At 37.7% G+C, this 61,171-nt stretch overlaps 1 protein-coding gene and 3 long non-coding RNA genes across 5 annotated transcripts; 1 reads left to right on the top strand and 3 right to left on the bottom strand.

Annotated features, from left to right (window-relative positions):
- Positions 1-696: 696 nt before the first annotated feature.
- LOC113047480 (gastrula zinc finger protein XlCGF8.2DB-like) lies at positions 697-12,330 on the bottom strand. Of its 2 annotated transcripts, none has more exons than XM_026208867.1 (2): positions 12,230-12,330; positions 697-2,565 (listed from the first exon to the last, which is right to left on the bottom strand). In XM_026208867.1, exon 2 carries the CDS (start codon positions 2,558-2,560, stop codon positions 1,643-1,645), a length of 918 nt encoding a protein of 305 aa, XP_026064652.1. In that variant the 5' UTR covers positions 2,561-2,565; positions 12,230-12,330; the 3' UTR covers positions 697-1,642. The 2 variants fall into 2 exon arrangements, with proteins under 2 accessions (XP_026064652.1, XP_026064651.1); XM_026208866.1 differs by lacking the exon at positions 12,230-12,330 and adding an exon at positions 11,966-12,211.
- Positions 12,331-18,049: 5,719 nt separating this feature from the next.
- On the bottom strand, positions 18,050-24,558 carry LOC113047515 (uncharacterized). The gene is made up of 3 exons (XR_003276271.1): positions 24,121-24,558; positions 19,655-20,226; positions 18,050-18,771 (listed from the first exon to the last, which is right to left on the bottom strand). It is a non-coding gene; the product is annotated as an uncharacterized LOC113047515 (long non-coding RNA).
- Positions 24,559-38,137: 13,579 nt separating this feature from the next.
- Positions 38,138-40,133, bottom strand: LOC113047523 (uncharacterized). The gene is made up of 4 exons (XR_003276281.1): positions 39,939-40,133; positions 39,314-39,492; positions 39,108-39,200; positions 38,138-39,029 (listed from the first exon to the last, which is right to left on the bottom strand). It is a non-coding gene; the product is annotated as an uncharacterized LOC113047523 (long non-coding RNA).
- An 18,147-nt stretch (positions 40,134-58,280) lies between these two features.
- Positions 58,281-60,741, top strand: LOC113047534 (uncharacterized). Its single transcript, XR_003276293.1, has 3 exons — positions 58,281-58,386; positions 60,071-60,231; positions 60,420-60,741. It is a non-coding gene; the product is annotated as an uncharacterized LOC113047534 (long non-coding RNA).
- The last annotated feature ends 430 nt before the right edge of the window (positions 60,742-61,171 follow it).

Here is a 61,171-nt window from a genome sequence, read left to right on the forward strand (position 1 = left end):
TACTTCCACTACTACTTCGTTTGTGATGGTCGTTTATTTTTTTAGATATTAAGAGGCAAAGTTTTCAGTTTATTGATGACCTGACTTTTTCCTGTGAATGCATTGCTCTCGGAGACAGTTAACAGTTATTTTATCATATGTTACTGCATCACTAACAGTTTCTCTCAGATGACGCCATATTTCTTCATCCGCCCGGCTAAGGAGAAGCGCTTTAATTTCACCGTCGCTTCAGTTGGATGACATTTATTTTATTTTATTAAACAGTGCGTGAATGCGTCACATTGTTATGATTGGCCCGGAGTAGACGTCTTACGTTACCGCGTTTTGAACTCGTACGTGCTCATACTGGTAATTTTCCTTCTGCGTTCACACACAGCAGAATTCCGGCAATTTACTGGTAATGTTACAACTTCTCATACCATTAAATTGCCGGAACGAATTTACCAGTATTTTTTAAAAGATCCTGTTCATACATGATCTCTTTATGGCAATTTACCGGTAATTTTCCGGAAAAGTCTGTATGTGTGAAAGGGCTTAATGATGGCTCGCTTTCATTTTTTTTAAGCTAAATGATTCCTTAGTGTTTGCTAAATGTTCTGTAATTTATTAGTCGGTATATAATGGCGCATTTCCACTGCATGGTACAGTTCGATACGGTACACTTTTTTTTGGGGGGGGGGGGGTCCACTGGGTAAAGTACCTGGTACTTTTTTTTAGTACCACCTTGGTTGAGGTTCGAAGTGAACTATACCGTTACCAAAACTTGACGTGTAAACTCCGCTGATCATGGATTGGCCTGAGAGAATAGTCACTACCTGCGTCACTGAACTTGCGGCACAAATACAACAACAGAACCACTAGATTTAAATCAGCACAGACAAGTGAAGGATCGAACAACTTTTCTGAATGAGCACACTTTTTTTTTTTACAACCAAAAAGTGTCCGTTTCGATTTGTCTGTTTAATTCCTCTTGTCGATGGCAGAGAAGTGTATCCAGCAGGAGCTTGAGGGGGCAGAATGAAAAGGTTTTTCAGGAGTTGCGGCCGTAGAGGTGGCGCTACTAATGACATGCAGTAGAAAAGTGATATAATACAGCATGTGGTGTATGCCATGCCTCATCATTCATTTTAGTTTTTGTGCTTTTAATTAAGAATAACAATGAATCAATATTTTGTTTTAGTCTTACAAAGTGAAAGGTGTGTAGATTAAGCAAAACAGACCATTATCTTTTGTGTGACAACGATTTTTCTTTTAAAATGTGACAACAATATCACAAATTCAAAAGTGAAAGCAAAAGTGCATGAAGTCTGGCTTACAAAATATCAAAAAAAGGAACTACTGTTCACAAAATTAAAAATCACAAATAATACTACTGATGTAAAGGAACAGATTGAATGTTAAACCGTAGTGCAAAAAAATAAATAAATTGGAGACCAAATGATGTGCTCATGCAACCGAGAAAATCACAAAAGAGTGACCATTGGGAAGAATTCGCCCCCTGAACTGGCCCCTGGTCTTCTCTTCTGAGCTTCCTACACATCATAACATTTTTAGATGATTCCGGTCCAAGAAACGCCTTCCACACTGATGACATAAAACAGTTCTCTCAATTTAATCCTCATGTGTTTTATCAAGTTTGTGTTTAACAAATGAAGTGTAATTTTTTCATGTGCCTTTTAAGGTTTCCTTTTTGAGTAAAGCTTTTTCCACACTGTTGGCAGGTGAAGGGACTCTCTCCAGTGTGCACGCTAATGTGGGCTTTAAGGCTTTCGTGTAGCTCAAAACTCTCTCCACACTGACAGCATGTATAAAGTTTGTCTCTAGTGTGAATTGTCATGTGTCTGTTCAGAGTTCCTATTCGATTGAAACTTTTTCCACACTCATGGCACAAGTAATGCTTTTCACCGGTGTGAATTCTCATGTGTTTGTTAAGGCTTCCTTTTCGACTGAAACTTTTTCCACATTGATGACACATTTTATGCTTCTCTCCAGAGTGAATTTTCATGTGTCTATTAAGGAATCCTTCATGAATGAAGCTTGTTCCACATTGCTGACAGATAAAAGGACTCTCTCCAGTGTGAATTTTCATGTGCACTATAAGGTTTCCCTGATTATAGAAACTCTTTCCACACTGAAGACAGGAGTATGGTTTCTCTCCAGTGTGAACTCTCATGTGCACTTTAAGGCTTCCATTATGATCAAAACTCTTGCCACACTCAGGACAGCTGTAAGGCTTGTCTCCAGGGTGAATTTTCATGTGCCTGTAAAGGTTTCCTTCATGAGAGAAACTGACTCCACACTGTTGGCAGGTGAAAGGCTTCCCTCCAGTGTGAACTTTCATGTGGACTTTAAGGTTTCCATGTTCATTGAAACTCTTTTCGCAGTGAAAAGGGTTGAAATAACTTTCAGTTCCTGATTTATGAGCCGTTTTCTGTGAGAAAGTCTCTTTAATCTGTGGCCAACCGAAAGATTCTTCTCCGGTTATAAAATCATGATGAGTCTCATATTTTTCTTTCTTTTCCATTTCATTTGGTATGATGTGCTCCTCTTTCAGCGACATGAGGTCTATGGTGAATAGAGACAACAAGGTTAATCAGTTTCTTTGTGCAGTTAAACTGGGATATCAAAACATTATAAAACGGATAGTTCCAGTCCTTGACTCTGATTGGTTGAGCCAAACATACACCTTTGATGCAACCAAAACCGTTTCAGAGAAACTACATTGTTTGACGGAAGAATAATGTTTTAGTTAAACGGATCATACGATGTTGCTAAAAAGAACATTATTTTGTGTATTGTGTATATTATTTGGTCTCGTACTCGATCGCATACGTTGTCAGTCATGCGCTTGCTAAGACCTTTGTTGTGATAAACAGTAAAGTGTGTTCAACTGAATTCAATTTCCATTTTGTCTGACGGGTATAATAAACGTTAGTATACCAACTTTTTAGATGAATTAGATGTGTTGCTGTCAACCTTTCCTGAGGATGGAACTCCCCTAGTTATTGGAGATTGGAGATTTCAACATCCACCTAGATAAACCTCTGTATGCTGATTTACACACTCTGCTTGCCTCTTTTGATCTCATCCGAGTGTCAACTACTGCTACTCGGAAATCAGGCAACCAACTGGACCTTCTTTATACACGACACTGCTCTACTGATCATGTACTGGTTACTCCACTGCACACCTCGGATCACTTCCTCCTCACTCTTAACCTCAACATGGTCCCTGACACAACACTTATCCCTCCAAATGTCATCTTCCAACATAACCTATGCTCACTCTCATCCTCCTGACTATCTGCAATGGTTTCAACTTTGCATCCTTCCCCTAAACTGTTACCAGACCAGTTACCCTTCTTCCTTTCATTGCAAAAACACTTGAACGAGATGTTTTCAACCAAGTCTCTGCCTTTCTCACACAGAACAACCTCCTTGAAAGCAATCAATCTGGCTTCAGAAGTGGACATTCAGCTGAGACTGCCTTGCTCTCAGTTGTTGAAGCTCTAAGACTGGCAAGAGCGGAATCCAAATCTTCAGTACTTATCCTGCTAGATCTGTCCGCTGCTTTTGACACGGTTAACCACCAGATTCTCCTATCAATGCTACTGGTGAGAGGCATCTCAGGAACAACACTTCAATGGGTTGAGTCTTACCTATCAGATAGGTCCTTCAAAGTATCTTGGAGAGGTGAGGGTGTCCAAGTCACAACATCTAACTACTGGGGTGCCTCAGGGCTCAGTTCTTGGACCACTTCTCCTCTGTCTATAAGGCATCATTAGGTTCTGTCATTCAGAAACATGGCTTTTCATACCACTGCTATGCTGATGACACTCAACTCTACCTCTCATTCCATCCTGATGATCCGACGGTAGCTGCTCGCATTTCAGCTTGTCTAACAGACATTTCTTGCTGGATGATGGACCATCACCTTCAACTCAACCTTGCCAAGACAGAACTGCTTGTGATTCCAGCAAACCCATCGTTCCATCACAATTTCACCATCAAGTTAGGCACATCAACCATAACTCCTTCATAAACAGCTAGAAGCCTTGGAGTAATGATTGATGATCAGCTGACTTTCTCAGAACACATTGCTAAAACTGTCCAATCCTGCAGATTTGCTTTATTCAACATTAAGATGATCAAGCCCTTTCTTTTGGAATATGCTGCACATCTCCTTGTTCAAGCTCTTATTCTGTCCAGGCTGAACTACTGCAATGCTCTCTTGGCAGGTCTTCCAGCCAGTTCTATCAAACTTTACAATTAATCCAGAATGTTGCAGCTAGATTCATTTTTAATAAGCCGAAAAGATTACACAAAGTACCAATAGCTGCTCGCATAAAATTCAAAGCACTGATGTTTGCATACAAAACCACCACTGGTTCTGCACCCATTTACCTAAATTCATTACTTCTGACTTATGTGCACTCAAGAAGCTTGTGTTCTGCAAGTGAACGTCGCTTGATTGTGCCATCCCAAAGAAGCACAAAATCACTTTTACGGACTTTTAAATTAAATGTTGCCTTCTGGTGGAATGACCTCCCCAACTCAATCTGAGCAGCTGAGTCCTTAGCCATCTTCAAGAATCAGCTTAAAACACATCTCTTCCATCTTTATTTGACCCTCTAACTTTAGCATTCACTATTCAAAATTTTTGTATTATATCCACATTCATTTATTTAAAAATTATTAAAAAAAACAGCTCTAACACTAGCTTGCTCTATTCTATTTTCTTATTATTTATTTAATAGTCCTTGCTATGTGTTCTGCATTTAAGCTAACTGAGACTCGTTGTAGCACTTGTACACTTTGGATAAAAATGTCTGCTAAATGACTAAATGTAAATGTGTATTTGGTGTAATGAAATGTGTTTGTGGAAAATATATATATATTTTTAACTTTGAACCACATACTGTACATTATCGTTTCTCCTCTACGCTGTTTTTAAGAAATGTGTATTTTTTATTATTTTTTCAAAGGTCATTATTCTGAAAAGCGAGATGTGCTGTGATTGGTCAGCTATCCAGTATGGTTGGGCAAATGAACACAGAGAAGGGTTTTTTTTTTTAATTATCCATCTTTTTGCATGTAATGCAGGTAAAGGAGACATCAAAAGATGAGGCTTAAAAAAAACTACAAGAAATGAACATTATGGTTACTAATGTATAATTATACACAACTATAGCTCATCTATTTTCCTATCTTATTTTGTAAAATTTTAATATTTTATTTACACTAGACAGTCATGTGACTGGCCCACGTGAGCAGTGCATTCCCAGGTTCGTAGGATCACAGAACTCACTCCTCCCCTGTGTAGGGCTCGACATTAACGCTTGGGGCAAGTGAATGAGAATTTTACTTGCCCAACCAGACAAGCAATCCGATTAAATTTTAATAAGCAATAACTAGAGCAGCTCCCAAAACTTTGGCGAGAATGATTCAGATTTTATTATTTTCAGTGTAAACAGTGACTAATAACAGATTATGTATCAAGGTTGCATCAGTTGAGGCTCGTGCAGTCTGTCAGTCTCAGAGAAATCAAAACTATAAGCGCAACAACACACACAAAAGAAACAAACAAGAACAAACATACTGTGGTAGAAAAAATATATAAATATTCTATACAATATATGCAACACCATATGACCAGGAGTGATGTTTTCCTGACTTTCAGCTCAATTGTAAATGAGAGATTGATTTTAAACAACTTAACCCTCTGGAGTCTAAGGGTATTTTTGGGGCCTTGAGAAGTTTTGTCATGCCCTGACATTTTTGCTTTTTTCAGTTTCTTATAAATATCTAAATGGGTAAAGTCTAATATCACTGTAATCAGCACAAACTGGGCTATAATAATATGTGAAATGCATGCATGTACATGATTGTATTTTTGAGAAAAAAAATGTTATGCATGGTTAGTGAAAAACTAAAAATGTTAAATCACTTGAATAAGGCAATAAAACACATACATAAAATTGGTTGCCAGAAAAGTTGAGAACTGGAGCTTGTAGCCTAGAATTTTTCTTTCTGAATGATGTGAAAATCATCTTGTTTACTCACTCACAGAAAACAATATATTGATTTAAATTTTCTAAGACACTTTTTGTTGGTAAAAGTCATATGCGAGTAGGCGTCAACTATCATGAATATCATTGTGATTTACACCTGAGAAGACAAAGGCCTGCATAATGAGCTGCATAATGAGCCTCCCATTCAACTGTGCCACTGTGAGGGAGGACTTACAAGAAAGAATGTGAGAACAAAATTAAAGTATATAATTTTATGTTTGTAGTTTATTAAGAATATATTTAATTATCCCACAACATAATTTAATATCCACTTGGGGGAGCAGTTAAACAGTTTATTAGGAACAATCAAAGCTGACTTTCAAATTTTTTGGCATCCTTACTCCAGTCACACAATCCTTCAGAAATCCTTTTAACAATCTTATTTTCTACCAAAAAAACCCCATTTATTATTATCATCATTATTATTATTATTAATGTTGAAAAGAGCTGATAATATTTTTCAGGTTTTTTTAGGGGGAATAAATCGAAAGAACTGCATTGTTTTTACATTTGTTAGAGTTATCTCTATTTGTCACATTTATATTATTTACATCAAGCTTTTGAATGGTGTAGTATTGTATATTGTTATTGAAACTTCATAATGTTTCACTTGATTATACATTTAGTCAGGAATTATAGTTTGGAAAAAGTATTTGGAAAAAGTCTAACTAGTAAAATGTTTACACGTTATGTGAAAACTAGTACAAATAAATAAAAAGAGACTTACTCATGTTTATGATCTCTGCTGAATAAAGTGCTTCATTCTTTTTTCTGAGGAAATCCATTTCTCAAATCCTCAACCACATCACATCTTTTTGGGGTGAATTATGTATTAGTCCTCTCATCGCGAAGCAAACAGTAAAATAAAATAAAAACTTGAAGAACAGTCTCAATGCCTTTTCTTCTGTGTGGGCGTATTCAAGCCGCGCGCTTCAGTTTGAATCTGAATAGCGCGTTAAGCGCGGGGGCGTGGTCACATTAGATATAATGAGCGGAGATATGAAAAACAGACATTGCGTTGTTTTCATATGGATTACTTTATCTCAGAATATTTGTTTTTTGCTCCATTTCGGTAATGAGAATAGATCTAAGCAAAGCCACAGCTGATTCAGTGAGCCATTCATAAAGACAGTCACTTGCCTCATTTATTGAATGACTCAGCCATTTGAACGAATATTTTGAATCAATGATTCACTCATTAAGACAGTAGTGATGGGAAGTTCGGATCATTTTACCGACTCGGACTTTTGAGTCTCGTTCAGCAAAATGAACGAATCTTTTTTCGTTCATTTCGATCATTTTAGCAAAATGTTATTAAAATATTAAGTGCTACCTCCCCAACACATCTAGTACTTATGCAAACGTTGATCACACAACAAACAATACAAAAATAAAATGCTATAAGATAGCTCATCTCACCTCTTATCTGACAAGAAGTCTTCGGGTTTAAGTCATTCCTTAATAACATGACAGACCCATACGCAAAACCAACGCGGTCTTGAGCCGGAAAGAGAATTGATTAGTTCATCTCATGAGTCTTTCGGGTCGAGTTTGACTCGTTCCTTAATCACGTGACAGACCCATGCGCTATTTCTGACATTTCTGTCACTGTGTTTTTGTTACTGTTTGTTGAGGATCTATGGTTTGTTATTATTTTATAAATAAATAAACCCGGTTACAAATAACATATTGATTAATTTGTCTTCTTGACTGTCTATCGGTAAATAAACACTAGGCTATATAATAATCCAAGTTTACAATAAAAAGTATTTATAGACTAGTTTGTTCATTTTTACTCCAATTTTGAGTTTGCTGGTATAATAATTGCTTTTCCTAGGCAGACTTGATATATTGGTGTAATATATGTATAAGAAGATTTCTCAAAAAAGGACATAATGACATACATTAAAAGCAAATAACATTTTGAATTTGAATTATTAATGTTAGTTTAAGACATTAAGGTTATGATAACTTCAGCTTTAACAGTTTTAACCCAGCTCAGAGTGAGGAGTTTCAGATCCTGGTGCGACTGCCAGTGCAGGGGCCATGTTTTGGGAAGACTTTGACGAAAGGGTAGCAAGTTTGAGGCCTTCTGCTACCTCTTCTAAGACCTCAGATGTTATGATGGAGATGCGGGCCAACCTTGCAGAGCCACTCTGTCTGGTGGAGGAGATGTTCACCAGTATACAAAAGCCTTTTCAGAAGTCACAAAGACAAGACTTTGCATTGTGGCCACATCCGTGCCATCTGAAATTTTTTTTTCTAAAACTGGGCAGATTATCTCAGATAGAAGAACTCACAGACTCACAGACCCATCCAAGGTCAGGGAGCTTGTTTTTTTATTAAAATGCAAACATGAATAAAAAGCAAGTCCTAAAAATATAACCACAGTGTGTTTTTTATTTTAAAGCTTATTTATTTTTATTTATTTAGAAAAAGACTAGCTTGTTGTGCAATATTTTTGTTGTTGTGATTTTAAAAGGTAATTTGTTATTGTTATAAGGCTCCGTAGCTTTAGTATTTCTTAATTTTCATTTATTTTTTATTCAAATGGTTTAAAATTATTTTGGGAATAGTTATCCTCTTTGATATAAAGTTTTTATTTTGGCACAAAAGTGTTATTTATTTTAAAACGCATTCATTTAAAATTATTATGTAAAAAAAGCAAAGCTTGTGCAATATTTAGTTTTTCTTTTTTTTATATTGTACTTTTAAAGTTCATTTGTTAAGGTTATTAGACCCTGTGCCTTTGTTATCTTTTAATTTTTATTTCATTTTTAATTATTTACATTTTTATTATTTTAATTTATTTTGGAATAGTTGTCCTCTTTGTTACAAAGCTTTTTGACACAAAAATAAACAATTAACAACAATTCAAAAGTATGTACACAGTGTTTTTTAATGTTTATAAAGTGTCATATGTCACAAAAGTATGGTTTACACAGACAATCTGATTTAATAACTGCACAACTAAACAAAAACAAACAAACAAACAGACAGAAAAAGATCAACATTTTAAGCATAACCAACTCTTTATTTCCACATTCAGTGTTATGGAAAAGTACCACCATGACACAAATGAAAAGCCACAATTTGAAACCAGAAATGCATCACGTTACTGTAAGAGTAAATAATACTAATAATAAATAAGTACTACGCACCCATTTTGTAAGGAAAGTTGTAAATTAACTAATTACTCTAGCCAATGTTGTGACATCACAGGACAAAAGAACGAAAAACCCGAAGAACCGAAAGATGAACTATTCAATTATCTGCATTCTTTTACTGTCAGTGTCTATGGTTTAAGCGTATGGGTCTGTCACGTGATTAAGGAACGACTCGACCCGAAGACTCATGAGATGAACTAATCAATTCTCTTTCCGGCTCATTTTGCATTGGGTTTAACGTATTGGGCTGTCACGTGATTGAGGAACGAGTCAAAAACCCGATAGACCCGAACTATGAACTAATCAATTCTCTTTCCGGCTCAAGACTGCATTGACTGACAGGTGAATTACTACGACTAGAACAGAACCCATAGAATAATGCGCATGCGCGACTGAACGAATCACTCCCCGAGACGACTCGTTCTTCCCGAGTCACATTAAAGATTCGTTCAAAATGAACGAATCGTTCAAGAACGACACATCACTATAAGACAGTGACTTGAAACCACCTACTCGTGGTTTATTTTCATATTTAAAAGCATCATTGCATTTTTCCAACATTTAATATTTTTATGTAAAAAAAAAAAAAACATATCTAATAACATTAAATATGCATTTGCAATTTTGAGTAAATGAATTAATGGAACCTATCTTCATTAAACATTCTGAGTAAATACATCTAAATGGCACTTTCAATATAGCTTCTGTGTTTCCTCTGCAGGAATTTAATGTATTGATCAAATGTAAGAATTTGGCGTAAATGGAGACATGTACATTTAATCAGTTTAGGAAATGTTTAGGAAAATATGGTCCTTCATAAAGTTAAAAAGTTTAAGAGCATTTGCGCCAAAAAAAAAAAAAAAAAAGTACCTTTTTACTCTGACAAGTGAATGATTGATTTATTTGTCCTAAGGGCAAGCTCATGTCAAAGCCTAATGTCCTTCCAAATAATTGAGTTTTATCACTGAGGTGATATGTAAATGTATTTTTACAGACATGTATATGAAAAACAATTAACATCTGAATCGGGCTTTTGTCTATATTCTGCACGTATAAAGCTTACCACAAAGCACTGGAAAAAGTATGAATGTTGATTATGAATGTGTCGGGGGAAAGAAAACATTTAAATTATTTTTTAATAAACTAGTGCTTTATCAGTCAACAATGAAGTTGCCAAATGCAGATGCTGACTCGCCTTTACTGGAGAAATGCAACTTTTCATATGGACTTCATAAGACAATTTTTTTATTTGAATTGGTTAATTTAATAGTAATTTCAAGATTTCCATAGATTTCATTCTCATGTCAAGCACAATATTTATTTGTATTTAATGTGCCATTTATACACAGAAAATTACTTTGGCGTACGTGTTTAACATGCATATGATACACAGTGCACAGCAAAAAAAAATATGTATTATATGCACCTACCCCGAAGCCCTAAACCTACCAATTACATATATGCATGCCAAATTCCATTTCTGCGTATAAATAGTATGCAAGTAGCAGTTCACTGCAGTGATGCACTCCATTTCACAAAGACTGCACGAGAAAGCGGAAAGAACACTTCTTGTTTATTTTCTGTATTTTACAAAAGCACAACCTTTTGGTGTTATTGTGAGTGTACATAAATAAAACATATTTCTGCTTTTTCTGCACACACATAGCACATATTCATCTAAATTGATGCCAGAGTGCATTGCAGTATAGCAGTTACTCCTCTCCATATGTGAAAGGTCATGTGAGAGACTTTTTCCTGTCTCCTACATATCTGAGAAGCAGCTGCGGTACATTTGGCATCAATACACAGAGAAGCAAATGCACAAGAAGAATGCTTGTTCAGTGAATTCTAGGCAGACTAAAAAAAATCTTTGACAGCTGACTGATCTAGGCTAATTGATTTATTTCATAAAATGAAAAACTGCAATTAAATTGTGATGAGTTAAACAATCATGTAATAAAATGTCAAAAAAGGGGGTGATTCGCGTGCACTTGAATCAAGTCTTTGTATGTGTTCATCTGAAGAAAGAAAGTCATGTAATCCTGAGACGGTCATGTAATCCAGTGAATAAACGATGAGAAAATTACATTTTGGGGTGGACTATCCTGTTATTGAACCAGATGTGATGCATAAGCCAGAAACATGTAGAAAGAATACAAGAATAAGTTTGGAGAAAAGGACACTTTTAATTAACTTTAAATATTTTAGTTTTTTTTCCTTCACAATTATTTGCATGTAATTATTTGTGATTAACTCATGAGCAAATCATGTAATTATTATTAAAAACATTTTGCTGACAGTCATAATTATTACTCAATATGTCATAATACCACATATTCTCTCCCTGGTAAGAATAACACGAAACATGATTTACAATTAATTTAACCTTGTTCAGTGAAAACAGTTCATTTAAACAATGTTTGAGTTTTAACATTTAATTTAATGCAAAAATAAAATAATAATAATAATAATAATAATAATAATAAATCATTGCAACCAAAATAATAATTGTGTGTAAATTCACTGGGACATATTTCAAGTTTACATTTAAATTGTACTACAGTTAAATACACATTACTCAAAACTAACGAGTACAGTAATTAAGTAAAATTTCCTCAAGTATTTGACAGCTTTGAATATGATAAAATATAAATTAAAATTTAAATATGATGCATTTTTCTGTAAAGCTTGTCATTTTAATAAGCATTGAATGATAATGGAATCAAACCTGTTTGTTCCTCAGTATCTTCTTGTTTAACTCTCAATGTTTCTTCAATCTTCACATCTTCACTCTCCTCTTTAATAAACGCCATCTTTGTAACAGTGAGTCCAAACACACAGACGTCAAAATAACGAGCACATAATCGGTAAATAAAGCGCTAAAATGTTACAATAAATATTAATGAGCCAACTTCACATCGCTTGTAAAAACTATTAAACAGTCCCAACTTTTGCATTCACGTAAAAACTGTAAATGTTTAAATAGGCAAACCTTTATTCAGCCCAGTCACAACAGATGCAGGAGCTCAACGCTGCTTATGACGTCACAACGCTGTACCAAAATAAAAGTCCTGTTCACACGCCAAACATTTCAAAAATACACACACAGATTAAAAAAAACATTCATAGTTGAATTCTTGTTTAAATACATGTTGGCTAATTGTGTGCAATCAGACACAATTAGAACCATTTAATTGTTATATTTTTGTTTGATGCATTAACATGTTGTGATGTTATTAATTGTGCAATGGCATATAAACTATATTTGTTTATAATTGCAGTTGTGTTCTAACAATATTAGTATGATCAATACTTGCAGATTTACCTGGTAGAATTATTCATGTACTAATTTATTTATTATTCATGGGAGTAATGTTTATATGTTGTACTTTTCATGGCTTCACAATTTAAATGTGTATTTTTAGGTTTTTGTCCCAACTTCATAATTTTGTGGGTATTGGTATTTTATTATCGTTGTACTTAATTTCAGTGCTTTGGAAGCGTGGACTTTTTAATGACCAGTGAGTAGTTACAGTCTTCATGTGTGAAACAGTTTCAGTTAGTCTGATATTACATTTAGTTAATTTGAGCTATTACTATAGAAAACAGGATTGTACAGTTAAGCGGAGTTGCTCTCCACTGACTGCGTTGATCAAAAGTATGATGGGAAATGACTGACTGATGAAAAAGCTTAATGCTCATTGGCTGAGAAGGTCAACTGATAAATTCTCTTAATTCTAAGAATTGCATTACCTATTTATTTATTAAAATTTTGCACACAAACAAAAACAAAACACACCTGTGTGAAATGAGAAAATATTGATTCGATTCAATTCGGTTGTTAAGTGATGACGTAAGAAGCACTGTTTCCGGGTCCAAGCCTCAACTGGCTTTACTTGAGAATACTACCTCAGCACCATTTATGAGCACTGTTTATTCATATAAATAATTTAAGATAAATGCTTTCAAACTTGTGTACACTACAGTCTCTGTGCTCAGTGTCCCAAACACAAATAATTTGTATATATATATTTTTTTATATTTATATTTACATTGTCTGGCTATCTGGTACTTCGGTATGGAGTTAAAGGTTAGGATTATAACTTTTTTCGCTAGTATTATATCACATCGTGAGTTTATATTAGCACCTTTTGTTGTTTTCTCGTGGTATCTGAGCATTTGGTCACGGAAACGGTGCTACGTGACATCAGACTTAACAAGTGAATATCAATTATATTGGATACATATCAGGTACAGTACAAGCCAGATTTTCTCAAGAAAAAAAAAATTCACATCTTATGCTGTAAAATATATATGAGAGTCAGTTGGTACTACATTATTTACATTTACATTTACATTTATTCATTTAGCAGACTCTTTTATCCAAAGCGACTTACAGATGAGGACAGTGAAAGCAATCAAAAACAACAAAAAGAGCAATGATATATAAGTGCTATAACAAGTCTCAGTTATCTTAAACAACAGTACACATAGCCAGGGCTTTTAAATAATATAATATAAAGAAAACAAATAGAATAAAAAAGAATAAAGCAAGCTACCGTTAGAAGTATTTACACACACACACACACACACACACACACACACACACACACACACACACACACACACACACACACAAACAATTGCATAATAAATGAAAAGAAAATGGAATATAAAAAGATTAGAAAGGTAGTTAGATTTTTTTTTAAGAATAGAATTAGAATAGTGAGTGTTAAAGTTAGAGGACCAAATAAAGTATGATTTCTTGGTTTCAAACTCTGAGTACTAATACAACTATGTCAGAATCAGATAACTCGCTTACTGACATCCCACGCAAGCCTGAATGATATCGCTGCAGGTCAGACGCAAGCTAATGAATGCAGTAGCTCTTTCAGGTAGGGTGACCAGACGTCCCGAAAAATTCGGGACATTCCCGAAATCTAAACTGTCCCGAATTCCGAATCTGGCCCTAATTGTCCCGAAAATTATACTAAAGCAAAATCTTTAGTAGTTATTGTCTGATAAACATTAAAAACTGTCTGCGGAGGTTGAGTCGTCCTGCAACCAGCCCCCGCCGGCTGCTCATTGGCTGCAGGAGTGATTGACAGTTCGAGATTTTTTTTTTACAATGACATTTGAGTTCATGATTTTAATGTTGTTGTTTCTTGTGGCAGACTAAAGAGTAATGACAGACAGTTGATCTTTGAATAAAAATGCGTTTAGTTATGGTTTGAAATTCATTATCTTTTATTATAGGCTACGAAGTCTAATATCATAAGCCCCCCATCCCGTCACCCAAGACCGCAGACAACCCCCCCCCCCCCCCCCCACAAATATCCTTGGATTGACTTACCCCCACCTAGCAGATTATTAAGGGGACCTTTTAATCTCTGGTTTCCACAGAACATCCTTATGTCAGAGAATGGCACAGGAACTGTCTTTAATAGATGTAGATGGACCAAAATAACTTAAAGAGACTTATAAATGAATATCAGTCCATTGCTTAACTTCATGTTCATTTATATGTAACCCACACATTTGACTATCATGTTTATATATAGGGATGCGCCGGTTGACCGGCCATAAATCTGAACCGGATGGTTTTGGCTTAAAATATCAGTCAGCAATCGGCCGATTTTTCCGGAAGTGCGCCCGAGTGCACAGACTACATTGTAATCATTCGCTATCATGTCATTTGTGTGGAAGTATTTCGAAATCTGTGCGCCGGACACGGGCATCCGTTCAGCACTGGAAGTGCAAAGCTACATGACTGAGGCACAAATAGCAGGAAGCGAACTGCCGACTGAACAAAATAAGAGCTCCTTTCCAGCTCTCACTGAATCTGCGCGAGATTCACATCTATATTTTTTAACTTGAGACAATAGTTATTTATTTTTCATTGGCTCAAGTAAAAAAAAAAATATAGAAGTGAATCATTACCCTAGTTTTTTTTTAATTGAATGAATGAAACACTTTGCATCTTTGTTTTATTTGAACCAACATTATTTGATTTTAACATTTTGGAATAGTCTCACTGGTAAAGACTTTTTTTATTATTTAAAACCAAATTTAAAAAGTAAAATACTGAATGCTGATTAAGAAACATCTTATTGAATATGTGTTGATTGTGTTGTTTGGATTGTAGAACTATGCAGTTGTTGCCTTTAATTTCACATGGTTACAGTTAATGTTTTCATTTATGTGTTTCAGTCTGGTTGCTTGAAACGTTTGTGACCATCAGTTATTTGTCAAATGTATTGGTTTTCTTGCTATAGGAATCATGTCCAAAATTATACCCTGCAAGACTGGGAAAATTTGGACCACGTGCTTGATAAGATAACATATGATTTATGATACCCAGAGCAAAGACTATATCTAATTGGTCAAGACAACATTTGAGGTGTGGCCAAAAGGCCAGTTTAAATACTCAGGACACCATCAAATTTAGCTTTTTGCTTTCAGCTTTGCTTTTAGTCATGAATTTTAGTGTTCTTTGAGCGCAGTTCCAGCGTGCTTCGGCCTGCACGCCTACTGCTACTTAGCCACGATGAGAAGGAACACCACCTAGTCTCGTCAAACTTTACTTCTGTTCTTTTCTTTTCAGTTGAGTGTTTTGTGTTCTGAGTTAAGTTTGTAACGCCGTGTCTCAGAGTCTGACCTCGAGTGCCCGTTCAACTTCAACCAGCCCACAACTCTGCATCATCAGTCAATGCCCAGCCTACTGAACTTCCAGCCAATCAGCGACATCGGGATACCCCTTTCAACAACAACAAAGAGAACTCCCTTTACACAGGAGACGCAAGTAACTTCCAGGCACTGACCTTTACCGGTGTATCTAATATAATTTTAACCTCATTGAGGAACTCAATGCGAGGGTTACTTAAGTGATTGATAGATGTTCATGTCTATGCAATTTCCAGTATTGCTGGAAACTTGGGATTTCACATTTTCATTCTCTTAAACTCATTCTTCCCTAACGTTCTATCTTCCTGCAACTTGTGTGAATGTGTGAGTGCGTGTGCTTATGTGTTAGATGAGTTTATATGTCTTAGATTTATCTAATAAAGCCTTATTCATATTGAAAAGAGAAGTATCTTGTGTTTTGTGCTTATAAGTTAATGTCTTAAACTGCCAATCTTGTTACTGTGCTAATTGATAGTGTTTCACTATAGTTTGGATATTAATATCCAGCACAGATTTGATGTTAAACGGCTCGTTCAGTGAATCGCAGGGTGTCTCAGTGATCAGCCGTGAAACAGTGATTCTGTTCAAATTCCCTTTAAAATCTTAAATTATTCCCTCTTTGATAGATGATAGATAGAGAGATATTCAATATATTTTTGTGTGTTTAACATATATGTGAATATATTACCTTTATTTATATTACCTTTCTGTATGGGTAATGCTAGACCTCCCTAAAAAAAGTTTAATTTATTTGTTTATTTATTATATTTATTTGTGCTGTTGCTATTACTTAGTATAGTTAGTATAGTATAGTTTTTCATAAACTTAGTGCATACCGAACCGTACCAAAACCATGACTCTAAAACCGTGAAACAAACTGAACCATGAAAAAGTCACAATTAATCGCACACTTCATAAAATTACGCATAGACCATTTATCTTGTTTCAAATGTTTATTTTGTCATCATTTGTTATATTCAGCAAAGTAAACCAAAAGATTGAAAGTTGATATTTAAAAAAAGCTGTAAAGCTGTAAAACATGTTGCAAGCTTTTTTTGCAAGGTAAACTTCATTTCTTTCCAAAAAAGGACACTTAGAAACTCCAAAAGGACACCAAAAAAAAAAAAAACTACTTATATAAGGATCCCATATATATGCACATATGAAAGAACTAAACCAGTTGCCTGCTGACTGCATATATCTACAACAGTACACGGATCCCCCTTATGAAAAAGAAGTTTATTCAAGAGTGCTATAAGTATACTTCTTTTAAACTAAAAATAGGAAAGGATGCTTTTAGTATGCTTTTCATGTACTTTTCAGAAATGGGCTTTTGTTATCCTCAAAAATATACTTAAAATTACATTTAAGTATACTAGACTTGTACTTACAAAAATTCTAAATATATTTGAGCTATACTCCTAGAATCTGTGTTTTCATTATTATACGATAGACAGCGCTAGTACACATCTTCTGCACAGAATTTCCAAAAAAACACAAATAAAGAAGAATAAACTAAAACATACTAACAAATGTTAGTAAATGTAATCTAACATGATCATATGACATAAAACAGCATCCAAACTATAACGTTATGGAATAAAATGTCGACCGATGAAGAGGTAATAATTACAGTCAAGCTTTGAGGTGTTGATCGACTCCATCTACGTTTTAACTATCATTCTGAATCCAATTCATAGTCTTTTTCAGCTTTTTATTCAAAATGTTATTTCTCTGTTTAAAAAAAATAATGCATGAAGCTAGAATAAAATGTATTTGTTTACAAGCAGATACCCTGTTCTTTGGATGTTTTGGATGTATGATGTAAAATTCAAAATTCACAAAACTAATGAGTATACTTGCAGTAAAAACTACTAAACTTGTAGTTTACTGAGACTATATATACTTCAAAGTGTACAAAGTATTTAATTAGTAAACTATCATTAAACCTATAAGTTCACTTTTAATATAACTACAGTACAAACTACAAACATAGGTAAACTAGTTGTGTTCTCAAAGTTTACTACTCTTATACTTAAAAATATACTTAGAAAGTGGGACAATTTAGTCCCAAGGAGTTTTGAAACAGTACACTTACAAGTATACTACTAGAACACTGATATTTGTATACGTGCCACATAAAGTATACTTAAAAGTTATACTTGAACTTTACTTAAGTATACTTAGTAAAATAAACCAAGTATACTACTTTTACGTAAGGGCCATTCAGTATAATTAAACAGAGCAACATAAACATGACAAATCAAAACATTATTGTGTATGTGTGTGGAAACAATTTAAATGAATGGAAAAAATAGCAGAAAAAGGCAGAAATAGCATAAAATGTATATAGGAGAAATATATATTACCAACACACATAATTGTAACATTATGTTATTAAGGCAATTATATCGAGTTTTTACCATAAGACTTTGTCCCTTAAATTTCTAAATAGAATATATGTGCCGCAGATAGAAGGACACAGGCAGAAATTTAATGGAAAATTTTTTTTTTGATAAAAGGCTCAGCCTCTGTTGATTCAGTCGGTCCTTCACCTTGTCTATTCTCTGTCTCAGGATCAGGGACGTCGCTAGAGGTTCTGGGCTTGTGGGATTGGTCAGAGCTTAAGCCCTCCATTGGGATCACGTTCTGTTCCGTAGGTCTAACCACAGGGCTTGGATTCCCTGTTTCAGTACTTCTCGGACTCCCCTGCTCTGGATCTGATCCTCCACACTTTCTTAATATCAAACTTCGGCAGCAGTCACATTTTCCAGTTATGCAGCAGTCATTAACACCCACTGTGATTACCAGCACAATACCAAGGATAATCATCAAGATGTAACCTATATACTGAGAGAGAGAGAGAAAAGAGAGAGAGAGAGACAAACAATATATTAAGAAAAAATCTAGCTTCTCTGCTCCTGGCTGCTGTGCGATCTCTAATATGTATGTGTGTGTGTGTGTGTGTGTGTCAGTAAGCAGTGCAATAATATAGAACTGTAATTAAAGGATCATATGCACACCAGTATAGGTGTGTGTATTGTAAGAGCTAGATGACATGTGGTGTCCCAATTATTAGGGGACATTAGTATATTTTCACCCCTACCCCTTGACACTTTGTAGAAGGGGTAGACGTATGGAGTAGCTGAAGGGGTATAAATAAAAATTTGGATTGGGCCTTAAGTCAGTCTCAGGTAAACTGGGAGAAGAGTTAACTTTATAATTACCTGCTCAATGTGTATATGATATCAATAAAAAATGTCGTCAGATTATATTTGTAAAGACCACTATTGCCGCTTCCATAGACATTGGCGTGTATTTTACAAACTATAAATATATTGTTTTGATAGTACTTATGAGTATTTAAATGTATGAAACTTAAAATAAACCATATGGTTGAAAACACTAAATAGTTGTAATAATATGACTGATAATATGTCTGATCTGGCTCAGATCGTACACTTCAGGGATGAGCTAGATTGATCACACTGGTGTGATTGTACGTATTAAAGGGTTAAGTTTGTGTATTGTTTTTTTTTTATTTGACTTAATTGACACATATGAAACATACACATGTCTACAAATATATTTTTCTCACATAAAATATGCTAATGAAACAAAACAACGTTTTCCCCTCTCTGACATATTGTGAGGTCAAGAGGGAACTAATTTAACATTTATATTATGATATTATAGTAAAAGAACAAGCTCATATGGTAGATATGATATTTACCCGAGAATAATGAAGATTATAGCTAGTCAAACTGCGTAGCTCTGTCTCATTTCGCATCTCCTCGGTAGGTTTACACCAAGACCTGTTGAGCACCTCATCAAAAACATAATGTCCATTCCAGTCTGTACGACCACAAGCATAATAATCTCCATCAAGAAACAAGATGATGACCCACATTACAGGTGCAATCAGACAATATCCAAAAGATTTAGGCCAGCTTTGCCGAGTTTCATCTTCGGTTTCACCATTTGCTTTCTTAGCACAATGACAATACCCATGTTTAAAAGGCCGATAAAACATGAACATCATTGCAAATATGAACAAAAAAGGTCCCAAGAACATTGCCAGTGCTAAACAATTGTTCATCTTAACATTGCACGGGCATGAAAAGTGGATTTCAACCAATGCCTCTAATCCATATAGTAAAGCACTCAATGGAAATTGGATGAAAACATTACTCCGTTTCAGAAATGCAAGACATTCCTTTATTAAAAGACTAGCCATCTTCTGAGGGAAGTTTGATGATGTTGTAGTCGAATTCTGCAAGATCTTTGTATGGTGCACAGATCCCCCTACAATGAAGAAAATTTGAATTACTTTTCAAATGAGTAGAATGAATAATTATTATTACATAATTTGTTTACACAAATAATGAACACACTGCAGAACAACAACAAATTTAGATGCATGCCTTTGTGTTTGTGTTAAATTAGCTTATTAGGACCAGAGTCACTAGGGGACTTTGTGATTTTTTTTCCTTTGACATTAAGCTCAACATTAAGTAAATCAATCCTTCACTTGTCAGAGTAAAATGATACTTGTCCGAGGGAAAAAAGTGGGTTTTTTTTGGCACAAATGTAATTTATTCTGTGGCAGTCTCATCAGTGCTGTATCAGGTATAACTTTAATCTGCATATTTTTGATATTTTCCTTAAATTGATTGCTGTTACATTTTTTAACTTAATGATGAACTGATTAAATGTACATATCTCTATTTACAACAAAAAATTACATGTGACCAATACATTAAGTTAGAATAATAAGACAGTATATGGTTTTTACTATTCAAATGAAATCAGTATCAACAAACTCCATCCGTCCAAATGCATAAATAATGTTATTAATGTTTTACTTTTTTGACATACAAATATGAAATGTTGGAAAAATGCAATGACACTTTTAAATATGAAATTAAACCACCAGTAGGTGGTGACAAGTCACTGTCTTAATGAGTGAACCATTAGCCGTGTTTCCACTATCGAGCTGAAACCGGGCGTGCTAGTGCGTGCCAGGGCCAGTCGCGTTTCCACTGTCACTTCCGGGGCTTGATCGTGTCTCGCCAGGGCTTCCTCGGGGCCAACGGCCAGGGTTTTTTGGCCCGATGAAAACCTTGGGCCAAAGCGGGCCAGCTGGGGCTAGAGGAGGGGTTATGAACAAAGGCGGAGTTTCTCCGCGTCTGGAGAGCGTCAGCGCGGATCATTTCAGAAAGATAACAGCTTTAACACCAGCATTAAAGACGTTTTAAAATAAGTTGAGCTCACTCTTAGTTAGCAGCAAGTCTTTGAAACAACTTGATCCGATGTGGATTATAATCACTAAACAAGGCAGAAATATTTATAAGCGATGTAAAACATTTTAACGTTACATAGTAAACATGGTAAATATGACCGCTTGGATATATCAGACGTCAGTTTCTTATCAAACAAGTGCATCAAAACACATGTTTGCAAATAGATGACATTTTTGCCTCCTGATGTGTTACATTTGACAGCTGCAGTCGGTGAAAATATATTTAATATTCACAGATGAAAGTTTGGTACTTATGAAGTTATGTGCATTTCTCAAGCAGGATAAAAGTCAAGCCTGTGCCTGTATATTTTCTCTAACCTACATGGTATTAAACCATATTTTAGATTTGACATATTTAAAAGGTGTGCAGTATTATTCATTTTACATGAATTTTGTGTTATATTATTCAAAAGAAATTGTGGTTTACGTTGTAATCTGACATCCACTAGGTGTTAAGAGCTGTTCAGATTACAACTGGCAACTCCGCAGTGAGTCAATGTCATGGACGAAGGACAGAGCAAGTATAAATATATTTTCTAGTTTATATTTCCATCTGGTTATGCCGCTGGTTTAGGTTTTTTTTCTTATGTAACTTATTTGTAAATAGAGCAGACACTGTCTGTGTCTACACTGGATGACAGTTGTCTGTGCGGCCTGCCGTGCTAAAAGTGTGTCTAAACTTGATGACATCACACTATAGTGTCAAATCATCTGAACACAGTGTCAGAACATTTCATCATAAACAGAACGAGCATCATTTCACTGAAGGGGATCGTGTCCAGTGTATCCATCACTGGGTTCTGCTGTATTTAGTTGTTTCGCTCCACTCGTGTCCGGTATAGACCTGGCTTTTTAATGGGTTATTTTACAGCCCTGCTTGTTTTTAATGTTTTTATTAAATATCTGTTTTGACTGCATGGTCATATCATCGTATTATTTACTGCCATGCGACCTTCAAAAGCAAGCATTGCTGCAGGTTGATTTTTGGTGGATGTGCTGTGCTTGTGTTCGGGCGGTGGTCTTCATTTTATCGGGTGAAACATCTCTCACTCGCAGCAGAGTCTGTGAGCAGCAACAACTTCCCCTCCGCGCGATCTGATACCAGAAACACGCTCCGCCTTCACTAATGTATAAGTTGTATAATGTATAAGTTGCATTTTATTACATTTAGAAAGAATAACTGCTGGCCTAATAATGTTTTAAATGTACCAACAGGATTGTTTTAGTTCCCTTCACTTTACAACAAATCCTTTAAATTTGACAAATTTATCAGAACAAAACAAGAATTAAAAATATATAATTCTAATGGATAAATATAATTGCAGTATATAATAATATAGGCTTTTCAAGTAAAATTCTCTTTCACTTGCCCCTTCCACTTGTCCCGGACAAACGTATATTTTTACAGTGTGTTGTTCAAACCTTTTACATACGGAGAACTAGGCAATTTTGAGGAAAGTCATGAATTTATGATGCTCTGGGGCCTAACAACAAATGATAAACTATCAGACATTTTAGATGACAGATGAAAGATGTAATACTAAGGTTGTCCACTAGATAAGAAGGATAAGAAATCTTTTAATATTAAGCTCTTAAGCAGTCAGTTTGAATGATAAAAAAATAAATACACATTCAGTTTATATGTTCTGTTCTGTCAATATATCTTTATATAATTATTTCACAACTGCCAGTGTTGGGGAAACTACTCTGAAAACATTTAAGTATTAAGGAAATTAAGATATAAGCTACCCTTCTGAAAAAGTAATCTACATTTAAACTACATTCAATTTTTTTTATTAATTTTGCTGTACAATTAACATTACAAAGAAGTAAATAATTATTAATGCCTTATTATAATGAAGTTATAAGTAAAATAATTTGAGTTTAAAACACCACACTGTAATTCAATCATGATTTCAGAGAGTAGGGTTAAATTCAGGTGGTTGTTCAGGTCGTTGGTTTAGTTTCTATTTGGTTTGTCAATAGTTTTATGGATTTGTATGCGCTGATTTGCTGTGGGGTTTTTCTCTTCTGTTAACGGTAAAGTTTTATTACGGTCTCATTGTAACTGTGGGTATTTAACTGGAAAACTGTTGATGAGACTATTCTTGACTGTGAAATGTTTTATATGGGTAAGTCACGTCTCTCATGCATGGACTTTCCCTGGGTTTAAGCCTATGGTGGTGTAGTCATCTCTACACCATTTCAGTTGTGTGACACCGTGTTGCTACAAATGCAAGATTAAAATGTATTAAACAAACCCTTTCATTGCTCTGCTCAACAACCAGACTGTCAGTGTTAAATGCATGTCCTCGCTGTTCACTCTTTTCCTGTTGTCACAAGGGTGGTGGTGCTAACAGCTGTTTGCAGCTACATTTTAACCCTCTAATGCTAATTAAAATACTGTATACATATTGCAAACATTTTCTGGATCACTTTAGACCCTTTGTAATGTAAGCCTATAAAACTCTTTAAAACTTAACACTTTTCCAAAATGTAATATTCTATGTGAAACTAGACTCATTGATGTTTGATTGTTTGCTTTTTGTTTCTTTAGAGAAGAAAATAAACTATACAAAGTTCTGCAATTCTAGAAAATCCTACAGAAAGATCTGATTAAAATAAAAACTTTATGAAAACAATATAAACCCCAAATAAATATTTCTGACTGCACTTGTTATGCTAAATAATTTAAAGTCAGAATGAACAGGAGTAAAAATAATTTAAAAACAAAACGCTTACAAAACCATTTACTTGTCAAGAAGTTACAGTGAAAGAAACTATATGGTCTATATAAACACTTCAGTAATATTCTATGCAATATTGTACTGACACAATTGTGTTTTAATAACAGTGTTTTAATTAGTTTTAAAAACTAATCTTTTTAAAAGGCTTACCTTTGTTTCAAGTTGTCTTGTGTTGACTGTTTTTCTACTTCTTCAACATAGACAAATGCTTCACACGTCGACAAGAAATGGGAAATAAAGTCTGAGAAAAGCTAGCACTGTACCTAAGGTGCAGGAAATCCCATATCCTGTTGCTGTCATGTGATAACCATCGTTCACACATACATAAAAAATAAATATGACAGTCTAAACTCATAAATGAGGAACCAGATGACAGAGACGGGAGACATGCAGATCCACTTGCAAGCTTTAATAAAAGAAATGATCATAAATGGACAGAAGTAAAACAATGGTGAACAGAAGTATTGAAGACGAGACAAAGGCAGTCCAATAAACAGGCGGAGATCAGTCGACAGCGTCAGTGTTAATTTCGTTGACGAAGACTATGACGAAAAATATTCGTCAACTAACCTTTTTCACGGACGAAAACTAAATAAAAACTAAATAAAAAGTCAGATATGATGACGAAAAACGTGACGAAATATAACTGACACTTTAGTCAACGAATAAAAATGAGACGAAAATATATGGGAGGGACGAATGGAGAAGAGATCCAATCAGAGCGAATCTTTGAGGGTAGGTTGATCTATGCAGAAGCAGCCGAGCATTCAACACATCAAGCTGGCTTCAGCCCCGCGATGCGGGAAAGTTGAACTGAGCAGCTGGTTACTCGCGCAACACTGAATCGAGCTCTCCTTCAGGACGTTTGCGTCCTCCTGCACCTGAACGAACAAATAAAAATCGCATTTTAAATAAACATAAGAAAAAGAGCGAAAAGTGAAAGAGCTCAATTCAGCAGCGCGGTGTTCTGGTGTTCAGGGAGCAAGCAGAGACGCGTCTCAGAGTCTTCTTGCTTTTGTACCGACAACAAATACATACTAAATATGTCGAAATAGCCGTCTTGGAAAGTGTGTTCGAAAAAGTCTGTAGTTATGTCTTCAGTGAAAGTAAAGCGTTGGAAAGAAATCGGATGCGTATCTTTATAATGGATGCATTTGTCTCTTAAAGAGACCGCGCCTAATTTACTAGCTCTGCTGTCAGTGTCTTTACTGTATGAAAATGAAAGTAAATCACTCACTGCTCTTGATTGAATTACTTTGTAGTTTTAACAAGAATTTATCCAAAGTCAATCCGAAAATCAGATAGAATAGATTATATTGTTTTACTAGTGACTAAAAAAAAAAAAAAAAGAAAATATTAGGGACCTGAGCATGTTTTGCTTAAGCGTTTCTTTCTTTAATTTCTAATGCAACCTTTTCACACCACAGACTGAACCAAATTAAGCATTGCATCAGACATTATCAAGATGAATTTGTTGTTCTGACACAGTTTAACCCTGAGTTATTGTCATATTTTATTACCAATTTCTAAACTACAGCAAATAAACTGTGATATTGTAAGAAACGTTGAAGGTGTCTGAATACATTTTGGTTTGATTGTGTATTTTATTTTACAGTGAAGACTATGCAGTGCTATTTTAAATGAACAAAAACAAACTTAAAAAAATGTAAACTTTGTGTAAATAGCACAAATAAAGAAATAGAATGAACATACAATACAAATATAATATAGGTGGTTGTCTATTTCAATAATACTGTACTTCATCTTGAAAGAATGTCATATGCATTGCATATCATTCAGGACGAATGCATATCTTTTTCAGAGAGCATGTATATTTTTCATTGAGAGCAGGCCTTATGTTTATTTTATAAATACCATTCCATAACAGACTGATGGAAACATTTAGTCAGGTCAACTAAGTTGACTTTGTTCTACTAAAAAAAAACTAGACTAAGACTAAAAGACTTAAGACTAGACTAAGACTAAAACTCTTATGATATTTAGTCGACTAAAACTAGACTAAGACTAAAACATTTCAGATGACTAAAATGTGACTAAAACTAAATGGTGTGTTATTCAAAAGACTAAGACTAAGACTAAATCCGAATTTGCTGTCAAAATTAACACTGGACAGCGTATGATATTCTGTGATGGCTCGTAAAAGAGGAGGAAGCAAATGCAGGCAATCAGAAGAAGTTTATTGATAACTGAGTCCAGAATGTAGGCAATGGTGAAAGAAGGTCTACGGTGGCGTGAGAAGTGCTGGATGGTGAAGTCGGTGGTGAATGTGAAGACGGTCAATGGATGAAACCAGGAACAGACCGGAACACTCACACGAAGACGACAACACGAACACAATCCAGAACACGAACACGGGAGATGGTAATCCAACTTGGGAAGCTGTGACATGAATGAGGATCTGACAACAGACAGAGAGATGGGTGAGTATTTGTAGCTGAGTGGAGATGAGGATCAGCTGGAGTGAGACAATCAACACACAGGTGACAACAATCAACCAAACGAGCACATGGAGACTACGAGAGTACAAATACAAACGCAAAACATGACACGGAGAAAACAATGGATTTCCTACCGTGACAGTACCCCCTCCCCTAGGACGTCACCTGACGTTCCCAGCCTGCTTTACCTGTAGATTGTAATCATCAATAAGGCGGTGATCCAGTATGTCCCAAGCAGGAACCCACCTTCTCTCCTCCGGACCGTAACCTTCCCAATCCACCAAGTACTGAAATCCGCGTCCCCTCCGTCTAGAGTCCAGAATACGATTAACCAAATATGTGGTTTCCCCATTAACGATACGAGGCGGGGGGGGACAGGGGCAGGCGGGTTAAGACGGGAAAAAATCACCGGTTTAATTTTGGACACATGGAACACGGGATGAACCCTCCTGTACGCCGGAGGAAGGCTAAGACGCACTGTTACCGGATTAATGATTTTGGTAACAGAAAACGGGCCAATAAATTTGGGAGCAAGCTTATTCGAAACGGAACGCATAGGAATATTCTGGGTTGAAAGCCACACTCTTTGACCGACGACGTAACGGGGAGGCTTCGACCGGTGGCGATCAGCCTTAGCCTTGGTGCGCGACCTAGCCTGGAGCAGAGCTCTGCGAGTTCTGGTCCAGGTGCGGTGACACCTCTGGACTAGTGCATGTGCGGAGGGGACCGAAACCTCGGATTCCGTACTGACAAAATTAGGTGGTTGGTACCCTAAACTACACTTAAATGGAGACATGCCCGTAGATGACACTGGCAAAGAATTGTGTGCGTACTCCACAATTGAGAGTTGCTGACACCAGGACGAAGGATTCTTGGAAGACAAACATCGCAAAACCCTTTCAACATCCTGATTGGCTCGCTCGGTTTGACCATTGCTCTGGGGATGGAACCCGGAAGAAAGACTAACAGTCGCTCCTAACAATTTACAGAATTCTCGCCAAAATTTGGACACAAATTGGGGACCCTTGTCAGAAACCACGTCTGTCGGAAGGCCATGTATACGGAAGACGTGGTCAATGACAGCTACCGCTGTTTCCTTGGCTGATGGTAATTTGGGCAAGGGAATAAAATGAGTCGCCTTCGAGAACCGGTCCACTATGGTTAAAATCACAGTATTGCCCTTAGAGGGCGGGAGGGCGGTAATGAAATCTAGCGAAATGTGGGACCAGGGTCTCGAAGGGACAGACAGCGGTAAGAGTAACCCATCTGGAGGTCGATTGGAAGTCTTACCAATAGCGCAAACTGAACAAGCCAAGACAAAGTCGTGGACGTCACGAGCCATACCAGGCCACCAAAATCGTTGCTTGACTAGAAACCTAGTTCTACTAACCCCTGGGTGACAAGCAACACTGGAACAATGACCCCACTGGAGAACGTCTGACCGTAACCCTTCCGGCACAAACAATCGGTTCGGTGGGCAACGAGCCGGGGGCGTTACCCCTTCTAAGGCAGTCAACACCTTCGATTCGACCTCCCATCTGAGCGCGGAGATAATGATGGTCCCCGGTAAAATGGGCTCGGGAGTAGCAGTACGATCGGAACGCTCAAAAAGACGGGATAAAGCATCGGGTTTGATGTTTTTGGAACCCGGCCGGTAAGAAAGTGTAAAATCGAAACGACCGAAAAACAATGCCCACCGAGCCTGCCTGGAGTTAAGTCTTTTGGCGGTTCTAATGTATTTGAGATTCTTATGGTCCGTCCATACAATGAAAGGTACAGTGACGCCATTCTTCCAATGCAAGTTTGACTGCCAACAACTCTCGATTGCCAATGTCATAATTAACTTCTGCAGGAGATAAACGGTGAGAATAATACGCGCAAGGATGCACCTTTCCGTCTGAGGATGCGCGCTGGGACAACACTGCTCCTACCCCCACCTCTGACGCGTCGAACTCCACTATGAATTGACGTGAGCGATCAGGGGTGACGAGAATGGGAGCTGAAACAAAGCAGCTTTTCAGTTTGGCAAACGCAGCCTCGGCTGCGTTTGACCACCTGAACGTCAAACTAGGGGAGGTCAAGGCGGTCAGAGGAGCGGCTAGTTGGCTGAAATTGCGAATGAAACGCCGGTAAAAATTGGCGAACCCCAGAAATCTCTGCAGGGCCTTGCGAGACTCTGGGGATGGCCAATTTACCACAGCCTTAACCTTCTCAGGATCCATGCGAACACCCTCAGTCGAAATGATGTGTCCTAGAAAAGAAACAGACTGTGCATGAAAAACGCATTTCTCCGCCTTGACAAACAATCCATTCTCTAGCAACCGCAGAAGCACTCGTCTTACGTGTTGCACGTGTTCCTGGAGAGACGAAGAAAAAATCAATATGTCATCCAGGTAAACATATATGAACAGATCGACCATGTCTCGCAACACGTCATTAACGAGTGCTTGGAAGACTGCCGGCGAGTTCGTTAGCCCGAAAGGCATCACGCAGTACTCAAAATGGCCTCTAGGGGTGTTAAAGGCAGTCTTCCACTCATCCCCCTCCCTGATGCGGACCAAATGATAAGCATTACGTAAGTCCAATTTAGTGGAAACGGACGCTCCCTGCAACCTCTCAAAAGCTGAAGACATAAGCGGCAAAGGATAGGTATTCTTTACCGTTATGTTGTTCAGCCCTCGGTAGTCAATGCAAGGTCGCAAGGATCCGTCCTTCTTTCCCACAAAAAAGAACCCCGCCCCCGCTGGAGAAGAAGAAGGGTGGATGAACCCCGTTGCTAGCGAACTCGATATATTTTTCTCCATGGCCGCCGTCTCTGGAATAGACAAAGAATATAACTTGCCCTTAGGCGGAGAAGTACCTGGCAATAACTCTATCGCACAGTCATAGGGACGATGAGGAGGAAGACCTCCTTCTGAACACCTCCATCTGGTCATGGTACTCCGCGGGCACGTTAGCCAAATCCACTGCTTCCCCCTGAAACACAGACTCAGAAACATTAACACCAGCAGACAAAAGACAAGACAAATGACACTCCTCGCTCCAGCTAACCACAGATCCGAGGCGCCAATCGATCCTGGGGTTGTGTTTCTGGATCCAGGTGTGACCGAGAACAATGGGAGATTGAGGGGAGTCCGTGATGAAAAATGAAATCTCCTCCGTATGGTTGCCAGATGTGATGAGAGAAACAGGTAAAGTGGTCTGTGTGATGACTGGCAGTCTGTGTCCGTTGAGTGCAAAAGGTGCAATGGGGTGTTTGAGGGAGGTGAGAGGAATGTTGAGCTTACTAGCAAACTTAAAGTCCATGAAACTACCCTCGGCCCCAGAATCCAACAAAGCGTGATGATCGAGTGCGTGGGTGGACCACCGTAGACTCACCGGAAGGAGTGTCGATGTAGATGAGGTCTTCCTGGCAGAGATCCCACCCGATAGCAGCCTCAGTTTTACTATCGGGCTTGGTCTTTTATCGGACAGCGCTGGATGTGATGTTCTTGGCTGCCGCAGTATAAACACAGTCCCAGGGATCTCCGCCTGATCCTCTCCTCCCGGGAGAGCCGAGCTCGCCCCACCTGCATGGGTTCAAGACCTCCAGGTGGGCTGACCGCAACCTCTGAGCGCTGACGCTGAGCCTCCGGTCTGGTCGCGAGAACTGCTCTCCCCCTCCGTCTGGCGGCTTGGTCGAGTCGGTGGTCTACTCTGATGGTGAGGTCAATCAGGCCATTGAGAGAAGTGGGGAGCTCAACGGCGCGGATCTCCTGTTGGATGCGGTCAGCCAACCCATGCAGGAAGTGATCCCACTGCGCCTCTTCGTTCCACTTACACTCCGCCGCCAGGGTGCGGAACTCAATAGAATAGTCGGATACGGACCTGTCTTCCTGACGTAGGTCCGTGAGAAGTCTAGCCGCCTCCCTCCCGGCGACGGAGCGGTCGAAGACCCGTCTCATCTCCTCCGAAAGGGCGTGGAACGAGGCACAGCAGCTGTCTTGGTTCTCCCACACCGCCGTCCCCCAGAGGGCAGCCCTCCCCGTCAGTAGTGACAAGACGAATGCCACCTTCATTTCCTCGGTGTTAAACGTGCGGGGCTGCAGGGCGAAGTGCAGAGAACAATGAGACAGAAATGATCGACAAAACTTTGGCTCACCCGCATATTTCTCAGGGATGGGGAGGCGTGGTTCGGACTGGGAATTCCCCCCGGAGACGATCGGCGGTGTGGGTGGCGTGGGAGGCGCAGCGGGTGGCGGTTGTTGTTGTTGTTGAGCCTGGAGAGCGAGCTCGGACATCTTCGTCACCATTGCTTGGAAAGCTCGACCCATCTCATCTATCGCCTTGTCTTGGCGATCCATACGATCACCGACTCTCTGCAGAAACTCCTCCAGATGAGATGGGGAGCGATCGCCTGCTGCTTCCATGATGGTCAGATCCTACTGTGATGGCTCGTAAAAGAGGAGGAAGCAAATGCAGGCAATCAGAAATGGTTTATTGAACACTAGTCCAGAATGTAGGCAATGGTGAAAGAAGGTCTACGGTGGCGTGAGAAGTGCTGGATGGTGAAGTCGGTGGGGAATGTGAAGACGGTCAATGGATGAAACCAGGAACAGACCGGAACACTCACACGAAGACGACAACACGAACACAATCCAGAACACGAACACGGGAGACGGTAATCCAACTTGGGAAGCTGTGACATGAATGAGGATCTGACAACAGACAGAGAGATGGGTGAGTATTTGTAGCTGAGTGGAGATGAGGATCAGCTGGAGCGAGACAATCAACACACAGGTGACAACAATCAACCAAACGAGCACATGGAGACTACGAGAGTACAAATACAAACGCAAAACATGACACGGAGAAAACAATGGATTTCCTACCGTGACATATTCAGGAGGGCAAGACAAGAGAGTAATCCAGGTACAGAGCAAAGGTCCTGACAGGAGCAAACAATATTTCCATCTTTTGAATCTGACATTACTGTTAAGTGTTGCTCTTTTTTTTGCATCTATGCTATCCATACCAATTTCACACCCATCTCCCACCCCGCTCCCATTTTGTTATTTCTCCCGGGACTTGTATGGCCCTACCTCGTTATATGAATAATCACATCAATACATTGTTCCAAGGTTGTCCAGTTGCCAGATCTTGTATGAAACTCATCCTACTCACACAATAGATACATCATAAAATTTTTAACCCATTTGTGACCTCAATCTGGCAACCTACAACTCTGTTGCACAGTTGATATCTGTGCTGGTAGACAGGGGAATTTGAATCAAGTGTCACTAAAAATGCCATTAGAAAGAACAGGTGATGCTACGGCAAAAAAAAAAAAAAAAAAAAAAAACAACTAGTGAAGCCACAAAGGGGCACACCCGCGATCAAGGCCATCGCTAATGGGGTGAAAGGTGGTGACTATTATGGGGGCCCACGGTTGAGGGGGGCCCCCGGGCGATCTCAACCGTCTGGCCAAGGACAGCCTAAAAAGACACTTAGGACAGTTGACATGCCACTGCTGCTTGTGGTCACGAAAGATGATCATTTTCACATGTTTTTAAGCCTTGCCACTTGTCGATTTAAACATTCAAAAGAGTTTGAAGCATTAAAACACAAGACACGGAAAAGCTGAACTGAGTAGCTGGTTACTCGCCTGCGGTGTTCTGATTTTCAAAGCTCACACAGAGAGAGGCGCCTCAAAACACTTGAACGCTGAATTTGCCTCTTTTTACTCTTGCACCGACAAATACATACAAGATATGTCAAAATACCAGTCTTGGAAAGTATGTCCGAAAAAAAAAAACTGTCAATTTTGTCTTAAGTGAAAGTAAACAGTTTAGAAAAAAATGGGTTCTGTATTATATTGGATGCATTCATTGTCTCTTAAAGTGACCGCGCATAATTTAGCTACTAGCTGCTGTAATGTTTATCCAAGAAAATGAAAGAAAGAAAATCACTCCCTGCTCGACTGAATTACTTTGTAGATTTTAACAAGAATTAATGCACAGTCAAACCAACATTTATTCAGACACCAGATATATATATATATCTATATATAATATATATATATATATATATATATATATATATATATATATATATTTTACTAGGTGCAGGATACTATAATGCATTTATGCAAGTGAGTATACCGTAGGTAGACATTCAAAAGGCCCTTTTTACCGCCGCACATAATGCTGCCGCCGCTGCAGTGTAGAATGCATTTGCAGTTTTTGACCGCTGAGTGGCGCTTTAACCACAAGTTATCAAACAAGTGCATCAGCACATTTTCACAAATAGACATCAGTTTTGCCTTGCTGATGTGTTACATTTGACGGCTTCAGTCACAGTTAAAATATTTAATATGTAATATTCACAGATGAAAGTTTGGTACTTATGTATTATCCTCTTAGCCTGCACCCCGACGCCCTCTCCTTGAAAGCATCTCAACTTGCACGTGTCAGTGTTTATGAATAGATGAAATGGGACAAATTTAATCTTGACAAACTGTATCATTATAAAGATCTAAGCCTCAAGCATCGACGACAGACCGCTGTTTTTCATTGGAAAGCTTATAAAGACTGTATTTGTTACATTTGTGTAAGCAGTACACATAAAAAACATGAACATTAGAAACACTGTACATACCATATCCATCGTAATAACGAATCATAAACACATCCACAGCTGTAAATCCCGGTTTAGTTAGGAAGGTAAGGGTCCACTGAACGACATCTCATGAAGCACGTTTAGTCCAACGAAGCAATAACGTTGTGATATGGATCATAATGGTTTTGCAGCGTACAGTGTCACAAACAGAATGAGACAATCCACCGGAAAAAAGAATGAATGAAAGCTAGGTAAAAGATAGTATATTTGAATTTTGGCGCTCCCTCCTGAGGGCTGGTGACGAGCTCTGACGCACCTGTCAGCTGATGGAGGCAGAACTTATATTATACTTATAACTTATCTGTATAAGTGGTCATCAGCACATCAGCACTTATTTGCATCATAATTCATTGTAAATACTAGCAATCTCAGGATGTTCTGTAACTGGCAAACAAAGTTAAATCTTTTTTAAAAATTTTAGTATTATTATTATTTTTTTTACTTAAATTATTTTTTATTGTATTTTTCTAGTGCTCAAATAAATCACTTACCGTATTTTTCGGACTACAAGTCACACCTGAGTATAAGTCGCATCAGTCCAAAAATATGTCATGATGAAGAAAAAAACATATATAAGTCACCAAGAGAAAACATTACAATCTCAAGCCGCGAGAGGGGGCTCTATGTTTTCAGTGTAGTCTACAGGAGCACTGAGCAGTATAGAGCGCCCTCTCACGGCTGTAGACGGTAATGTTTTCTCTTGGTTCATTTCTCTCGGTTCATGTCAAATTAGTTTTGATAAATAAGTCGCACCTGACTATAAGTCGCAGGAACAGCCAAACTATGAAAAAAAGTGCGACTTATAGTCCGGAAAATACGGTATATGATGTCTAAGTTTCTGTCTAGTGTTTTATAACTGAAAAAAAAAAAACTATGCAGTGGTATGTTTACTGACTAAATAGTTTGTAGAAGCCTTCAATACTATTGGGAAATATATTTTCTTATATTTGGGGGGTCTAGTTATAGTCTCAGAAAATTTTTAGCAGGAGTCTCATTTTTCATGATATCTTATTCAGATTTGAAATAGAAACTCATGAGACATGAGTCATTACTTTTCTAGTTTGCTCCAGGACTCATTTCATGTATTTCATGTATGCAAGTGTGGTAAAAAAAAAAATCAAGGTACTTCAGTGTCTATAACTTAAATCTGGTTGATAAAAAGTAAAGCTCAAAGAATCTTCTTTCCAAAGACACCAAAATTATGTTTGTAACACACTGAAGTAGGAAACTGTTACAATTATAATTTAGGTAGAGCCCTTCAGCTGTGATGCTGTGTTCACACCAAATGCGAAAAGAGCGTCAGTCGTTCTACTGCGTCTAGTTTGCCATTTGAACATTTTGAGATCATTCACGCGTGAAATTAACTTCACAACAGACTTAAATTTGCGTCATGGGGGGGCTTCTGCCAGCTGAGTTCACTCAGCATTTTCACCCGCCATTTTCAGAATCACTCCGCTCATCCTCTGCTCGGCAGCACGTCTCCGTCTCAGACGTGTAGGGAGGGTTGAGCCCTGAGTGGAGCATCGGTGGATGAGAAAACCGATGTAAATTACACATTTGAGTTAATCGATAAATCGATTTATCACCCAGCCCTACTTGCTTTCATATAATTTAAGTAAAAAAGAAAAAGTTGCAGCTGCATTTAAATGCCGGTGTGTAAAATGTGTGCAAGATTTGCGCGGTGTGTGTGATTGCTGAGGGCAATGTGCAGCATTTATTCTTATTTGTTTTATCTTCATCACAATTCTTGTTTGGTTTTATTTTGGATAATTGCATGTAAAAAATAATTTACGTTGTAATGCATGTGCAAAATGAGAATTCATATTCATATTAAAGTGTTTGCGCGAAAATTATTCATGTGCATGCATGACGGAGACGCCCTATCGATTGCTTGACTTTTTTAATGAAAAATATATCTACAGAAAGCTTGAAATGTCTTTTAAATGAAAACGAAAGCTTTATGTAATCTGTGAAGGTTGCATTTCTCTCTAAAGGCGCGTCCATGAGAGAGCCTGCACTCAGGTGCCTCTTTATATTCATTCTTTTCTCACAGCCCATATTATTATTTTCACAAGACCATAATAATAATAACAAATTACCAATTGAGAATTATTCATTATTTTACGAAAATCATTGTTATTTGTGAACATAGCATTTGAAGGCTTTAAGACCAAGCGGAAACCTCTGCAGCTGCTCCCGCCTCACAGCACGCTAACTGACCCAACATTTAGCACAATACAGTCTCACCCCCTCCTCGTCACATATCGACGCTTGGGCATTGCCCCCTGGCGTCAACATCCGAGGCAGAAGGTACCCCCTTTGCGTCGCTTTTCAACGCAGAGGGCCGTCCTATACACGTCCATATAAATCCCTCATCTTCGGATTCTGACGCGGGTGGAGGGTCAACCAACGAATCTCTCGCATGGACTGGAGAGTTTTGGTTTCATGGTCATAATGACAAATAATTTGGCTTATCTTGCAATAAAAAATACATCAGGTTTAAGTCTGCAGAGGATCAGAGAGGATAGACTTTTTAAATGGCTCACACCCTCGACGTCGGATTTTGATGCATGCAGAGGGTCAAAATCGATTTGCGATTTTTATAATGAAGCGATTTGCGCGTTATACTTTTTATATTGATTTATACAACAGTTCCATTACCAACGAACAAAGTTTTAAGACATCTATTTGTATTTTCTTCCGTTTAGATTTAATTTCTGTTCATTCATCCTCCGCCCCCAAAATAGATCCAAACTTTGCCAAGCAACACAGCAGTTAATCTACGACTTGGAAGTTCAGAAAGAGCGGCTATAATGTGCATATTATAGTTCGACCGGAGCAGTTGTACAAAATAATAATAATAATAATAATAATAAATGTTCTTGCATCTGTACACTACTTCAAGTTGGCCAATCAACTACTTCAGCAGTGTTACATCATTGCATGCGACGATCCCATGCACCATTGCGTTTCTCGATTTCCAAACACGTGGAAGTATTGCACTCAGTCTAGAATTAGACATATTATATCTTTGCTTATCAAAATACAATTAGCTCATGCCATAAAGTTGTTGCCAGTTGTTGTGTTTGGTAATATTTTTGCGCACTGTAGTGATGTCATGGTATTAGGATGGGCATAATATAAGCTTGTTGCACCAAATGAAATGTGTGCATGGTACTAAATATTGTTAGCTAACGTTAAAAGTTACCCAAGGGTTAGGTACTGTTAATGACCAAATTTAAATAGGTGTGATTGGCATATCCGATTTCAAATATGATATTCTTTGTTGCAACTATGCAGCCTAGATGCTAACGAGTTGTGCCACAGTCTACTGCCATATTTCTAATCAAAATTTTGATTAGAATGTCAGCAAATATCCTATAGACATAAACATGTAAACATAATCCATACTCTATCTTCAGATGTAATGTGTGTGTGTGTGTTAGAATATTGTAATGTGTAGTTTAGTTATAAATTCTATACCGATTTATTTTTCTCTTTATCAACAGGTTCTCAAATACAGTTTATTATTTACAAGAAAATCAGCAGCTAACTACAAAAGGCATTTTTAAAAGCCACGTTTGTATTGTCTTTCTCTCTGTTCTCACTTTTGTATTGTTCTCTCTCGCTCTCTCTCCTCTCCTCTCTTAGTAGTGTGTTTGTCCTTGTGCACTTTTGTTTGTTGTGCATCATGTCAGATCCTAACCGGCTCTTGGAGGAGGTCAACAGTCTTGTCAGCCAGGCAGAAGACATGGATGCACTCCAAAGGCTGCATGAGATCGTCAACAAGCAACAGGAGGCAGCATCAGCAATCCAGCCATCCACCAGACAGCCATTTGTGAAGTGGATTAAGAGGCATAGCGAAGGGAACATTATTTATGGGAGGCCAAGATCCTCCAGAAAACAAGCAGGTCATGTTAACATGATATGTTAATTAAGATCTAGATTTTATCTCTAGATCTATTTTTACCTTTTAGAATGAGATATAAACATGTCACAAGTCATGGGTTTGAATTAGAAAATATATGATTATGATTATTATTATTATTATATTACGTACATACTATATATATACTTTAAGGAAAAGCAATGCTACAACTTTACCATTAATGCCTTTTAAACACAATGACAGTGTATGTGTTTGTAATTGTAAATTTACAAGTTTTATTCTACAGCAGGTGTTGGCCACAGACAAACTGGAAAGACTGGTGGTTCCCTTCTCAGGGCTCCGGAAACCAGTGTGGAAATGACCTGTGACTTTTCTCACGTAAACGCTGGTATGTCCTATATTGACTCTGCACTGTGAAACTGCATGTTAATTAATAATATGAATGTAATACACATTCCATATTTTTGTGTAAGTACGATAAGTAACACCGTTATTACACACTTCAGAATGACTGTTGTTCGGTGATATACTTTTTTGTTTAATAACCTGCTGTTTTGGAATACTGTCCATTGTTTAACAGAGTCTTTCCTTCAAGAGCTAAGTTGCTCACTGGGTGAAGACTTAGATGACAACGAAACACCACCATAAGCCTCCAGTGATTGGTCATTAAGAAAAAGTCTTGTTTCTGAGTGGTGGGCGAAAGTGAGGCCCCGGTTGGTGGACAACATGGTGGCTAAGCAGCATGTGGCCAGTCCAGTCTGCCAGAAATGTGACTCCGGTCCAGCTATGATCCACTGTTGTGACTGTCGACCACACGCCTTTCTCTGTGCCCGTTGTGACATCAACATCCACAAGGCTCAAGTCTTCCACAACAGGGACTCAATTAGAGAAGGCTTCTTTCAGCCGTTGCCACCAACATCATGTTTTGTGGAGAAGGTTCTTACCCAGTGTGGTAAGTTGTAGTTTTTGAGTCACTTTTTTTCACTTTTTCCAGTTATCTAAAACTAAATACTAAAACCTAAATCATTTCTGATCAAACGATCATCTGTAGGTAGGCTATAAATTAATATTGTACAATGAGGAGGGTATCAGAGACATAAATAAGAAATATGGTTCTACATCTCACCTCTGTCATTCTTTTGTCAACAATCATGTCGTATTGCCACACTTTTTGCCTACTGCATTTTCGCCATCCTGAGACGACAAAGGCAAAAAGGTTTTGTTGACAAACAAATGGTAATCAATAAATAGAAGTACTGCATTTGATCTAAGGCCTTGTGTATTTATATGAACCCATAACTTATACTAAGCAGGGTTTCACAGAATATGGAATCAACATTAATCACGGAACTTGTGCTGGGTTAAAACAGGTTACAGTGCCAGCACCATCAATGTGCAGTGTGTCTGGGAACCCAGGTCCAATTCTTATAATGTGTGTGTATGCACAATATAGCACTAGTAAGAGAGAGGTTGGTTGGATAACCACACAGTTGTGGTACGGCAATAGCAAAGAGGCAAGAGTTTGATAAATCTTCGCACTAATGGAACATTGGTGTAGGTCAATTCAATGCAAAATGCAGAGTGATATATAACACCAGCGCAAAAATCAGTGAGGAAATCCAAATAAAAAAAAAAAAAAAAAAAAATCTAAGTGGCAACAATCTTATGTTTAGGGAAAGAACCTCACATGAAAAGTCACATTTTCTTACCTCACATTTGAAGTCGTGGGCTTTGGCATGAAACACTGATAGAAATGGCTTCATGGAGAGCAGATCTTGAAGCTCAGGGCATCTCTCATTCACTCTCTGGAGGTAAGGCCAGTACTTGCACGCAACATCCATAGCAAAGAATTTCACTGGCTTACAAGCCATTTTTTTCTGGAGGTACAGGGGGTAGCCAAAAACCTACCCCCTGAACATATTAAGGGCACAAAGAAGAACACCATGCCGGCAAACTGCAAGTTCTAGGCCCTCCTCATCTATTTTGCTGGAGGACTTCTGTGACGTTTCTCGTGCTGCTGACCACTGTCCCCCACAGACACCTCTGCCAGAGGCCTAAAACATGGAAGATGGCTAACAGTTCATGTAGGACATGGTTTTACAAGTAAATATAGTGATGTTTTGCAAGTTTACATGTCTGGTTGAGGAATGGACATAGTCTACGAATCTTGCTCCATCATCGTCCTTGGCTATGAATACACCATCGAAGATGGTTGTTCCTCTGATCTAAAAGAAACACATATTGCCTTTTAATATTCATATGATTTTCATTATGATTTTACAGCAAAGTTACTTTCAAAACGATGAACTGTCAATCTAAACACTGGATTTTTAAGTACCTTGCTGCACTCTTGAATCTATAGTGCTTACGGTTTCCATCAACAGAGACCGCAAGCATGTGTGGGGTGCATGCTGGGCAGTTAAAGTGGTCTTCCTGGATGAGTTTGTCCACTTCAAATCGGACTGCCTCCCACTCCAAAAAGCTTTTTCTGAAGCTGTCTGCTATGATCTTTCCAGTCTGTTTCAAAAGAGTACAGTAAACCAGAAACAGTAAAACAGATCAAGAAATTGAAGACCACTCTACACTGAAATAAGATAATATCCATCTAAAATGGATAAACTTTGGGATGTGTACTACTTTCATGACCTCTGATAATAAACATCAAAGGAAAAGAACCTGAATTGAAGAAGAACTTGACACTCTACATCTCTAGCCAAAAAAAGCTACAGTTTGTTCCAGTTTGTTTAAGAGTTAGCCAGTGCAACGTTTGGCCAGAATGTTTCCAAATGAACATTTATGTGATCAGCAAATGATATTAGGGAGAACACATCAAGGTGTGTCCCCTTCTTCACAAACCACTTTAGCCGTTTATACACCTGTGACAAAAGGTCTGAATTTAACACATCCCTTGACCTCATACTGTAATCGTGAGTTACTCTAAGATTATCACCACAAATACTTACACGGCCAAAGCGGACAGTTCGTTTCTCTAGCATTCTAAGAAATGCTAGGCTGGACATCCCAGGTGCTGCCAACTTCAACTCCTCAAAGGAAAATAGGATGTCTGTAGCATATACTGTAGAAAATTGTGAAGTAGCAGGCCAGTAGTCATTATGGACCAGCTCATCCACTCCAGCATGCCATGTGGCTTCGCATACCTCACAGTTCAACTCTGGCAAGTTGAGATCATATCGGCCTGGGAAAAGGAAAGAATTACATATGCACATTTAATTCTGAAACTGAAGTGGGAACCTTTGACTCAGGAGGACACTAGCGAGGTTTCCATTAAACTTATTTGCATTTGATATTTGCATTAATGAAAATTCAGCTCAAGAATCTGTGTATGCTTCCATCAGCTGTTTAATGTGAATTAAAAATGGACATTAGACTAATCAGGGGATGTGTTCTGACCAGCTGTGGGATCAAAATGTCTCCAGGACAACATTGAAACATGGTAAATGTGCATATATGCCTATTAAACTGTTTCCATAAACTTTAATTGCACTACGCCTTATTCACATCAAGAGTTAATCCACCCCCATCAATCAAATCAGATTTATATTTGCATTAAGGGACTTATCCGCATTTGCAGGTGTTTTCAATTTAGCATTTCTTATGCACATGACTGAAATTTGAATTAACAAGTTGGATGGAAACTCAGTCTTAAATATTTTTAAGGACTTAAATACAAAGGGCTAAACAAGGCAGCAAAGAACAGGTGAACTAAGGCAGGGACTGATAACTAGATACAGGTGAGGGGCAGAGACAGGAACAGGAACATATGGCAGGGATAAACAAAGGAGCACAAAACCAGGAAGTAAACAAGGGGAACACAGAAAGTAACACAAGGAGCAGACATGATGGATAGGGGACCAGGACAAGACAGTAGATGACATGACAGTCAGAATGGGAAGAAAGTGATTCATGTCAGATGGGGTGTATTTTAGAAATTGTCACTTAAGCGGAAGTGACACCCATCCAAAGTTCTCCTTGCCATTCATTGTAACCACAGCAGTAGGTTTTCCAGTGATGACACTTAATCTCTGAGAACAGCTACATATTGTCCCTGGCATCTCCAAGGGTACAAGACGCACTTGAAAAAAAATTAACATTCATGAGAATAGTTAGAGGATAGAAGATAAAGACTAACATACACTGCCCTTCAAAAGTTTGGAAACACCCCTGGCAAAGTGTGGTTTTGGATGATATCAACATAAATCCTTAGCAGTTTTTGGTGCAAATACAGTACATTAATGTAACTTTATGTAACAAATACAGTACATTAATGTAATGTCCAAAACCCCACTTTTCTAGGGCGTTTCCAAACTTTTGGAGGGCAGTCTATGTCAGCTTTTTAAGACCAGATATTCTTTATGGCTTAATCGTTTGATCAGAAATGATTTAGGTTTTAGTATTTAGTTTTAGATAACTGGAAAAAGTGAAAAAAAGTGACTCAAAAACTACAACTTACCACACTGGGTAAGAACCTTCTCCACAAAACATGATGTTGGTGGCAACGGCTGAAAGAAGCCTTCTCTAATTGAGTCCCTGTTGTGGAAGACTTGAGCCTTGTGGATGTTGATGTCACAACGGGCACAGAGAAAGGCGTGTGGTCGACAGTCACAACAGTGGATCATAGCTGGACCGGAGTCACATTTCTGGCAGACTGGACTGGCCACATGCTGCTTAGCCACCATGTTGTCCACCAACCGGGGCCTCACTTTCGCCCACCACTCAGAAACAAGACTTTTTCTTAATGACCAATCACTGGAGGCTTATGGTGGTGTTTCGTTGTCATCTAAGTCTTCACCCAGTGAGCAACTTAGCTCTTGAAGGAAAGACTCTGTTAAACAATGGACAGTATTCCAAAACAGCAGGTTATTAAACAAAAAAGTATATCACCGCACAACAGTCATTCTGAAGTGTGTAATAACGGTGTTACTTATCGTACTTACACAAAAATATGGAATGTGTATTACATTCATATTATTTTTAATTAACATGCAGTTTACGTGAGAAAAGTCACAGGTCATTTCCACACTGGTTTCCGGAGCCCTGAGAAGGGAACCACCAGTCTTTCCAGTTTGTCTGTGGCCAACACCTGCTGTAGAATAAAACTTGTAAATTTACAATTACAAACACATACACTGTCATTGTGTTTAAAAGGCATTAATGGTAAAGTTGTAGCATTGCTTTTCCTTAAAGTATATATAGTATGTACGTAATATAATAATAATAATGATAATAATAATCATAATCATATATTTTCTCATTCAAACCCATGACTTGTGACATGTTTATATCTCATTCTAAAAGGTAAAAATAGATCTAGAGATAAAATCTAGATCTTAATTAACATGAATGAAAAGAAAGTCTGACCTGCTTGTTTTCTGGAGGATCTTGGCCTCCCATAAATAATGTTCCCTTCGCTATCCCTCTTAATCCACTTCACAAATGGCTGTCTGGTGGATGGCTGGATTGCTGATGCTGCCTCCTGTTGCTTGTTGACGATCTCATGCAGCCTTTGGAGTGCATCCATGTCTTCTGCCTGGCTGACAAGACTGTTGACCTCCTCCAAGAGCCGGTTAGGATCTGACATGATGCACAACAAACAATAGTGCACAAGGACAAACACACTACTAAGAGAGGAGAGGAGAGAGAGCGAGAGAGAACAATACAAAAGTGAGAACAGAGAGAAAGACAATACAAACGTGGCTTTTAAAAATGCCTTTTGTAGTTAGCTGCTGATTTTCTTGTAAATAATAAACTGTATTTGAGAACCTGTTGATAAAGAGAAAAATAAATCAGTATAGAATTTATAACTAAACTACACATTACAATATTCTTACACACACACACACATTATATCTGAAGATAGAGTATGGATTATGTTTACATGTTTATGTCTATAGCATATTTGCTGACATTCTAATCAAAATTTTTATTAGAAATATGGCAGTAGACTGTGGCACAACTCGTTAGCATCTAGGCTGCATAGTTGCAACAAAGAATATCATATTTGAAATCGGATATGCCAATCACACCTATTTTAATTTGGTCATTAACAGTACCTAACCCTTGGGTAACTTTTAACGTTAGCTAACAATATTTAGTACCATGCACACATTTCATTTGGTGCAACAAGCTTATATTATGCCCATCCCAATACCATGACATCACTACAGTGCGCAAAAATATTACCAAACACAACAACTGGCAACAACTTTATGGCATGAGCTAATTGTATTTTGATAAGCAAAGATATAATATGTCAACGCCAAGCAAAGTTTGGATCTATTTTGGGGGCGGAGGATGAACGAACAGAAATTAAATCTAAACGGAAGAAAATACAAATAGATGTCTTAAAACTTCGTTCGTTGGTAATGAAACTGTTGTATAAATCAATATAAAAAGTATAACGCGCAAATCGCTTCATTATAAAGATCGCAAATCGATTTTGACCCTCTGCATGCGTCAAAATCCGACGTCGAGGGTGTGAGCCATTTAAAAAGTCTATCCTCTCTGATCCTCTGCAGACTTAAACCTGATGTATTTTTTATTGCAAGATAGGCCAAATTATTTGTCATTATGACCATGAAACCAAAACTCTCCAGTCCATGCGAGAGATTCGTTGGTTGACCCTCCACCCGCGTCAGAATCCGAAGATGAGGGATTTATATGGACGTGTATAGGACGGCCCTCTGCGTTGAAAAGCGACGCAAAGGGGGTACCTTCTGCCTCGGATGTTGACGCCAGGGGGCAATGCCCAAGCGTCAATATGTGACGAGGAGGGGGTGAGACTGTGTTGTTTAGCAAGGCAGGAAAACATTCAGTCTGCATGAAAGAAGACGTATTTCATTGTAAGTTAATGCTGTTAAATAGAAAGTTAAATAGACAGAGAGAGAGAGAGAGAGAGAGAGAGAGAGAGAGAGAGAGAGAGAGAGAGAGAGAAACCTAGTTTTTTTTTTATTAAACCTTAAATTTAAATAATATTAAACTAACTTTAAAATCTCAAGGTGTTTATATGTTAAGAAGGGTAAAATGTCACAGTGCATGTTAAATAGCCTAAATGAACTTGTGTTGAAAATATAATTAAAATTAACAATATAATTAGATTTTTTTTTTTAAATGAACAACTCCTGTATAAAATGGGACAGCAACCTTTATATCAAACATTTTTAAATAATCCACAGCTGAGCAATCAGAGAGGCGGATCTGCCCAAGAGCATGCAAAGTAAATGTGATGCACAGTCATTTTCAGATGCAATAAAAAAATTAAAGCTGCAAGCAGCATTTTACGGGGTTCAAGCATTTAAGGCCTCTGAGGTGGTCTTGGCTAACCTGGATGCATGGATGACAGTTAAAGACATCCAAAATGAAGAATAGGCTGGCAGACAGACACAAACACTGAAATTAAATGATTAAACTAGTTTTTAACAGTTTAGATGTCATTTTCAGGTTAAACTGTAATCACAATGTGGCAAAATTGTAAAAACTGATATATCTGTATGAACAAAATGGAAAACATTGACTCAATGAGATTTAAAATGTTATAACAGTTAATTTTTTTTATGTTTTGGCATGAATTAATGAATCCTTTCAACAGTACTGTTCAACTTTGCTGAATGAGCCCATTAGTGGTCTCCCGCTGCCATCTAGTGGTTCTAAATTGCATTTACTCAAGCAACACTGTGTTTTTAAATATAACTGTTATAGTGTTGTTATTTTTTTTGACCAATCTCTCTTAAATTTTGCATGCTTGTTTAGAATGAAATTATGCATTATTTTACACAGTTTTGATAATTTGTGGGCTTTCTGTTTGTATTAATAGGCCTTAGTGTACACTATGCAAATAACATATTATAAAATTACTGGTTTATAGTTGTCCAAATGCAACTGTTCAACATGTTTTTGATAATTATTGACCTTCAGAGTCTAGAGAATTGTACTTCAGTGGTTTTATTGATTTTCAGCTTATACCCTATCACTAGTTTGCCAAAGTAACTTTTTGAAATAATCTTGAATATTTAATTAACAGCTTTATTGACAACATTGGTCCCAGAGGCAAAGTTGTTCAGAATGAGGAGATCTATCATATGATATGAAGATCTAGTGTTATTGAGTGAATATATGAGCATTTTCAAACAATTTGAGGCCATTTACCATATAAATCTTGTGTTTTGAGACCTTTTCTACTGTTATAGCGCCACCTATGGTGCGATCTCCATGAAACTTTGCATGCTTGTTAAGAGTTACCTGTTACATGTTCTCACCACGTTTCATAAAGTTTTGAGTTTTCGTTTAGGTTTTATAGGCTTTGGGGTATGTTTGGCCACACCCCTTTTCTTAATTACCCATTTAACGCTAACCAAAGTACAAAATTGAACATTTTTTTGATAATTATTGATCTAGACAGTCCACAGAATATTACTGCAGTGGTTTGGTTCCGATCGGACAAAAAACCTAGGACTAGTTCGCAAAAGTAGTTTTTTAACATATTTGTGAATAACAATTGAACGATTTGATTGACAGCAATGGTTCTTGAGGCAAAGTTGTGCATTATGAGGAGATCTATCAAATGATATGCATATTGTGTTGATATGTGAAACACCACGTGATTACAGAGCCATAAAACTCGTTAGCGCCAACTAGTGGCCGATTTCTTTCAAAATTCTTACAGACCTTAAGGTTCATGAGTCGAACGTACCCAGCGAGTTTCGTTCCGAACAACATCCGTTAACCCTTTCAAATAGGTGCTTAAAATTGTTTGGCCAATGGCAGCCATGTTTTTTGAGATATGCAAATGTCCTCATAGGTACTTGTGCCCCTTCAGACCAAGACACTGCATACCAATTTTCAAGTCGATCGAGCCAACGGTTGCCTAGTTATAGCCATTTATGTGTTTTTTAAATCTTATTGCGCCCCCAAGTGGCAGAGATGCGCAATTTTTTTTTATTTGACCAAAGATTGAGCTCATACATATGTGTACCAAGTTTGGTCAAGATATCTCATTCCGTTCAAGAGTTATAGTCAAAATAACATTTGGCTAACGTTAGCATAGACGCTTTTTGGCGTACTGTTTCGCGTAAGAATCGAAATTTCAACTTTTTTTTGATAATTATTTATATTGAGTGTCCAGGGAATATTTCTGCAGTGGTTTCGTTCCGATTGGTTGAAAATCCTAGGACTAGTTCGCAAAAGTAGGTTTCGGATTTAGCTCGATTTTGCGAGAAAACGGTGCGTCGTAGAGCAAAAAATGCAGCTGTGCACTTTTGTTCGGGCTAACCCAAGGATTGCAACGATGCCTTGTTTTTGAGTCTACGGCTAACGGTTTACGACCTGCGGCCAAAAATGTCAAAAATTTTAGTTTTTTGCGCTGTAGCGCCCCCGTTAGGCCGATTGGGCCGGTTCTTTGTATCTGAGTAGCGAGCAAGACTACTACCATCTGACCAAGTTTCAGCTCTCTAGGCCTTACGGTTTTGGCTGCACGTTCAGTTTTAAGGCGGAAAAATAATAATAATAATAAAAATCTTAACAATTACAATAGGGTTTCAGCACTGCGTGCTTGAACCCCTAAAAAGACTGGATAGCCTAGATTAAGCAATGCAGAAAGATAAGGCGAAAGAAAGGGGACCTTACAGGAAGAAGCTCACACCAACCATGATTCACAATGTCCATAATATGTGCGTGGAAGTAAATGGTCTAGGTCTCTGTGCCATTCCGCTGCAAGGAGCTCGTATGGGTAGATATTTTGGATGCCTAAGAGCTTCTCCAAATACCACTGTTTTGCGCTTGGTGTAACATTAAAAAACTGTATTCCATTGTTCCTATGTGTTCCATATGTATCGTGTAAGGTACTGGAGCTGTTTCTAACGCAGCAGTAACTTCCAGGTATGGTAAAACAATGCGGAATTGCAAAAAAACTCCTCTACTACCAAGTTAACAACACATTTAACAATCCTGTTTCGCCGCCGGTGTCCTGCCAACATGGCGGAGACTGTGATATCGAGGGGAGGGGCTCTGTGCTATGATTACAACTCCTCATTCTCAATATAAACCTGTTCAGCAAGTTTGAAAGCCTCATTAGACACTGTCCATATGAAAGAGCAAGAGATTCACACCTTTATCTCGACCCCCACAAGCCATACATAACTACCCGCAAAAAACCCAACCCCCTCCAGCTGAACAGAATTCAGTCTGTTTTTTTTTGGCTCTGAGGAACGATGTGTTTTCATGTTACTGAGTCGAAACATGCCTGCACTCAGCAGCACTACTCTTTGTATTCATTATTTTCTCGCAGCCCATATTATTATTTTCACAAGACCATAATGATAATAACAAATTATCAATTAATAATTAATCATTATTTTATGAAAATCATTGCTATTTATGATCGTGGATGTTTGCGGAAGGCTGTTAGACCAAGCAGAATCCTCTGTTCCCACCTCACAGCGCGCGGGACTCATGCTCAGTGACGCAGCTTCACTGTCTGCGGTTTGACTTTACTGAATCAGATTGAGGCGAATACAACTTTTTGATCATGAAACCAACATTTAGCAAGGCAGGAAAACATTCATTCTACCTGAAGGAAGACGTATTTCATTGAGCTAATGCTGTTAATTAGAGAGAGAGAAAGAACCAAGAAAGAATCTAGGACTATTCTTAAACTTGGAGCTCATTATATTGAAGTACACATCCAAACACCAGAAACGTTATGCATTTTATGAATAATGAAATATTAAGAATAATGAAATGTTATGAAAAGTATGCATTATTTTTATTCACATGCTGTATGGTTGAAATGATATTTTAGTTCACAACTTTAAGCCTTTAAACCTATTTTCACCTCCTAAATCACTAACCTTTAAAGTCACAATTCTTATAATGGTCAAATTTACTCAGGCCGATGGTATTTTTTTTTATGACATTTTATTATTATTTAATTATTTGAATAATTGTAGCCTACATAAATAGGTGAAGCGCTGATCAAGCGCTTCAGGACGCGCAGACGGGGGAAGCGAGCGGGAGCGCTCGTCAGACTCAGGAAGCGCGGATTTCGAACGCTGTTGCCTAGCATCCATCTGGCAAATCTCCGCTCTCTACCCAACAAAACGGACGAACTCCTTCTGCTCTCTCGGACAAATAAGGATTTCTCACACTTTGCTGCTTTGTGTTTCACGGAAACCTGGCTGAATGACGCCATACCGGACAGCGCGCTCCATCTGCCGGGCTTTCAGCTGTTTAGAGCAGATCGCGAATCAGAATCAACGGGGAAATCGTGTGGCGGCGGGACATGCTTTTACATCAATGAACGGTGGTGTACAGATGTAACGGTGTTAAAGAAGACATGCTGCTCAAATCTCGAAACACTCTTCATTAACTGCAAGCCGTTCTATTCGCCGAGGGAGTTTCACTCCTTCATTCTGGTCAGTGTTTACATCCATCCTCAAGCGCATGTGAGCTCAGCTTTACAGAAACTTGCTGATCAGATCACAGACATAGAAGAACAACACCCAGACTCTGCTTTAATCATTCTTGGGGACTTTAACAAAGCCAATCTCTCCCGTGAACTGCCAAAACACAGACAGCATGTTACATGTCCCACAAGAGACAGTAATATATTGGATCACTGTTACACCACAATAAAGGATGCATTTCACTCTGTTCCACGAGCAGCTTTGGGACGTTCTGATCACCTTCTGGTTCATCTTATACCGTCCTACAGGCAGAAACTAAAATCAGCTAAACCTGTATCAAAGACTGTAAAAAGATGGACTAATGAAGCAGAGCAGGATTTACAATCTTGTTTTGACCTCACTGATTGGAGTGTTTTTGAAGCTGCTACCACCGATCTGGATGAACTCACAGAGACCGTAACATCCTATATTAGTTTCTGTGAGGATGTGTGTATTCCTATTAAGACTCAACTAAATTACAATAATGACAAACCGTGGTTCACTGCTAAACTCAGACAGCTCCGTCAGGCCAAAGAAGATGCTTACGTGAAGGGGGACAATGTCTTGTATAAACAGGCTAAATACACATTGGAAAAGGAGATCAAAGTGGCAAAGAGGAATTATTCTGAAAAAATCAGTACTCAGTTCACTTCCAACGACTCCGCATCAGTGTGGAAAAGTCTAAAGAAGATCACCAATTACAAGACACCACCCCCCAGCACCGTAGAGAATCAACGACTGGCAGACGATCTGAACGAGTTTTACTGCAGGTTTGAAAGAACACCCATCACCTGCCCTGAACGCCTCCCCACAAAAACATTCACACCCTTCACAACTCCTGCAACCAGCCCCGAATGCCTCTCCAAACAACCGTTCACACCACTAACATCTCCTGCAACCCACCCTGAACACCTCTCCACAAAACCATTCACACCAATAACAGCTCCTGCAACCCATCCTGAACACCTCTCCAAACAAGCACTCTCACCATTCACACCTCCTGCATCCCCCCTCTCCCCCACACCTGCAATTCAAATCAGCGAGGATGCGGTGCGCCAGGTCTTCCGGAAGCAGAAAAGGAAAAAAGCACCAGGCCCAGATTGTGTTACACCAGCCTGTCTGAAATCCTGTGCTGACCAGCTGGCCCCCATCTTCACACAGATCTTCAACAGATCGCTGGAGCTGTGCGAAGTCCCTTCATGCTTCAAATGCTCCACCATCATCCCCATCCATAAGAAAACCAAAATTACAGGACTAAATGACTACAGGCCTGTGGCTCTAACGTCTGTAGTCATGAAGTCATTTGAAAAACTGGTGCTGGCCCACCTGAAGGACATCACTGGGCCCTTGCTGGATCCTCTTCAGTTTGCCTACAGAGCAAACAGGTCTGTGGACGATGCAGTAAACATCGGACAGCATTATGTTCTGCAACACCTAGACAGAGCAGGGACTTATGTGAGGATCCTGTTTGTGGACTTCAGCTCGGCCTTCAACACGATCATCCCAAACCTCCTCCTGCCCAAACTAAATCAGCTCTCCGTGCCCACCTCCGTCTGTCAGTGGATCAATAGCTTCCTAACAGACAGGCAGCAGCTAGTGAGGTTGGGAAAATACACATCCAGCACCCGTACAATCAGCACCGGAGCTCCCCAGGGCTGTGTTCTCTCCCCACTGCTCTTCTCCCTGTACACTAATGATTGCACATCTAAGGACCTCTCTGTCAAGCTCCTGAAGTTTGCAGACGACACCACACTTATCAGCCTCATTCAGGACAGTGACGAGTCTGCTTACAGACAGGAGGTAAAAGCTGTCTGGTGCACTCTCAACAACCTGGAGCTTAACACGCTCAAAACAGTGGAGATGATCGTGGACTTCAGGAGAAACCCCCTGCACTCCCCCCACTCACCATCATGAACAGCCCTGTGACTGCAGTGGAATCATTCAGGTTCCTGGGCACCACTATCTCTCAGGACCTGAAGTGGGACATTCACATTGACTCCATTGTGAAAAAGGCCCAGCAGAGGTTGTACTTTCTCCACCAGCTGAGGAAGTTTAACCTGCCACAGGAGCTGCTGAAACAGTTCTACTCCACCATCATTGAATCCATCCTCTGCACTTCAGTAACTGTCTGGTTCAGCTCAGCTTCTAAATCTGACCTCAGAAGACTACAGAGAGTAGTCCGGACTGCTGAGCGAATCATCGGTACAACCCTCCCTTCTATTCAAGAACTGTACTTATCCAGAGCGAGAAAAAGGGCTGTCAAAATCACTCTGGACCCCTCACATCCAGCACACTCCCTCTTTGAACTGTTGCCATCTGGTCGACGCTACAGAGCACTGAGCACTAGAACGACCAGACACAGGAACAGTTTCTTCCCTCAGGCAATCCATCTTATGAACAGCTGATAATAACGGCGAACACACTACACTTTATATTTATATACACATACACTTTATTTATCTAACACACATACTTAGTATACACTTAAATTTTGCTCATAATTTACATGTACATACATAACTGCATTTTGTAATATACCTGCCTACAATTGTCATTTGTATATTGTCATTCACTATCTACTTATTTGTATTTTTTATTCTTTTATTATGTGTTTTATGTTCTGTCGCTGTCATTCTGTTGTACTGCGGAGCTTCTGTCACGAAAACAAATTCCTCGTATGTGTAAACATACCTGGCAATAAAGCTCATTCTGATTCTGATTCTAAATAGCCTAAATGAACTTGTGTTAACAATATAATTAGATTATTTTACATGAACAACTCCTGTATATAATGGGACAGCAACCTTTATATCAAACATTTTTAAATCGTCCACAGCTGAGCAATCAGAGAGGGGGATCTGCGTCAGAGCGCATGAAGTGAAAGTGATGCACGAAGTCATTTTCAGATGTAATGAAAAAAAAAGAAAGTAAAAAAACCACTGTATACCCTAGATTAGGCCCATGCAGGCTCTGCTCTGAAGTATATAATAATTATAGTTAGGGTTAGGTTTTATTCAGAGAAATTAAGCAAATTTCAATACCTCAATTATTATAAAAAAATAAATTCAGTAAAATAAGTTCATTTAAGAACATAAATACAATTCATTAAAAACAGTTAATTTTCAATATATTTGAATACATAATAAACATAATTAACATTCAGAATAAGTAAATAAATAATATATTAATAAATTCATTACAATAAATACAATTCATTAATAAAAGTGAATTATAAAAATTAATTAAAAATGTTATTTAAAAACTAAATATATATATATATATATATATATATATATATATATATATATATATATATATATATATATATATTTAATTTTTTTTTTAGTAATTCATTTCGGTAGGTGTCCAATAGAAAACCAAACATAAGACAAATTAGCTTTGTTAGATTCATGATGAGTTAACAGTATGGTAACAGTAATAATTCTCATACAGGTTTTTATGTTCTGTCCGTTTGGTACTCAAAATGCCAATATAAAATGTCCACAGACATCTTTTTGCTATACATTTCATAGACATCCAGTGACATTTAAATCAGGTTAATATTTTCTCCCTCCTATCCAGGGGTATCTAAATTCGATCCTGCTGACCGTACGTCCTGTACAGTTTAGCTCCAACCCTAAGCAAACCTGAACCAGCTAATCAAGGGCTTACTAGGCAAGATGTAGTTAAATTATGCAGGACCTTAAGCAGTCCCTCCAGAAAAACGCAGTTTTTTTTTTGTGATTGTTGCGGGCAAAAATCCTTGATTTTGCAGCAGGTTTTTTTAAAAAAATGCGATGTAATATGCAGGATATTTTTGCAATCTTAGGCAATGAAATTGCGGGAACTTGCAAAAACTGCGGTTTGATGAAAAAGAGAAAAAAAGGTGACACCCCCCCCCCCCCAACACCCTGTTCTCACTAGGCTACTACCTTACTGTAATGAGTCATTTCTTATGACTTCCTATGATAAGCAAGCATACTAAATCACAGAATATTTAAGTTCTCATTCTGTTTTATTTCAGACCTTAATTAACACATGGCTCAAACTTACAAAACATTGAGTCAAACAAGTTCTCTAGCTTTACAAAAGGAATATTGAACTACTTCTGTAAAAATGAATACAAATAAAATATACACACAAATATACAAATGCTGTTTTACAGGAATTGCAAAGTGCAATCTCTTTTTGCAACGTAAATTATTTTTCATACTACTAATATACTTACAACTGTAAGGTTTTGGTACTATTCTGTAACAAAAAAGTACAATCTTACAACTGTAGAGGTGCGTCAACTTCTGAATGAAACTACAACAGTCCACTGTGAAAATGAAAGCTAACTGCGTGGCCTTTAACACTGGCCTTTCATTCGAACGAAAATTATTATTATTATGAAATCATGCTACCTCCGCATATTTTGACTCCTGAAATCGGGATTTTATGCGGCGAAAGTGCGGCGTATTTGAAAAATGCGACCCCCGCATAAATATGCGGCCCTTGGCTGATTATGCATTAAATCACACGATCGCATAATCGCGTTTTTCTGGAAGGACTGCTTAAGGGCCGAGTTTGAACATCCCTCCCCTAAACCTACCCAACATGTGCAAAACACCATATTTAAATAAAAAAAAGTTTTGGCTCATTTATAAGCCCTCAAAAGCAAATACAATGAAATTGTTTTCACACACACACACACACAACCTTCTTTAGGGAAAAAAGTTAATTGGGCAAAGTTTACGGTCTTCTCATGTGCCTTGGCAACATCTTCTGATTGGACTGCTGCCAAGTTTAAGAGCCCTGACCCCATCCACACACACACACTCATAGAGAGAGAGAGAGAGAGAGAGAGAAAGAAAAGAAAAAAGAAGACAATTGGCCAAAGTTTACTGTCTTGTAACTATGTGCCTCAGTGACGTCATCTGATTGGTCGGCTGCCGAACTCAAGCCCACTGACACACTGACTCCCTCCACTCACACACTGACCACTCAACAACAAGCAGCCTACACCTGTTTTCTGAGGTAAGTACCTTTTTACTTTTCTACAAACTATATTTAAAAGTTATGACTTCAATACAAAACTACTTCTAATAAATCAAAAGTAATAGGGGTCTATATGAGATTGACAGGACAGGCTGACAACAGAGACAGGATTTGGTCTAAAACAAGTTTTTCTGACAGGAAAATTATTTTTCTGAGGTAATTTTGAACTCAAATCCATATATATTAATGATTTATACAGTGTTAGGAAGAAATTACAGTATAATAAAACATATTCTGACATGATTTGGCATGAGAAGAGGGTTTCTGACATGAAAATGCATTTTTTAGGATTTTTTCCCCTTCAAATTATTGTAACTTAATGTACAATAATTTGTCATGACCTTTTAAAAATTAATTTAACTTGATTTGAGTTCACATAAATTAATTAATTTATTAAAAAATCCCTTAAGTAAAGGACAGAAACAATCCTCTCAAAGCAAGTCCTGTCAGAATATACTTGGTGTAAATAACTACAGCATAATAAAACATGTTCTGACAGGATTTGGTCAGTTTTTCTAACAGGAACTTTTCTGTTTATCATAAAACAGTACATTAGATAAATACGAGTATCTTGAGTATTTTTTCTGTATTTTTGCTTACCCTCAAGATGTTTGCTCACCTTACAACTGCCCTCCACCAATGACAAACTAATTTATCATTGCACAAGTCCTAAGTGACAGAGGGGGACAAATAAAAATGAGTAGATCAGTCAATGTCCTGCCTTAAAAAAAAAACATATCCGATACATTTATGTAAATTTTTAAATTGCATGGCTACTATAAAATACATATTTTCAGTATGACTTTACTAATATATATACCTCTGTTTTCAACAGATTTTCAGACAAGCACAGTTACAACAACTGTAGACTGAGGTAGGTGTCTTTATTGAAATAATAGGGGTGTAACGATTCACTCGTTTTCTCGATGCATCGATTACAAACCCTGTCGATTCATATGCATCGATCTTGAAACATGATTTTTGAATCGTGAATCGCCGATCTTGGACAGCAAATCGATTCAAAATGCTAAGAATCGAATGAATCGCGATTTCTATAGCGATTCAATGCTTTCAAAATGTATACACATTAAATTACTACACGCACAAATTAATGGAGACCTTGAAGAGCATTCGTGAATCGTGCCTCTTATCTGTCCTTCACGCGCTCCACTGTTTACCGCCTGAGACTGTAACAGGATTGCGTTCGCGCTCTGTTCGTTTCTGACGCAGCTGACGTGTGATCTATAGGACTCGTGGCCAGTAATGCTAACGTGAAGTAGTTTTACTTTTCTGTAGTTTATCAATGGCTCTCTGCATCTTACCGACGGAGTTACCGGAGCCGTCGACAGCTGTATTTATTGCATGGACGGAGCAGAAATGTAAGTGTCTAAATCATACGCACGTCCATTAAATGATAAATGTTTTTAAACAATGCGGATGAACCGAATGTACGAAGGAAACTTCTAAAATTAACCACAGCATTAACAACGACCTTGAAATAAGAGCGCAAGATTTATCTGATAATCAGATGCATGAAAGTAGCGTTTGTTTCATTAGCAAACAGACATCTAGTGAGTTTCCTCTCAGAATCATTCGCTGATGGAGAGGAAAAGTTAAATAGAGATGAAGACGTTTTCACACTGAAAGAGAAGCGATCTCGCTCTCATAGACGTGCCAGGCTATATCTGCAGCTAAACTGAATAAAAGCAGAATGAACTGATGAAACAAAAACAAAAAAACCCACAAACAATTTAATGAATGATGCAGTGCTAATTGACATTTATTACAGTACAGAAACTATAAAGTATATTTTCTACCTTATTCTGTGCAGAAAATTTTAAATAATTGCTAAGTAAATGTAGCCTAGTATATAAAACAATCATAAAATTGCCATTAGGAAAAAAATATTGATTACAAATGATTGATTATTGTCCAGCAGTGTATTTTATTTATTACATCTAATTACAAGTAATTAAAAATAAGATAATTCATTGTAAAAATAATAATAATAATAATTATTATTATTATTATACAGGCTACATACATAAAATGATTGTATTTGACATTTCTGTCACTTCTGAAATTATGGCTACGCCCCTGGTGTGGCAAAATGTTAGTTTATACATAATACTCTTTAAGCTCTTTTTTAAAAACTTGGCTTACATACATTTTACGTATGCCATGTCGCATCATTAAACTAGCATTTAACAATGGACAAAAGTTTTTTTGTTTTTTTTTACCTCTTTTCTAACCATAACTGCTACTGTAATTTGCCCCTGACTAAGCATTTAAAGAATTTAGTAGAAGCATTTAAATAATCCTCTGAATGCACTTAAAGAACGCAGAATCGAATCGTTCTTGAATCGAATCGAAACCTATGAATCGTAATCGTATCGAATCGCTGCCTTGCCAAAGATTCACAGCCCTATGAAATAATTATACACCGCAGTACTGCAAATTGTGGCAGCATTACATTAAAATTACATGTACTTTGTTCTTTTTGTTTCATAAATTTAGCATCATTATCAAACGTAAAACAAATTCATCATCTTAATTAACCCATCTTCTTAAGGGAAAAATCAACCGTATACGTTTTTTTCCCTTCTTGTCATTATGCAGAACACAAAAAAATTATATCTGAAATAAAAATATAATTAAAGAACTTAAAATGATTTATAAATGATCTGAAATCAATATTTGAGCAAGTACATAACCAGCCAATGTTCAAAACTATCACCTTACTTTAGCCCAGTTAGTTTCTAATCATGTTTTGTCATTTGAGTTGTACAGGTAGGTTTTTGTGGTAAATTTTAGCATGCTGCTTCATCATTACGTCACGTCTGTAAACATGAAGAAGTTGATCTGGCTACTAGACGATGACATGTGAGGATCCTGCAGGTGGAGGATCATTAAAAGACTTTTCTCACAGCAGCTGGGAATAATTACATTCATCATTTGATGGAGGGTAGTAATCCAGAAAGTATTGTGGTGTTTATGAAACAGATGTTTTAAATGTGCTTCTGATTACAGATAGCCTGGGATTACATAAGATTTGTATTTTAAAGATAACAAGTTTTGAAGGGAGCATAACTAGCTTTTTGGGTTAAAAGTTAATATCTTGATATGAAATCAATAAATCTGTGATTGTGAAGTACAGTAAACATCCAGACCGGTGCAGTGACTGACTGCCTTTAGATTCATCCACACACCGCTTCACAACCCTAGCAAGGAAGATAACTCTGTAAAAAGATGCAACTGCAGGTTTTCAAAACAGATGGCGACAAAGAGGCAAAGCTTTACAGACTGCAGCTTTAAATTGTTGGAGCGAACTCTCCTTTAATCATACATATATTTACTTTTCTTATTCACTATAATCCTAATCTTCTTCAGTAAAAGAAAAAGCTTTTTTCATGTTTTCCTCATCAGAATGGCATCCTCTCCGTATAGTCCCATCAGGGGTCAAGTGTGTGCTTAACCACCAAAAACACAAAACCCCTACATTTTATTCAAGTAGATGAGAAATTAGGTTGAGCACTCAAGTAATCACTTACCTTCTACACCTGAAGACCAGTGGACAGTGCACTTCAGACTGGGCAGCCTTCGAAGAGAGTGACATACTATATAAAAAACTACCACCTTGTCCTCAAGGTTTGGGGCAGGAACTTCTGTTCATGGGTCTGAACACGATGACCGACAAAACCCCCCCTCAAACTGACCTTTGATGCAGAGAAGATGGTCAAAGACACCCTGATTCCTCCATCTGTCTCCATCTTCAAGAGGAGGCCACTTAACTCTGCAAGGAACTGTGGAACATGTGAGTGACTTAAACTGAATTATCAAACACTGTCCTGAACATTATTAATATTTAACTACTGATATTTTAATTTAATGATGTCTCCTATTTTGTTTCTATATTTTGCCACGGGATTTACCACAAGCTCCAGTCTGGATCCAGAACACCTGAGAAGAGATGATGCTAACACTGAATCAACAAACAGAACTAACAATTATTGCTAAATGTGTGACTGAATCATATAATAACTTAATTATTAATATTGATAGTTCATCATCTATCTGACTACATCTTGTATTATTATTATTTTTATTATTATTATTTTTTCTACAAACCTTGTCAAACGTGCACAAACTACTAGCTACTACTAAATACTGTAGAAACATAATTTTCTGTTAACTTTGTAACAATTTGTATTGTAAAAAGCGCTATACAAAAACTTGAATTGAATTCACCATAACTTTATAGATGCAGGTTCCAAGGATGACGACTGTGAGGGACACATCTTGGACGTGGGGGATCAGAAGAGGCTCCAGAATCCTTGAGGTGTCCTTATGGCGGGACCAGGCCTCGTCAATGATAAAGTTCACATATGTCACCTCCGAGCAAACGCCAAGGCTACTAAGTTAAACTCACCCATCCACACAACTGTAGAGGTATGTAACACACACATTAGAGCAGAGCAACTGAAGCATAATCAAACTTTAGCAAGATTTTTCAGTTGTGTTTGTTTTGTTGCATATAAACATTCTGTTTCTCCTAAATTATCGTGTGGTAACTAATTTCATGAAATCAATAACACACACAAGGCTGCATTGTGCACGCAACCTTCAGTCACAGCATTGCCCTTCATAGATTATGTGTAAACATAACTGTTCTTATAATGAAAATCATTAGAGATAAATTATCACTAAATCAGAGTTGTTGTTTTTTGTACTTTTTTGCTCTTTCCAAGGTTCTGGAGCAAGGACCAGTGGTGGAGAACATGGTGGTGATTTGCTTTGTTGAAGCTAATGTTGAGCTCTTGTTGCTCGCTGAGGACTTCAGTGAATACACAGCACTTCCTGAACTGACTGATAAGAGTCTAGAAGATCTTCTGTGCAGCTTCCACTTCATTCAGAAGTAATTTCATGACCACAGAAAAATTAGTTATGTTGATTAAATGTAAGTTTCAGTTGTGTGAAATAGTTGTGTGCCATTTCTTTACAGCGTAATTCACGGCATATACGAGAAAGGTCTTATTGTTATTATTATTTTTTTTTTTCTATTGAATATACTTTCAGTGTTTCACAGTATAAGCCAATGTAATTCGTAAACCTATACATTTAAACAGCTATAACCTTAAAAACACACATTTGCTTACCATATAGTCTACATTTGACTGTAACAGCACGCCGATATTGTTCCCGCTCCACAAACCACTTATCTGTGCTTTACACACACACATTACTGCATTATGTTTCTATACCATTCTCTTTCTCATATTCTCAGTTTACAAAGTTCAATAATTTTTATACAGCTACTTTTAACACAACACTTGATATTACAGAGCTTGTTTTCCTCCCTCAACTCAAAACTGTTGATCAGCCATGTCAAACTAAAAGTCCCATTGTTTGATGTTATTTCTTCTTCTCCCGCGTTAAACGTAGTCTAAATTTACATATTATTACAGATCTTTAGTAATATTCATATTTATATTGCATGTACGCCCACTAATAAAATTAGCATAATTTATATTGCACCAGATCTTTTGCAATTTTATTCTTCTTTTTTGCCCTCAGAATGGCTACTCTATACTCGTCCAACAAGAATTCCGTATTTTTTCGGACTATATGTCGCACCTAGGTATAAGTCGCATCAGCCCAAAAATACGTCATGATGAGGAAAAAAAACATATATAAGACGCACTGGACTATAAGGCGCATTTATTTAGAACCAAGAGAAAACATTACCATCTACAGCCACGAGAGGGCGCTCTATGTCTAGAGTGTAGACTACAGGAGCACTGAGCAGCATAAGAGCGCCCTCTCGCGGCTGTAGACGGTAAAGTTTTTCTTGGTTCATTTCTCTTAGTTAATTTCTCTTGGTTCATGTCAAATTAATTTTGATAAATAAGTCGCACCTGCCTATAAGTCGCAGGACCAGCCAAACTATGAAAAAAAGTGCGACTTATAGTCCGGAAAATACGGTACATGCAAACCCATTCAGACCCGTTTGGTAAATAAAGTAGAAACATTCATATACACACAAAGTCTACAATTGAACCTGAAACATACAGGACAACATCAGTCTGTGCCCTCACTGATAATGCCAACACCTACCTACACAAAGATCTGGCCCAGACCCCGAACTTGAGGAAGGAGCTAGCTACATCTTAAAGAATGTGACTGTCTCAGATATGGTTTAGCCCATTTAGTCGGGCCAGCAACACAGAAATTTCGCACAGCTCCACTTGTGGTCACAGAGGATGCAGTAAAAGCTGCACAAGACGCACTCTGTCCATCCTCTACAACAATGTCAACGAAGACAACATACACTCAGCGCATGGATATATAACTCTTCAAGGCCAAGTGAAAAACTGAGTACCTTTATCAATCTATTTCTCTGTTATTCAACATTTGCTACTTCTGCAAAATACATGTCACGTACCTAGACATTTTAAACGTTATACATGTCATGTACTTATACCTGCTCAGAATAAACTTATTATGGTACTTACCTTTAACATTTTTTGTCACCTCCTCTGTATTTTCACAGCTACAAAAAGTGAGGATGATGCTCATCAATTCCCATTTTAAATCTACAGCTGCTGTGTGATCCTGATCCTCTTGATATCTTCTTGTGGAAAGATGAAGCTCTCTGTGTCTTACACATTAGAGATGACGTAGAGATCACCAACATTTATAGTGACAAAGGTGCCTCGAGGAAGAGGGAGTTTTCATTCCTCTCAGTACACAACTGTCAAAGGTAATCATTATAAAAAGTGAAAGACACACTGTAAATCTGTCTATCTATCTAACACACAAGAAAAAATTATACACTCCTATCATACAAATCTTTAATAAAATCACACACTTACTAACAACAAACAACATTACACATACCAAGATGTTTGGTGTAATAACATTGACTTTTTTTCTTATTTTCTTTTACAGATTAAGCAGACGCCGCGTACAAAACAGAAGACACCTACACTCTTCTCGACACTGACGACGAAGTCTACAGTTTCTGCAGAGTTCTACGCTGGGAACGTCACCAGTTTCATTGACGAATTACCCATGAAGATTCTTGTGGAACATAACAACCTCCGAATCGTTGGTCACAACACCACCTTAAGCTTCTCCTCTTAACCTGGACTCCTATCATTGTTCCTGTCATGTCCATTTATTTGGTAATACTTTCCACTTTTTAAAAAACACCTTTCATGTCCATTTATTGCTTTTAACCTCTGTACATATCTAAAAATGTATATTATATTAAAACTACTTTTTGGCAACAATTCTCATTTAAAAAAAAAAAAAAAGTCTCATTTATCGAACTTAAAAAACTTGATCACATTTTCCACAATACTACCATTAACTACTCAATTATTTGCTAACTACAAAAATTACAGAATGAATCATTTTTTGTGAGATAAGATTTGTGGGTGTAACCACTGTTACTGTACATGTGATACTTCATTTCTACATCTCAAAACTACTTAACAACCTCACAATCTGATCTTTTGTGCTATTGATCACAACATCTTAGAACGCTTTTATTATTATAATACACGATTACAACAATCTATAACAAATATTACCAAGGATTTTAAGAAGTGCTTAAATTCCTTAAACCTGTAATCATATATATATATATTTTTTTTATATAAATTCAGCCTTGAAAAGCAGAAGGGACTTCTTTCCAA

This window comes from Carassius auratus, chromosome 28, assembly GCF_003368295.1.
Source record: "Carassius auratus strain Wakin chromosome 28, ASM336829v1, whole genome shotgun sequence".
NCBI lineage: Eukaryota > Metazoa > Chordata > Actinopteri > Cypriniformes > Cyprinidae > Carassius > Carassius auratus.

Coding starts and splice junctions, on each gene's coding strand:
- LOC113047480 (XM_026208866.1), bottom strand. CDS start 12,050: ATGGCGTTTATTAAAGAGGAGAGTGAAGATGTGAAGATTGAAGAAACA. Junction 2,566..11,965: donor AGATACTGAGGAACAAACAG/GTTTGATTCCAT, acceptor TATTCACCATAG/ACCTCATGTCGCTGAAAGAG.